Source organism: Triticum aestivum, chromosome 4B (genome assembly GCF_018294505.1).
Source record: "Triticum aestivum cultivar Chinese Spring chromosome 4B, IWGSC CS RefSeq v2.1, whole genome shotgun sequence".
NCBI lineage: Eukaryota > Viridiplantae > Streptophyta > Magnoliopsida > Poales > Poaceae > Triticum > Triticum aestivum.
Window position 1 is genome coordinate 58,927,070 of NC_057804.1, and position 72,089 is coordinate 58,999,158.

The window sequence follows — 72,089 nt, forward strand, 5'->3', positions numbered from 1 at the left end:
AATAGCCACTGTCGATGACTTAACTGACGTGCTTGACTTCAACTCCGAAGACATCGATGGTACGGACGATGATGCAGGAGAAGAACATGAACCACCGCCCAAAGGGCGCTGGACAACCACCTCATCATATGATATATATATATGGTGGACACGCCCAAGGAAGGCAATGGCGATGAGGCAATGGAGGCTAGTCACCCTGAGAAGCAATCTAAGCATCGACGTCATAGGCGCCGCTCTAAGCCCCACCAGAGCAAAAATAGCGATACCGGCACAAGAGACGATAGCAATCCGGATGGTGCTGAAGACGAAAATGATCCCGCCTAGCCAGGCTTCGAGCAGGCCGAATGGGAGGATGGGCAAGCTAGCCCTAAGGAGAAGGCAACGGAAAGAGAATCACAGGATGACAATTACATGCCCCTCTCCGAAGACGAGGTGAGCCTCGATGACGAAGAACTTATCATGCCCGAGGATCCCGTCGAGAAGGAGGGCTTCAAGCGCCGGCTTACAGCCACTGTAAAAAGCCTGAAGAAAAAGCAACAACAACTTCAAGCTGATCAAGATCTGCTAACTGATAGATGGACTGAAGTCTTGGCAGCCGAGGAATACGGACTCGAGCGCCCTACCAAAAGTTACCCAAAGCGGAGGTTGCTACCTCAACTAGAGGAGGAGGCATCAAAGTCTACACTACCAGCGCATGATGCGGCTGACCGGCCGCCTCATGGCCGAGACAAAGTGGTGTATCAGCCTGAAGTCCATCCCGCACCCCGGTGCCAAGCGAGCAAAAACACGAAGGCCCGGGGCTACACGCATGACCTGTGAGATAAATTGGAAAATAAAGCAGGTCAATCAAGATCGATCTACGGATCACGGGGGCGCGCCCCAACGCGATGATGATCATCACGCCGGATATACTAAAAACAAATCCGGCCAGGCCGAATACAGCAGACCAAACCCATTTGAACTACGTCGTGATGTAGCCCAGCATAGAGGCGCCACACACCCCCTATGCTTCACTGATGAAGTAGTGGATCATGAATTCCCAGAAGGGTTTAAACCCGGGAACATTGAATCATATGATGGTACAACAGACCCCGCAGTATGGATTGAAGATTTCCTCCTCCACATTCACATGGCCCACGGTGATGATCTACATGCCATCAAGTACCTCCCACTAAAACTCAAAGGACCGACTCGGCATTGGCTGAATAGCCTGCCGGCAAACTCCATTGGCAGTTGGGAGAACTTGGAAGACGCATTCCTTGACAACTTCCAGGGCACTTATGTGCGACCACCAGGTGCTGATGACTTAAGTCACATTACCCAACAGCCCGGAGAGTCAGCCAGGAAATTCTGGACTCGGTTCCTAACTAAAAAGAACCAAATTGTCGACTGTCCGGATGCCGAAGCCTTAGCAGCCTTTAAACACAACATCCACAATGAATGGCTCGCCCGACACCTCGGCCAAGAGAATCCGAAGTCCATGGCAGCCCTCATGACACTCATGACCCGCTTTTGTGTGGGCGAGGACAGCTGGCTGGCTCATAGCAACAATACATCAAGAAATCCTGGCAATTTAGATGCCAGAGATAGCAACGGCAAGCCACGACGCAACAAACACAAGCGTCGCAACAATGGCGACAACGCCGAAGACATGACAGTCAATGCCGGATTCAGTGGCTCTAAGTCTGGTCAGCGGAAAAAGCCATTCAAAAGAAACAACCCGGGCCCGTCCAGTTTGGACCGCATACTCGATCGCTCGTGTCAAATTCACGGCACCCCCGATAAACCAGCCAACCAAACCAACAGAGAATGCTGGGTGTTCAAACATGCTGGCAAGTTGAATGCCGAAAACAAGGAAAAGGGGCTGCAAAGCAACGACGACGAGGAGCCCCGGCCGCTGAACACAGGAGGACAGAAGAAATTTCCTCCCCAAGTAAAAACAGTGAACATGATATACGCAACCCATATTCCCAAGCGGGAACAGAAGCATGCACTAAGGGACGTTGATGCGATGGAGCCAGTCGCCCCAAAGTTCAACCCATGGCCTTCTTGTCCGATCACTTTCGATCGCAGGGACCATCCTACCAGTATCCGTCATGGCGGTTCTGCCGCATTGGTCCTTGACCCCATCATTGACGGATTCCACCTCACACGAGTCCTTATGGACGGTGGGCAGCAGCCTGAACCTGCTCTATCAGGATACAGTGCGCAAAATGGGCATCGACCCCTCAAGGATCAAACCCACAAAAACCACCTTTAAAGGTGTCATACCAGGTGTAGAGGCCTGTTGCACGGGCTCAATCACATTGGAAGTGGTCTTCGGATCTCCGGACAATTTCCAAAGCGAGGAGTTAATCTTCGATATCGTCCCCTTCCGTAGTGGCTATCACGCACTGCTAGGATGAACAACATTTGCCAGGTTCAGTGCGGTACCGCATTATGCATACCTCAAGCTCAAAATGCTAGGACCTCGTGGGGTTATAACAGTTAATGGAAACATAGAGCGCTCGCTCCGTACGGAGGAGCACATTGCGGCCCTCGCAGCAGAAGTACAAAGCAACCTTCTTAGGTAGACCGCCAATTTGGCGATGAAGCCCCGGACACCGTCAAGCGAGTCCAGAGTACCCTGCAACAGGATCGTCCGACACGTCCAGAGCTCGCCTAACAATTCGGCCTCCGCCCTAGTCCTAGTCAAGCGGCGAAATCCATGCTGTGCGTACATAATTACGAACTCAAAATACCATGTGCATAGGCGGAGGCACGGCTACGACACGGTCCACAATGCGGCTCAACTGCCCCAGGATCCATGTATCTTTACACATTTTTCTTTTCAGGTCCCTATCTTCGGAAGGCTCTTCCGATAGCCCGACTATCGGACCCATAGAGGGACGGACACACCAAGGAGACAAGAAGCTTTGGCGTACAAGGGAATCCCTAGGTGGTCTCTGATAACGATCGCTATACCTGTTTTACATACCCACACGCAGCTCGCTCTTGGTCAGGACGTGTCAAATAGTCCTGTTCCGCCTATCGCACTACTTGTACACAGACACCTTGATGTATTATTCAAATAACAATGGAAAATATTGTACAACGTCAGCTTACTATTACATTTCTTTATCCTTTTCCTTTACTATCGTGGAATTGTCACGTTAGATGTCCTAGCGAAAGGACTTAATCGTGGAGCCATCGCAACTAGGAAACTTGAAGGGGTTATTAGGACAAGAGACACGAGAGGTTTATACTAGTTCAGCCCCTTACAATGAAGGTAAGGCCTACATCTAGTTGGGTTGGTATTGCTTGATGTTTCGATGACCAGGGAGCGAGATACGCTATGCCCGCTTCTCGATGAGTTGTTTCTTACCCTCAGCCGCCAGCGGGTCGCCCCCTTATATACACTGGTCGGTGCCTTGCGGCTTACAGAGTCCCGTCCAGCTCATAAATAGTGTCCGGCTCGGTGACTAGTTAAATCTACCTTACAATACAAGTCATGCCATTATGGCAGTTTACTACAACGGGCCTCAAGTCGCTGGTGGGCTTTAGACCCTTTATTGAACCGCCATCTTGGGCTTCTTTCTGATGAGTCTTCTTTGCATAACCCGGCCCCTCCTGGGTGGCTTACACAAATAGTTATATCCCCAACATTAGGCCCCAGATTGAGTTGAATCGGTTCATGTCAATCTTAAAATACCTTAAGAAATAAACCTTCAGCCTTCTGCCTGTGCAAAGGTTTTTAACCCGCCATGACATCATCTTCTGGATCCACGTTAACCCGCCGTGACGTCATCTCCAATTAAATCCTTATTTTATCCTGCTATATCTTCAACGGATCTTTGCCTTTACTAATTGTCCCGAAACCCAAGGCGCCGGGGTCGTTGGATAATAATATCCAATCTCCTCGTTTCTCGCACCATCCCGACCGGCCCTTCCCTGTAAATAGGCTCGACCTAGGCCTTCTTCATTTTCTCCCTCAGTCATTCGTCTTCTTCCTCTTGCTCTCTCTCTCCGCCGCTCAAGCTCCGCCGCAGCCGCCATCGCAGATCGCCTCGTCCTCGCCAACGCAGGCCGCTGCATCAACCTGATTTGACCAGAAAAGCGCGACGAACCTCCGCAACAACTCTGCATCTGTAAGTTTCCTCCTTCTTGTTCCTCAGATTCGCATTAGGACCTTCGAGTTCCTCGGTGTTCTTCATTGTTCGTCAGGAACCCCTTGTAGATTTCATCACCACCGCTGTTTCTTGATCCTTAAGATGATATCAAACTAATGCGGTAGCTATTTCACACCCATTTCCAACGCAAGTAGATTCCTTTTCTCTGTACAGAAGCCTTGTTTAGCACTGATGAACTTATCTGTACTAGTTTTAGGTCTAGAATATTTTCCTTTCTGTGCACCTGTTTGATCCAAAATAATATCCGCCAACTGCGAAATCTGTTTCTGTTAGGCCCATTTAACTCTAGCGGCCCTCATTGCCGGTTTAAAATAGACACGTTAATTGACAGCCTTGCCAGCTCCTGGCAGCTTAAAATAACTTTTAACTGTTACTGATTCCCATATCGGCTTAGACAACCAGATATAGTCCGTCATATGTCATTAGGCCCCTTCTTAAGCCGCCATCTTGAATAAACTTAAAATGTTTTCCTCAGGGTTAAATTTGAACCGGAACCTCTTATTTTGTCATAGGCTTCAATTTACGCAATGGCACCCAAGGCTCCCAAAGCTCCCGTGACCTACAACTGGGTCAAATCCACTGCTACAGAGAGCACTTTGTCTGATTTTTTGAAATCTGGCCATCTGCCCAAGACGAAGGAGGTCATGTATTATCGTGCTCCTAACCCGTCAGAGGAGAAGCCTCAACCCAAAAAGGGGGAGGTAATCGTGTTTACTGATCACATGAACCGGGGCTTCGCTCCACCCGGTTCAAAATTCTTCAGGGATGTTTTGCATTTTTTTGACCTTAGACCTCAAGTCATCGGGCCCAATTCCGTGTCAAACATTTGCAACTTCCAAGTCTTCTGCGAGGTGTACCTTGGAGAGGAGCCCAATATACTTTTATTCAGAGAGCTATTCTATTTAAACCGGCAGAATTAACGTGCCAACGGGCCCAGTCTTGAACTCGGTGGCATCTCAATTCAGCGGCGGAGAGACTGCCTCTTTCCTTATGCTGAAATGCCGAGTCACCCAAAGGATTGAAATCAGACGTGATTCTACTCCCAGGACACTTCTCCGGCTGAGGAAAATCCTCTGCCCGGCTTCCGCGCCCTGCGCCTTGAGTCCAACCACCCGCTGCCGGATAAACTGACTGTTGTTGAACGTCTGCCACTTGCTCCCACCATTAGAAAAATCAAAGCTCTTTTGGGAAATGGCTTGGACGACATCAACCTGGTCCGAGTCTGGGTTACTTGGCGAGTGCTTCTGTTAAGTCACCGCCCCGGCTTAATGGGCACTTACTCCGGCGAGAAGGATGACCCACTGCATCATAGCCCCGATGACTTACCAGAGGATATGGTGGAGGCCATGACCCAAACATTGTTGAAAGAAGGCACAGTGATTAGTAATGCCTTTGGCTTACTTCCATTCTGCAAGAAGAACCCGACCCCTGCCATGAGTCATCAACCTCAATGAATACTCTTTACTATATTTCATCTTGCTTTTACTCATAACCCCTTATCATTTTTCACAGGCTGATGACAACTTCTGGAAGGTCAAATATGACCATGAGGCGGCCAAGCAAGCAGAGCGGCAAAAAGAGCCGAAAGGAAAGCTGCCAAAACAGGAACTTCAAGGAAGAAAAAGCCAACCGCTTCGGATTTATTCAAATTGGACGACACTTCTAATGATGAAGAAGAGGTAATTCTTAAATCTCCTGACTCTTTTGTCATTATTTTATTGACATTCTATCCTTTCAGGAGGATACGTGGAACAACCAAGCGATTGATGAAGAGGTAACTATAATCTCCTCCAACTCAGAGCCTTTGCCAAAGCAATAAAATCCGAAGGGTGACCCGGAAAGTAAGATTTTCACATCCTCTAGCTTATCAAGATCCTCAATTTCTTACAGTTTGAAAGCCGGAGGCAGACCCGGAATAGCAAGGATGTAGAGCTCTCCTCTGGCTTACCTGACGTAACCAGGAAGCGTCAGACTGAGGTTATCTCCGATTTACGTTCTATTTTACCTTTGGCGGGTTTAATTCGCCAACCTCTCAATTCATCTGACTCCAATTATCAGGATACCTCTCCTTCCTCCAGTGAGTCTATGCAATCTAACATGCCGGCTTTCAAAACTGCCCCCGGGTAACGTATTTTTGTTTACCTTATGCTTTACCTTACCCATGCTTTTGTACTCATGCTTCTGCCTTTGTCCACAACGTGCAAGTGAAGCCCAATAGGAGGGCAAAAAAGAGTAAGCCATCCCGAGACCCGGTCGTGACTGAACCGGAGCTTGCCACGACTGCTCCTGATAGTTCTACCCATCAGCCGCCGCCTGAACCAGCCTATGACATTCTAGCACCAACCTCTGATCCACCCGCCGAAGATACTCTCAACAGCTACGATAACCCGGAAGCTCCTAGCCTGACCAAGACAATTGATTCGGACGTTGAGATTCTGAAGACTCACTTTGTTGAGCCAGGGCGACCCACTGTCCTTGCCAAGTGTTCTGCTAAGGAGGAACTTCTGGAACGCCGAAAGGCCAAGCTAGACATTGCTGACTATACTCATTTAAATATTGGAGATATAGTCTCTGGCTATCTCAATCAAGTACATAGCCGCCGTGACCTGGAAATTGACATGGTGAAGCAAATACAGCAAAAATCTGAGGTATGACTGATGCTACTTTTCTGAATCATACTTACTGTATCAGCCCCCAAGTCTATTGCTTATGAATAAATATGCTGTAGACTTAGAAAACTACTTAGCACTGCTTTGTCCGGTTTAGAAAGAAGATATTTAACCCGGTTGTAACATGATACTTTAAACTTGCGATACACATTAGCCCCCAAGTGTCAAGCATCCTTGCTTGCAAAGTGCTTGAGACTTAATTTCCATGAGCCGGCATTGTAAGTTTAAAATTCTTCAGCACACATTAGCCCCCAAGTGTCAAGTATCTTTGCTTGCAAAGTGCTTGGGACTTAATGTTATCTTACCATGATTCTGATTATAACCCGGCATTAATGCAGGCCACCATAAGTCAATTTGAGTCGGAGACTGCTGACCTGAAGAGGCGCCTGGCATCTCAAGAACTTGAAATTCAAAAGGCCAACTCCAAATTTGAATTCAGTGTCTCTGAACAAGAGAAGTTGAAGAAGAATTTTGAGGCGGAAAAAACAATCTGGGCTGATGAAAAGGCTTCACTAGTGACCCGGGCCGAGATGGCAAATGCATTGCTTGCAGAAGGAACAGCGGAGCTATCCGGCTTAAAGCGCCAGATATCTCAAATGGTCTCAGCAATCTTTGGTAAGTTACTCATATAAACTTTAAACCTTACAAACCTCCTTTCAATGATTACTTCAATTGTCAGCTCCGGCTCACCTTATGCTTAATAATGCAGGCCCTAGGAGCACAAACCTCAAGCAGAACATGTTGATCAAGCTGAAGGTGGTTTATACTCATGTGGAGCACCTCTACACCGGGTCACAACATGCTCTGGCTGTTGTAGCTTTATCAGATGACGTTCCTTACCTCCTGCAAGACATGCTGAAACGGCTTGCTTCACTACCTCAACGGGTCCAAGATCTAAGGTGGGCGTCCGCAAGAGCCGGGGCCATAGCCGCGTTGAGCCGAGCGAAAGCATGGATTCCAGAGCTAGACCCGGCCGACCTCGCTCTTGGATACCCGAGTCTGAAAGAAGATGGGACCGTATTTGATGAACATGACTTCACCGCCTGTGTCAAAGATATACGCCCCGTGGCTACTCTTATCGGGAACGATACTGATCTTACCAAGTATCAGCCGGGCTATGACAGCGAGAACCGGAGAATCCCAACACCTCCCTATGATGAAGTCAGCCTGATCCCTCCAACTCGTAAGCATACCTTTGCCCCTGAAGTGGACCCAGCCGGTTTAATAGATGATGAAGCCGAGTTTGAAGCCTTGAGCGGCATTGACTGGGCCTCGTCAACTTTTATGGACAAAGCAGCCGACGGAGAAGCGGAGAAGGATAACCCGGAGTCTTCAAGCCCACCAAAGGAGTGAACCGCCAGGCATTTATGACTTTGCAAAACAATGCTTCATTATTCAGACTCGGGGAGTCTTGTAATAGGGTAGAAAAAACCTCTCAATTTTGTCATGCCTTCGCGCATGTTTATGGCGCTTAATACTTTCGTAAGCCGCCATCGCTATATACTTCCAGCTTATATTGATCTTTTATCTCCTTGATGTCAAATTTGCTTGCCTTATCTTGCAATCCTTTTGATGATCTCGCCTGCTTATATGACCTACCCCATGCGGGTAAATTCAACTCCTGAAGGTTGGAACATATAATGTTCACCTGGCACTTAACAACCAGGGGTGATAAATATTAAGCCGAAAGAACCAACAAATCATCTCATAGTGCTTTCAAAAAGGTCTCAAGATAGTCAAATAACTATACTTATAAAATATAATGGATAATAAATAAAGGCTTCCGATTTGAATACGATCAGTAAACCGTTCCAAAGGGGTTAAGCTAAGATTCAGATACGATCATATAGCCCCCAGTGGCTTTGGCGATGCCGATCAAGTGGGTATCGACAGCTATGTTCTCTTTGGTTCGAATACGACCTATGTTTGAACAGGAAGCCCCCAAGTGACCATAAGAGTTGTTTAATGACGCCGATTCGAATACGATCCACGCCAGACCCAAAGGGGTTAAGCTATGATTCAAATATGATCAAGAAGCCCCCAAGTGGGTTTGGCAGTATGCCGATCAAGTGAGTATCGACAGCTATGTTCTCTTTGGTTCGAATACGACCTATGTTTGAACAGGAAGCCCCTAAGTGATCATGGCTAGATTCAAATATGATCATAAGCCGGACCAAAGGGAAAGCCGGATTCAGATATGATCCGCTCCCTGTTGGTTGTTTCCACCATCTGATAAAAAGACATATAGACCTTTGAGGGTAAAAAAGGACAGAGGTCCTGCTTTATTGCTTTATATAATATATACATCGTCAAAATATATACATCTTGAGAGCCGGTGGCTCAAGTATAGTAAGGCCGAAGATGGGCGATATTCCACGGCCGGCGGGTCTCCTCCTCCGACTTACGTGAGTCTTTGTGCTCTCGAACATCGATGAGGTAGTATGACCCGTTGTTCAGATTCTTGCTGACCACAAAGGGTCCTTCCCAAGGAGGGGATAGCTTGTGCATATCAGACTGATCCTGGATGAGCCGGAGCACTAAGTCGCCTTCCTGAAAGGTTCTGCTTCTAACCCGGCGGCTGTGATAGCGACGAAGGTCTTGCTGGTAAATCGCCGAGCGGGCTATTGCCAAGTCTCGCTCCTCATCCAACAAGTCAAGTGCATCCTGACGAGCTTTTTCGTTATCAGCCTCAACGTAAGCCGCCACGCGGGGTGAGTCGTGCCGGATGTCACTTGGCAGGACTGCCTCTGCTCCATAGACCATGAAAAAAGGTGTGTAACCCGTGGATCTGTTAGGCGTAGTGTTGATGCTCCACAGTACAGAGGGTAACTCCTCCACCCAACAACCCGGAGTCCGCTGTAAGGGGACCAAGAGCCGTGGTTTGATACCCTTCAGGATCTCCTGATTAGCTCTTTCTGCTTGACCATTGGATTGAGGATGAGCAACAGCCGAAACATCAAGCCGGATATGTTCTCGTTGACAGAACTCTTCCATGGCACCCTTGGAGAGATTAGTGCCATTATCAGTTATGATGCTGTGTGGAAAACCAAAACGAAAGATCACCTTTTTGATGAACTGAACCGCTGTGGCTGCATCACACTTACTGACCGGCTCTGCCTCAACCCACTTTGTAAACTTATCCACTGCCACCAGGAGGTGTGTCTTTTTATCCTTAGACCTCTTGAAAGGTCCAACCATGTCAAGCCCCCAGACTGCGAACGGCCAAGTAATTGGAATCATCCTCAACTCTTGAGCCGGCACATGAGCTCGTCGTGAGAATTTTTGACATCCGTCACATTTGCTGACTAGATCCTCTGCATCAGCATGAGCCGTCAGCCAATAGAAACCATGACGGAAAGCCTTGGCCACAAGAGATTTTGAGCCGGCATGATGACCACAATCTCCTTCATGGATCTCACGAAGTATCTCTTGACCCTCCGCAGGCGACACACAACGTTGGAATGCCCCCGTGACACTGAGGTGATGTAACTCGCCATTAACAATCGTCATAGATTTGGACCGCCTGATGATTTGTCTCGCCAAGGTCTCATCCTCAGGCAACTCTCCCCGGGTCATATAGGCCAAATATGGCAATGTCCAATCCGGGATGACGTGAAGCGCAGCCACCAGCTGTGCCTCCGGGTCTGGCACTGCTAGTTCTTCCTCTGTAGGTACCTTGACAGAAGGATTATGCAAAACGTCAAGAAAGGTGTTAGGCGGCACCGGCTTACGCTGAGATCCCAACCGGCTTAACGCATCAGCCGCCTCATTCTTCCTTCGATCGATGTGCTCTACTTGATAACCTCTGAAGTGCCCAGCCACAACATCTACTTCACGACGGTAAGCCGCCATAAGGGGATCCTTGGAGTCCCACTTGCCTGACACCTGTTGAGCCACGAGATCTGAGTCGCCCAAGCACCTTACCCGGCTCAAATTCATCTCTTTGGCCATCCGGAGACCATGGAGCAAGGCCTCGTACTCAGCTGCATTGTTAGTACAGGGAAACATAAGCCGGAGCACATAACAAAATTTGTCACCTCGAGGGGAAGTTAAAACAACTCCAGCCCCTGAGCCTTCTAACTGCCTGGACCCATCAAAGTGAATAGTCCAATATGTGTTATCTGGCTTCTCCTCAGGTGCATGCAACTCTGTCCAATCATTGATAAAGTCCACCAAGGCTTGAGATTTAATAGCAGTACGTGGCATATACTTCAAACCATAGGGCCCAAGCTCAATAGCCCACTTGGCGATTCGTCCTGTGGCCTCCCTGTTCTGAATGATGTCTCCCAAAGGGGCGGAACTTACCACCGTTATAGGATGACTTTGGAAGTACTGCTTCAGCTTTCGGTTTGCCATGAACACTCCATAAACAAGTTTCTACCAATGTGGATATCTTTGTTTAGACTCAATGAGCACCTCGCTGATGTAGTAAACCGGCCGTTGAACCGGATGCTCCTTGCCTGCCTCCTTACGCTCCACCACGATGGCGACACTGACGGCTCGTGAGTTAGCAGCCACATATAACAGCAACGGCTCTTTATCAATGGGAGCCGCAAGGACCGGTGGCTCAGACAACTGTCTCTTTAAATCTTCAAAGGCCGTATTAGCAGCATCACTCCAGACAAAGGTGTCTGTTTTCTTCATCATCTGATACAGCGGTAGGGCCTTCTCACCTAACCGGCTTATGAACCGGCTTAAAGCAGCAACACGACCCGCCAGTCGCTGAACATCATTGATGCACGCCGGTTTAGCCAGAGAGGTAATTGCCTTGATCTTCTCCGGATTAGCTTCAATGCCTCTGTTTGAAACCAAGAAACCCAAGAGCTTGCCTGCAGGTACACCAAATACACACTTTTCTGGGTTAAGCATCATTTTATAAACCCGGAGATTATCAAAGGTCTCTTTCAGGTCAGATATCAGGGTTTCCTTCTCTCTGGACTTCACCACGATATCATCCACATAAGCATGAACATTGCGCCCAATTTGATCGTGGAGACAGTTCTGTACACATCGCTGATAAGTCGCCTGAGCACTCTTGAGCCCAAATGGCATAGATACATAACAGAAGGCTCCAAACGGAGTGATGAAAGCCGTCTTCTCCTGGTCCTTAACTGCCATCTTGATCTGATGATAACCAGAGTAAGCATCCAAAAAGCTCAAACGCTCACAACCCGCCGTAGCGTCAATGATTTGATCAATACGGGGGAGAGCAAAGGGATCAGCCGGACAAGCCTTATTTAAGTCCGTGTAATCCACACACATCCGCCAGGTGCTGTTCTTCTTGAGCACGAGCACCGGGTTAGCCAACCACTCCGGGTGAAAAACTTCAACAATAAACCCAGCTACTAAGAGCCGGGCGACTTCCTCTCCAATAGCTTTCCGCCTCTCTTCGTTGAACCGTCGAAGAAACTGCCTGACCGGCTTATACTTCGGATCAATATTGAGAGTGTGCTCAGCGAGTTCTCTTGGTACACCTGGCATGTCAGAAGGTTTCCATGCAAAGATGTCCCGGTTCTCACGGATGAACTCGATGAGCGCGCTTTCCTATTTAGGATCCAAATTGGCACTGATACTGAACTGCTTAGATGAATCACCTGGATTGAAATCCACAAGCTTGGTTTCAGCAGCCGACTTAAACTTCATTGCCGGGTCATGCTCGGTGGTTGGCTTCTTTAGAGAGGTCATATCTGCCGGGTCAACGTTGTTTTGATAAAACTTCAGCTCTTCTGCTGCACAAACAGACTCAGCATAAGCCGCGTCGCCCTCCTCACATTCCAGGGCTACCTTTCGACTTCCATGCACGGTGATGGTGCCCTTGTGACCCAACATCTTAAGCTGCAGGTAAACATAGCACGGCCGTGCCATGAACTTGGCATAAGCCGGCCGTCCAAACAGAGCATGATATGGACTCCTGATTTTGACCACCTCAAAGGTTAATTTCTCAGCTCTAGAATCATACTCATCTCCAAAAGCCACTTCCAGTTCAATCTTGCCAACTGGGTAAGCCGACTTACCAGGGACCACTCCATGAAAAACAGTGTTGGACGTCTTCAAATTCTTATCAGTTAACCCCATGCGTCGAAAGGTCTCATAATAGAGGATATTGATGCTGCTACCCCCGTCCATGAGTACCTTAGTAAATTTATATCCACCAACCTGAGGCGCTACCACCAAGGCTAACTGACCCGGATTATCAACCCGGATGGGGTGATCTTCCCTGCTCCACACAATGGGCTGTTCTGACCACCTCAAATAACGGGGAACCGCCGACTCAATAGAATTTACAGCCCTCTTATGAACCTTCTGGTCACGTTTGCACAAGCTAGTGGTAAACACGTGATACTGTCCACTATTCAGCTGCTTCGGATGGCTTTGATAACCCGACTGCTGCTGCTGTTGTTCCCCTTGACCAGATTGCTGCTGATTATAACCGCCTTGATGTCCCTGAAAGCCAGAACTTGAACCGCCACCTGGGCCATGAAAACCGCCAGCTCCTGAGCCGCCGCCCGACCCATGATTGCCATCAAATGTGTTGGAATTCTTAAAAGCCTTCATGATCGCACAATCTTTCCATAAGTGGGTGGCGGGTCGTTCCCGGGTGCCGTGTCTCGGGCACGGCTCATTGAGTAGCTGCTCAAGAGATGGGCCTGACCCGCCAGATCAGGGTGGTTTGCCCTTGCGTCTCTGATTGTTACCCTATGCATTGGCGTTGGCTACAAACTCTGGGTTACCCTCGGCCTTACGCTTGTTGCCTCCTTGATTCATCGGGTTATGCTGCTGTCCCTTTCCCTTGTCGTTCTTCTTTCCCTCCCCTGTCTTTTCCTCATTAGATGTGGGATCCTTGGTACTATCAGAGTCGGCGTATTTGACTAAAGCTGCCATCAGCGTACCCATATCGTTGCAATCACGCTTAAGGCGCCCCAGTTTCTGTCTCAGCGGCTCAAAGCGGCAGTTCTTTTCCAACATAAGGACTGCAGAGCCAGCATCCATCTTGTCAGACGAATGTATTATCTCCTTGACCCGGCGTACCCAGTGAGTCGTGGATTCACCCTCCTCCTGCTTACAATTTGTCAAATCCACAATCGACATAGATTGCTTGCAAGTGTCCTTGAAGTTCTGGATGAAAAGGGCCTTTAGCTCTGCCCACGAATTAATGGAATTGGGTGGCAAGCCCTTTAACCAGGACCGAGACGTTCCATCTAACATCATGGTGAAGTATTTAGCCATTGCTGCGTCGCTGACCTCCAACAGCTCCATGGCCATCTCATAATTTTTGATCCATGCTCCGGGCTGTAAATCGGCCGTGTAATTCGGCACCTTTCGAGGTCCCTTGAAGTCCTTGGGTAGGCGTACATTACACAGAGCCGGCACCAGACAAGGAACACCGCCAGTTCTAGTAGCCACTCCCGTCTCAACGGAAGTCATCGGATACTCTGGGAAGTCCGCTAGCTGAGCCGCCCGCTCGTTCTCCTGACGTACCCGATCTTGTACCGGGTTATAGCCACCGGGCTGGTTCCGGCGCTGGGCGTTGCTTGACAAAGCTTCTGACTCCATGTGCCTGCTATAACTTGGACTCCGGTTTTGACGAGGTGGTGCTAACCAAGGCGGAGGAGTTGAGTGAATCTTGTCCCGACTATAAGAATAAGTCTCTTGCTGAGCCAGGGCCGTCTGGACAAGTTCTCTGATCCTCCGGGTCTCCACCGCTGTCGGATCATCACCGTCCACTGGGAGAGCCGCCAAACACGCCGATGCTGCAATTAAGTTCTCCATGGGGTTGGAAAAGTGACCCTGCGGTATCGGTACGTAACGGGGCGGCGCCATGTTCCCATGAGGAGGTGCCATCTCCCGAGGCTGAGCCGGTCCTCCTGTTCCGGCTGTCATAAACTGATTTGCATCTGGCGGGTTACTTGGGCCGGCTCCAAGTGTAGCAAAAAGAATCCGAGGGTCGTAAGTCGGAGGCAAACGGGATTGAGTTTTCTGGTGCCTCCTTCTCATCACCTCATTAGATGCGTTCAGGTTCATCGTAAGCTGGAAAGCCTCTGACTGGAGCTGCTGTGCCCATGCATCCAAAGCCGCCCGTTCCGTGGCTAACCTGGTGTCCTCAGCTGCTAAGGCCTCCTTGGCCCAAGCTATTTCCTCGCGCACCCGTGCCACCTCCGCGTCATGCTCATCTTTATTTGCAGGAATAACCATGGCGGTTAACATGGCCGTAAGCTTATCCATGAGATCTATCAGCACTTAAGCCAGCGGGCGCACAGGGCCTCCTGCCCCGGCCACTCCTATCTCGGACGTTATTGCAGCAGCGGCTGTAGAATTTTGGTCGGGTTGAGTCCCAGCTATGAAGACTCCTGCCCAGTTTGGCGACTCATAGGGGTCCGGAATACTGGAGCCATCGGAACAGCCCCCGAGCATGCCATCTTGCACTTGATACAACGATCTGTTGAACCGACAGACGAATCACCGTCGGAGAGGACGGCCGTCTCACCACCATCTTCAGATCCTTCAGAAAGTTCTTCTCCGTGGATGCAGCCCACAAAGACACGCTTCATGCCGGGTTGGACTCGGGCGGGTCTCGCACGCTGAGCCGTCTCGACGAGGTCGGTGCAGTTGTTCGGCTCAGGGCCCGGCTCACCAATCCGGCCGATGAAGACGTGGATTCTGCCAAAGGGGACCCGGTACCCGTACTCAATTGTGCCGGCGTCGGGGCCCCAGCCTTCGTCGTCGATGTAGATCTTGTCGCGACGACTCTTGGTCATCCGGCCCACTGCATATCCCTTGAGCCCTTCGAAGTTGCCCTTCAAGAACTCAAATCCACCATGCGCTGGCCCCAAGGTGGGCGCCAACTATTGTGGAATTGTCGCGTCAGATGTCCTAGCGAAAGGACTTAATCGTGGAGCCATCGCAACTAGGAAGCTTGAAGGGGTTATTAGGACAAGAGACACGAGAGGTTTATACTAGTTCGGCCCCTTACGATGAAGGTAAGGCCTATGTCTAGTTGGGTTGGTATTGCTTGATGTTTCGATGACCAGGGAGCGAGATACGCTATGCCCGGTTCTCGATGAGTTGTTTCTTACCCTCAGCCGCCAGCGGGTCGCCCCCTTATATACACGGGTCGGCGCCCTGCGGCTTACAGAGTCCCGGCCGGCTCATAAACAGTGTCCGGCTCGGTGACTAGTTAAATCTACCTTACGATACAAGTCATGCCATTATGGCGGTTTACTACGACGGGCCTCAAGTCGCTGGTGGGCTTTAGACCCTTTATTGAACCGCCATCTTCATGCTTGGTCTTGGGCTTCTTTTTGATGAGTCTTCTTGCGTAACCCGGCCCCTCCTGGGCGGCTTACACAAATAGTTATATCCCCAACATTTACTGTTTATTTATTCTAAATTGCCCCTGTACATTTTGGTACGTCCGGCTCGCCAGGGGATTCAGTGTACCCCATAATACGGCAAGAAAAGTCCGAACACTTTCGACAGTGCGGCACACCGAACTTATAACATTATATGCATCAGCTGAGAATCATGTCTTGGGTCAATAGGTGGGTTTGCGCGGCTCCCATGTTTTGTTACCTTACGTTCCTCTATATAGGCTAAGGTAGCACAGGGAGAACTACTGTGATTGTGTCCCGGTTCTTACGGACGAGCACCTCAGTAAAGAAAGCCGAAAACTGACTGTCATGATGAGCCGAGAGCTGGTCGCTGTTCGAGAGGTCTCAAATCCTTAAAGATTTTTTCCGCTTCAAGCGAGGAATCGGCCTTGTCCGATGTAGGCGTGCATAGCGCCCCAAGTTCGGTCTTCCGAATACTAGGGGCTTCACCAAAATTTAAAATTGTAGACTTCTATGGCTAAGTGAGAGTGATAAAGCTGTATAGTCTGATTGCCTTGTTCGCTGCGCTAAACACCTCCTTAAAGGACCAAAGAATTTGGATAAAGAGTGTTTAGATTTATCCCGAACACCCCAGTACTAGTTACATGGGGGCAGAAGCCGACGACTGGCCAACTCTCAGACTTTGTAAACGGCGGCACATAAGGTAATATTTTAAATCAACAAGTGCTATATAGCGCACATGAACTCGCTTTCATTACAGGATGACATGAGTACATTCATTCAAATATTACATCCTTAGCATATTCCTCCGCCACAAGGCGGGCATCCTTCAGGACATTGTTATAATACTGTTCGGGGTGGCGATGCTCCTTGCCCTTCGGCGGCCCCTCCATCACCAGCTTCTCGGCATCCATCTTCGCCCATGCACTTTCGCACGGGCCAAGGCCCTGCACGCACCTTCAATATAGACTGACCGCTTTATGACTTCAAGCCGCGGGCAGGCATTCACAAGCCGCTTTACCAGGCCGAAGTAGCTGTTGGGCAGGGGCTCGCCAGGCCACATCCGGACTATGAGATCCTTCATGGCTAGTTCGGCTGCCCTATGAAGCTCGACCAGTTGCTTCAGCTAGTCGCTCAAGGGCATCGGGTGCTCGGCCCCAATATACTGTCACATTACTCTCAATATGACGTGGCCACTGAAGAAAGAAAGATGGACAAGTTCCTTGGTGGATGAAACCTGCAACTCCGTTGTGCTCTCAGCATGTTCGATTTCCCAGACTTCCAAACTCTGAAACAAGGCTTTTATTGCTGAAAGGGCACACAAGCTTGTATTAGACACTAAGCCCGTCAATAATGATCACAAGCGCAAGTTTGAGCCAAGAAAGGAAATGCAGCCAGTGCAGAAGGCTTGTACCTGGCAGCCGACTCAGGTAGCGTACAAGCCCAATTGGCAACAAAATATTAACAAGGCCACCACCCAAGTCAAGAATGACGTGCTCAACCCAGTTCTGGAGAATCGCCTGTGCAACAATTCTTGTTATAGTTGTGGAAAAACCGGACATTATGCCAAACAGTGTCCCAAGAACAACCGGACCGATGCTACATTCAAGCCACAAGCCCATTATCTGGAGGCATGCCCAAATCAGCACGACATCACGGGATACGTTCATCACATTTCCGCCGATGAAGCCCAAGAGAATCCTGAAGTCATCATTGGTATGTTCCCTATTAATAACATACCTACAGTAATTTTATTTGACTCTAGGGCTTCCCAGAGTTTTGTTGCCCAAAACTAATTTCCTTGTTCGCTTTTGGGCAAGAATATGCTGGTACAAACCCCGGGATCTCTAATCAGAAGCAATCTAGTCTGCCGCAATTTGGAAGTTAATATCAACGGAGTCCGTTTTCCAACCTCTTTGATACTTATTCAGTCTGATAAGTTGGATGTTATCTTGGGTATGAATTGGCTGACTCAGTACCAAGTGTGCATAAATTGTGCGACTCAAGAAGTCACCTTGACCCGCCAAGAGGGGCAAACTACAAAATTTATTGCTTGTAGGAGCATACCCTCCAAGGAGATGGTCTTCACAGCAATGGCTGAAATGGAATTAATTCCGGTGGTCAGCGAGTTTCCTGATGTATTCCCAGAAGAACTGCCAGGCATGCCACCTGATCGAGAGCTTGAGTTTGCAACAGATCTTGTGCCCGGAACCACACCAATACAAAAGAAATATTATTGAATGCCGTCATCAGAATTAGTGGAGCTAAAGAAACAACTTGATGAAATGCTCCAAAAAGGGTATATCCGCCCCAGTTCCTCACCATGGGGATCACCTGCTATTTTCATGGACAAGAAAGATGGTAGGCTCTGCATGTGTGTGGATTACCAACAGTTGAATGATGTCACAATCAAATAAAATACCCTCTACCAAGAATTGATGATTTGTTTGATCAGCTTAGTGGAGCCAAGGTGTTCTCCAAGATCGATTTACGGACTGGATATTATCAGCTCAAAATTAAAAAGGAGGATATTCCCAAGACCGCATTCACCACCCGCTACGGTCTCTATGAACATACATTCATGTCTTTTGGCCTCACCAACGCCCCCACCTTCTTCATGCACATGATGAATAAAGTATTCATGGACTTCCTCGATAAGTTTGTGGTTGTCTTCATCGATGATATACTCATTTACTCAAGAAGTGAAGAAGACCATAAGGAACACCTCCGAGCAGTGTTACAATGACTCCGTGAGCATCAGTTATACGCCAAATTCAGTAAATGTGAATTTTGGCTCAAGCAAGTTGGATTCCTTGGGCATGTGCTATCTGCTGAGGGTATAGCCGTGGACCCAAGCAAGGTAAAAGATGTGCTCGACTGGTTGCCACCCGCAACCGTATCTCAGATCTGGAGTTTTCTTGGATTAGCCGGATACTACCGCCGTTTCATTGAAGGGTTCTCCAAGGTTGCTAAACCCATGACAGAGCTGCTCAAAAAGGATAAGAAGTTTGAATGGACTACGGACTGTGAGAAAAGTTTCACTGAGTTAAAGAAACGCTTGACAACTGCACTAGTATTAACACTTCTAGATATCTACCACAGCTTTGATGTGTACTGCGACGCTTCCAAGCAAGGACTGGGATGCGTACTTATGCAAGATGGCAAGGTAGTAGCTTATACCTCACGACATCTACGACCCCACGAAGGGAATTACCCCACTCATGATTTGGAAATGGCCGCGGTAGTTCATGCTTTAAAAATTTGGAGACACTACCTCATCGGAAAAAGGTGCCAAATTTTTACCGATCACAAAAGCGTCATATATATATTTACTCACCCGGATTTAAAGCTCCGTCAACGAAGATGGCTTGAGTTGGTCAAGGATTATGACCTTGGAATAAATTACCATCCGGGTAAGGCCAACGTGGTTGCCGATGCACTCAGTTGAAAACCTGTCAGTTTAAATGTCATATTGGAATCTTTGCCTCCCGAACTTAAAGAAGAGATTGCTCAGCTCAACCTGGTCATAGTTGAGGCTGGCCTTGCAAATATTCTGAAAGTTACCCCTATTCTTGAGGAAGAAATCTGCAAAGCCCAGCCAGGCGATGCCGATCTGCAGAAATGTGTCAAGCTTTCTGATTTCTCGAAGGATCAGTGCGATACCCTTCGATTCAGGGGAAGGATTTGTGTGCCTAATCAAGCAGATTTAAAGCAAAAGATCCTGTCAGAATCCCACCGAGGGAGTCCTGGACTAGGGGATGTCCGGATAGCCGAACTATCATCGTCGACCGGACTCCAAGACTATGAAGACACAAGATTGAAGACTTCGTCCCGTGTCCGGATGGGACTTTCCTTGGCGTGGAAGGCAAGCTTGGCGATATGGATATGTAGATCTCCTACCATTGTAACCGACTCTGGGTAACCCTAGCCCTCTTCGGTGTCTACATAAACCGGATGGCTTTAGTCCATAGGACGAACAACAATCATACCATAGGCTAGCTTCTAGGCTTTAGCCTCCTTGATCTCGTGGTAGATCTACTCTTGTAATACCCACATCATCAATATTAATCAAGCAGGACGTAGGGTTTTACCTCCACCAAGAGGGCCCGAACCTGGGTAAAACATCGTGTCCCTTGTCTCCTGTTACCATCCGCCTAGACGCACAGTTCGGGACCCCCTACCCGAGATCCGCCGGTTTTGACACCGATATTGGTGCTTTCATTGAGAGTTCCTCTGTGTCGTCACCGATAGGCTCGATGGCTTCTTCGATCATCAACAATGATGCAGTCCAGGGTGAGACTTTTCTCCCCGGACAGATCTTCGTATTCGGCGGCTTTGCACTGCAGGCCAATTCGCTTGGCCATCTGGAGCAGATCGAAAGCTACGCCCCTGGCCGTCAGGTCAGATTTGGAAGTTTGAACTTCACGGCCGACATCCGTGGAGACTTGATCTTTGATGGATTCGAGCCACAGCCGAGCGCGCTGCACTGTCACGATGGGCATGATTTAGCTCTGCAGCCGGACAGTGCCCTGGAGGCCGCACACGAGCCCGCTCCGACCCTCGATTCGGAACCGGCTGCGCAGATCGAGGACGGGTTGCTAGACACCGCCTCGGGGGCTGCAACCTCTACGGCGATGGAGCCGAATAATGGCCTTGTCCCTTGTGAAGCTCGTGACTCCGAGGTGCCGGACTCCTCGCCGGACTCCGTACCTCCCGCGACCCCTCCAATCGAATCCGATTGGGCCCCGATCATGGAGTTCACCACTGCGGACATCTTTCAACACGCACCTTTTGGCGACATCTTGAGTTCCGTAAAGTATCTCTCATTATCAGGAGAGCCCTGGCAGGACTGCGGTCAGGACAGTTGGGATGCGGATGACGAAGAAATTCAAAGCCCACCCACCACCCACTTAGTAGCCACTGTCGACGATCTAACCGACATGCTAGACTTTGACTCCGAAGACATCGACGGTATGGACGACGATGCCGGAGACGACAAAGAACCAGCGCCTACTGGGCACTGGAAAGCCACCTCATCATATGACATATACATGGTGGATATCCCAAAGGATGGGAATGGCGAAGGAACAGCGGAGGATGACCCCTCCAAGAAACAGCCCAAGCGCCGGCGTCAGCGGCGCCACTCTAAATCCCGCCACAGCAAGAATGGAGATTCCGGCACCGGAGATAATAATACCCCAGACAGTGCCGAAGACAACCCCCTCCAGCAAGATTCAGCACAGGAGGACGGAGAAGCCAGCCCTCATGAGAGAGCGGCAGACGAAGAGGTAGAGGATGATAATTACATGCCTCCCTCCGGAGATGAGGCAAGCCTCGACGACGACGAATTTGTCGTACCCAAGGATCCCGTCGAACAAGAGCGTTTTAAACGCAGGCTTATGGCCACGGCAAACAGCCCCAAGAAAAAGCAGCAACAACTTAGAGCTGATCAAGATCTGCTAGCCGACAGATGGACTAAAGTCCTTGCAGCCGAAGAGCATGAGCTCGAACGCCCCTCCAAAAGCTACCCCAAACGCAAGCTGCTCCCCCGATTAGAGGAGGAGGCATATAAACCTGCATCACCAGCGCACAATACGGCTGACCGACCACCCCGTGGCCGCGACAGAGAGGCCTCTAGGCCCTCCACTAGAACCGTACCCCGGCATCGCTCAAAAAGCACAAGGCCACAGGGGAACACTCCGGACTTGCGAGATATATTGGAGGATAAGGCAAGACAATCAAGATCGATCTATGGATCGCGTGGGCGCCCCATGATACGTGACGACAACCGTCGCGCCGGACACAGCAAGTCCGGCCGGGCCGAACACAGTAGACAAAGCTCTTTCGAGCTTCGTCGTGATATAGCCCAATACAGAGGCGCTGCACACCCACTATGCTTCACAGATGAAGTAATGGATCATCAAATCCCCGAAGGGTTTAAACCCGTGAATATTGAATCTTATGATGGCACAACAGACCCCGCGGTTTGGATCGAAGACTATCTCCTTCATATCCACATGGCCCGCGGTGATGATCTTCACGCCATCAAATACCTCCCACTCAAGCTTAAAGGACCAGCTCGGCATTGGCTCAACAGCTTGCCAGCAGAATCAATTGGGTGTTGGGAGGACCTGGAAGCCGCATTCCTTGATAACTTCCAGGGCACGTATGTGCGACCACCAGACGCTGACGACCTAAGCCATATAATTCAGCAGCCAGACGAATCGGCCAGACAATTTTGGACACGGTTCTTAACTAAGAAAAATCAAATCATCGACTGTCCAGATGCGGAGGCCCTCGCGGCCTTCAAACATAACATCCGCGACGAGTGGCTTGCCCGACACCTGGGACAGGAAAAGCCGAAATCTATGGCAGCCCTCACATCACTCATGACCCGCTTCTGTGCGGGAGAGGACAGCTGGCTAGCCCGCAGCAACAACCTCAACAAAAATTCTGACAGTCCGGATATCAAGGACCGCAATGGCAGGTCGCGTCGCAACAAGAACAAACGCCGCATTAACAGCGACAATAATGAGGATACGGCAGTCAATGCCGGATTCAGAGGCTCTAAACCCGGTCAGCGGAAAAAGCCATTCAAAAGAACTACTCCGGGTCCGTCCAATTTGGACCGAATACTCGATCACTCGTGCCAGATACACGGCAACCCCGAAAAGCCAGCTAACCACACCAACAGGGATTGTTGGGTATTCAAGCATGCAGGCAAGCTAATTGCCGAAAACAACGACAAGGGGCTGCATAGCGATGACGAGGAAGAGACCCGACCGCCGAACAATAGAGGACAGAAGGGTTTCCCCCCACAAGTGCGGACGATGAACATGATATACGCAACCCACATACCCAAAAGGGAGCGGAAGCGTGCACTCAGGGATGTATACGCGATGGAGCCAGTCGCCCCGAAGTTCAACCCATGGTCCTCCTGCCCGATCACTTTTGATTGAAGGGACCACCCCACCAGCATCCGCCACGGCGGATTTGCCGCATTGGTTTTAGACCCAATCATCGATGGATTTCACCTCACCAGAGTCCTGATGGACAGCGGCAACAGCCTGAACCTGCTTTATCAGGATACAGTGTGCAAAATGGGCATAGACCCCTCAAGGATTAAACCCACAAAGACGACCTTTAAAGGCGTCATACCAGGTGTAGAGGCCAATTGTACAGGGTCAGTTACACTGGAAGTGGTCTTCGGATCCCCGGATAACTTCCGAAGCGAGGAGTTAATCTTCGACATAGTTCCGTTCCGCAGCGGCTATCATGCTCTGCTCGGATGTACTGCGTTTGCAAGGTTCAACGCGGTGCCGCACTACGCATACCTAAAGCTCAAGATGCTAGGCCCTCGAGGAGTCATCACGGTCAACGGAAACACTGAACGCTCTCTCCGAACGGAGGAACATACAGCGGCTCTCGCGGCAGAAGTACAGTGCAACCTCTTAAGGCAATTCTCGAGTCCGGCCGTTAAACGACCGGACACGGCTAAACGCGCCCGGAGTAACCTACAACAAGACCACCTGGCACGTTCCGAGCACGCGTAGCAATGCGGCCCCAACCCCAGCCCCTGCAAAATTGCAAGACTGGTCCTTCGCGTACATCATTACGCTCTGGAGATACCATGGGCATAGGGGGAGGGGCACGACCACGATAGTCCCAGAATGTGGCTTAACCACACCAGGGGCTCTCAAGTGTGTCGTTCTTTTTTTTCTCTTTTTCTTTCTTTTACTTACCCACAGGACTCCGTTCATCAGAGGCCCTGTCCAGCAGTAGACCTGCCGGACTCACGATGCAACAACCAGGGAAGGAGAAAGGCTACGACGAATATCTAGGTGGTCTCCATTACGAGCATTAAATCTGTTTTATACACCATTCCGCAGCCTACCCCTAGAGGGGGACATGTTTAATAGTCCCATCCCTTGCTTACCGCACTATTTGTATCATTCTGCATTCACGGCAGTATTTCTTGAATAAACAATGCAACACCTTTTTGCTTATAATTGCATTTCTTTCTTATACATATGTTCATTTATGACATGGTGCATCCGTACACTTTGGTACGGCTAAATACACCAGGGGCTTATGCTTCCCGCATCATGGTGTGATAAGTCCGAACACTTTCACAAGTGCGGCACCCCGAACTTATAGCATTATATGCATCGGCTCCGAATCATGTCTTGGGTCAATAGTTGGGTTTGCCCGGCTCCCATGTTTTGGTACCTTACGTTCCATTGTATCAGCTAAGGTAGCACTGGGAGAACCACTGCGATTGCGCCCCAGCTGAGCTGGGCGAGCGCCTCAGTGGAGAAAGCTAAAACTGACCGTCATGATGAGGCGAGAGCTGGTTGCTGTTCGAGAGGTTTTTTTCGAGTCCCTAAAGACTTATGCCGCTTAGAGGGAGGAACCGGCTTTGTCCAGCCCAGGCGTGGATAGCGCCCCAAATTCGGCCTTCCGAACACTAGGGGCTTCGCCGAAATTTAAAATTATAGAATTCTATGGCTAAGTGAGAGTGTTCAAGCATTATAAGTCCGGTTGCCTCGTTCGTTGTGTTGAGCGCCTCCCTAGATGGACCCAAAAATGGGAACAAGAGTGCTCAAATTTATCCCGAACACCCAGCACTCGTGGCATGGGGGCTGAAGCCGACGACTTGCCATCTCTCAGATTTGATAAACGGCCGCACAGAAGGTAATATTTTAAATTAACAAGCGTTGCTTAGCGCATAAGAACAAAGTTTTCAGCGCACAGGATAACAACATGCGAGTCTACTCAAAAATTACATCTTTGGAGCACTCACCCGCAATAATGCGGGCATCATTCAGGACACTCTTATAATACATCTCGGGCGTGCGATACTCCTTTCCCGGCGGTGGCGCGTCCGTCACAAGCTTCTCAGCATCCATCTTGCCCCATAGCACCTTTGCGCCGGCAAGGGCCCGACAGGCACCTTCAATACATGTGGAGTGCTTGATGACTTCAACCCATGGACAAGCATCCACCAGCCGCCGCACCAGGCCGAAGTAGCTCCCAGGCATGGCCTCTCCGGGCCACAGCCGAACTATGAGGCCCTTCATGGCCTGTTCGGCCACCTTGTGGAGCTCGACCAGCTGCTTCAGCTGGTCGCTAAGGGGCACCGGATGTCTGGCCTCAGCATACTAAGACCAGAAGACCTTCTCTGTCGAGCTCCCCTCCCCAGCCCTGTAGAAAGCGGCAGCATCGGACACGCTGTGGGGCAGATCTGCGAACGCTCCTGGAGAGCTCCGAATTCGGGTAAGTGATAGGTAATCCACACTCACATGCTTGGTTTGCATGAAAAATGCCTTACCCGCCGCTATTTTCTTCAACGCCTCAATTTCCCGGAGGGCCTTGTAGGCTTCGGCCTTAGCGGCTTTGGCACTCTCAAGAGCCGATGCAAGCTCGGACTCTCGAGTCTTCGAGTCGCGCTCCAAACTCTCATGTTTTTCCACGAGAGCCTGGAGCTCTTCCTGTACCTCCGCCACCCGCGCCTCCTGCTTCTCTCGCTCGGTGCGCTCCGCGGCCGCATTACGTTTGGCTGCGGACACCGCCTCCTTCAGGGTCGCCACCATGTTCGTGGCCCCTGCAATACCCACGTTATCCTTGTCATTCTTCTTGCAACCAAATCCTTTTCTGTAAGGTACAACTTTCATAAGGTGTTACTCACCTTCTTTGTCCTCGAGCTGCTTCTTGGCATGGCCGAGCTCGTTCTCGGACCGCTCGAGGCTTTGCTTCAAAGTATTGACCTCCGCAGTCAGTGCGGCAGAGGTCGGCAGCACAGCCTGCAACCCCATATTGACATATTTTTTATGACTCCTGCGTATATCTTTTTAGATCCTCAGTCCGTCTTTTCTTTCCGAACACCGAATCGAGCATCAGGGGCTACTGTCTATGCGGTACTATTTTACATATATCAAAATTCTTACCTCAAAGCCTGTTAGAAGGCTGCTGCAGGCTTCGGTCAGCCTGCTCTTGGCGAGCTGAACCTTCTGAATCACCGCACTCATGACGGTGCGGTGTTCCTCTGCGATGGAAGCGCCGTTGACCGCCTCCAGCAAGCTATCCGGCACCTCCGGTTGGACGGAGGCCGCCGGCGTCACGGTCTTGCCCTTCTTACGAAGGGGCCGCCCGCCGGACTCTGGAACCATTACAGGTTCCGGTGCGGAGTCCGGTGCAAAGTCCGGGAGGCTGCCCTGCGGCACCTCCGGGGCCTCCTCCTCCTGGCGGGTCCCTTCCCGGGATCCTACCTCGGCATCGTCCGCATCACGGGGGGTGGAGGCGGTCGGAAGGGAATCCATATCCGACGCACCCAAGGACCCGCTCAACGAAGCGGGAAGTTCATCCCTTGGCGGACTGCAGGGTTGTATGCAGCATTAGAAAGACACCATGTGGTGAAAAGAAAAACCATGAAGTTATTCGGGAGTCTAGATACTTACGATCTCGCCAGGGGCTTGGCCCTTGAAGGCCAGTCCTCATCGTCATCGCCGGTGTTGGCAGAGCAGTCCGGGGGAAGAGTCCTTCCCTTCTTGGACCCTTCGGCCTCCCTCGTTGGGGAGGCCTTCCTTTTCTTCCCTCCCCCCATTGGGGGAGAGGCCTCTTTCTACTCCTCCTCGCCTTCGTGGGAGGAGTCCGCCTCAGAGTCATCGGACAATGAGTCCGATGACACCTGAAAATGGGAACTCTTTCGAGTGCCCGTGGCCTTCTTCTTGGCCTTCTTCTCCGGCACCACGTGGGGTGCCGGAACCAGCAGCCCCGTTAAGCGGGCGTCCGCTGGGTCTTCTGGCAAAGGGGCCGGACAGTTAGTCCGCTCGGCCTTCTTCAGCCAGTCCTGTCAAAGGAGAGGGAGTTTAGATCCCGCATAGAGTCAAACTATGGAAAACAAGTGTCCCGTAAAGGGTAAAATCGCTTACCTCGCTAGCCGGACGCTGCGAGCTGAATCCGCGATCTTCGGTAGCGGATGCGGGAGCCTCGGCGCCCTTAAACAGCACCCTCCAGGCCTCTTCGTACGTAGTGTCGAAGAGCCTGCTCAAAGTCTGGTGCTGCGCCGAATCGAACTCCCGCATATTGAAGTCCCGTTGTTGGCACGGGAGAATCCGGCGGATGAGCATGACCTGGACTACGTTGACAAGCTTGAGCTTCTTGTTCACTAGCTTTTGGACGCAGGCTTGGAGTCCGGTCAGCTCCTCCGAATCACCCCATGTCAGGCCACTCTCTTTCCAGGAGGTGAGCCGTATGGGGATGCCAGATCTGAATTCGGGGGCCGCTGCCCATTTAGGGTCACGTGGCTCGGTGATGTAGAACCACCCCGATTGCCACCCCTTAATGGTTTCCATGAAGGTGCCCTCGAGCCAAGTAACATTGGGCATCTTGCCCACCATGGCGCCTCCGCACTTCGGTTGGCTGCCCTTCACAACCTTCGGCTTGACACTGAAGGTCTTGAGCCACAAGCCGAAGTGGGGCTGGATGCAGAGGAAGGCCTCACACACAACGATAAACGCCGAGATGTTGAGGATGAAATTCGGGGCCAGATCATGGAAATCCAGGCCGTAGTAGAACATGAGCCCCCGGACAAAGGGATGGAGTGGGAAGCCCAGTCCGCAGAGGAAATGGGAAAGGAATACTACCCTCTCATGGGGCCCGGGGGTGGGGATGAGCTGCCCCTCGTCGGGGAGCCGGTGCGCGATGTCGCTGGACAGATATCCGGCGCTGTGCAGCTTTTGGATGTGCCCCTCCGTAATGGAGGAGGCCATCCACTTGCCTCCCGCTCCGGACATAGTTGGAGAAGGTTGAGGTAAGATGTGCGGACTTGGGAGTTGGAGCTCGAGTTCGCGGAGATGGATAAGCAAAGGAGGAAGAAGGCGTAGGTAAAAGGGTGGATCTTTATCCCCTTTTATGGGCGGACGAAACCATGTGTCCCCACCGGCCTGATAAAACTTGCTTATCTCCCAAGTGCCACAATCAATGGCGCGGTTGGGTTACCCACGTCCATATTGATGGGAATCCCGGAATGAGGGGAACACGATCTCTGCTTCGACAAGACGTTCCAAGGAAACCGCTTCGCTAAATGCGCTGAAGTGGTACAATAAAAACAATTCGAGTAAAGGCTTGGTGGTGGTGTGACGTCACGCCACAAAATACGTCAGTAGATTGAACTTGTGTAAATATTATTCTCTCTACGGTGGTATGTGGAATTTATTTTGCAGAGCCGGACACTATCCTGGTGTTCACGATCTTCTATGAATTATTCGGAGGAGGAACCTGCCTTGCAATGCCGAAGACAATATGTGCGCCGGACTCGTCGTCATTGAAGCCTAATTCAGGGGCTACTGAGGGAGTCCTGGACTAGGGGGTACGGATATGTAGATCTCCTACCATTGTAACCGACTCTGTGTAACCCTAGCCCTCTCCGGTGTCTATATAAACCGGATGGCTTTAGTCCATAGGACGAACAACAATCATACCATAGGCTAGCTTCTAGGGTTTAGCCTCCTTGATCTCGTGGTAGATCTACTCTTGTAATACCCACATCATCAATATCAATCAAGCAGGACGTAGGGTTTTACCTCCATCAAGAGGGCCCGAACCTGAGTAAAACATCGTGTCCCTTGTCTCCTGTTACCATCCGCCTAGACGCACAGTTCGGGACCCCCTACCCGAGATCCGCTGGTTTTGACACCGACACCCACGAATCCTCGTATTCAATTCACCCTGGAGGTACAAAAATGTATGAAGACCTTCGACAAATATTCTCGTGGGATGGAATGAAGAAAGACATTGCTTATTTCGTGGCCTGTTGTGACATATGCAACAAAGTAAAGGCAGAACATCAGAAGCCAGCCGGACTTCTACAACCGCTGCCAGTGTCACAATGGAAATGGGATGATGTTTGTATGGACTTCATCACCGGACTACCTAAGACCCGACGAGGCAATGATGCGATCTGGGTCATAGTGGATACATTGACCAAAGTAGCCCACTTCCTCCCAATCAGAACCTCATACTGAGCAGATGAGCTTGCACATCTGTATGTATGCACAATAGTTAGTCTGCATGGAGTTCCCCGAACCATCACTTCTCACTGAGGTTCACTTTTCACCTCCGCTTTTTGGTCCCGTCTCCATCATGCCCTAGGAACGGAATTGAAATACAGTACCGCTTATCATCCTCAGATGGATGGACAGACAGAACGAGTAAATCAAATACTCGAAGATATGCTCTGAGCCTATGCTTTGGCCCAAGGCCCAAAATGGGAAGATTGCTTGCCCTACGCCGAGTTCTCGTATAACAATAGCTTCCAGACCAGTTTAAATATGTCACCATATGAAGCTTTGTATGGCCGTAAGTGCCGTACTCCCTTAAATTGGTCTCAAACTGGAGATAGCCATATTTTCAGAACGGGTCTCATGCTGGAAGCCAAAAAACAAGTCAAGGGGATTCGAGACAGATTGCAATTGGCCAAATCGCGACAGAAAAGTTATTACGATGCAAAACACCGACAGATCAGCTTTGAACCCGGAGAACATGTCTATCTTTGAGTCACGCCTATGAAAGGTATCAAGAGGTTTCAAACCCGTGGAAAATTGGCACCCAAATTTATTGGTCCATTTCCCGTTATGACATGAGTGGGTGCTGTGGCATATCAGTTGGAGATGCCCCCTGAATTGTCAAACATGCACAACGTGTTCCACGTTTCACAATTGCGATGGTGCATATCACCGCCCGAGAAAAAGACCGATTTGACAGAGATAGAGCTGGCAAAGGACTTAACCTATGAAGAGAGGCCAGTTAAATTTTTGGATCAAATGGAAAGAGTCACTCGCAGTAAAGCACGAAAGTTTTACAAAGTCCAATGGAAGCATCGTACCGAGTCAGAATCAACATGGTAATCAAAATAATTTCTTAGGGCATGTTATCCGGAATGGTTTTCCCAAGCAACCGAATCTCGAGGACGAGATTCATTCTAAGTGTGGGAGGTTTGTGACAGTCTGGTTTTGGCCCTCTTTTCTTTGCCTGGTTTTTAGTTGAGTTGGTTTTGAATTTGGAGTTTTTGAATCATTTCATTTGGACTTAACCACTTGGGTAGCCCTTGATTTTCACCCAAGTGCTCCCTCTCCTCCTCAAAACCATCATTCCACCTCAGGATCATCTCAAAATATTGCTTGGAATATTTTTCTTAAATGAAAAATATTCATTTTGACCTCCAAAACCCTAGTTAGCCCTTTGTGCTCCAAAGCAACCCTAATTTTTCTTGCTCCAAAAATCCTGAGAAAAATCCCAATTATTCATTGGACCCTAGGGCACCTTTCTGAGCAAAAATATTCCATCACTCTTTGGAATATTTTGGCTACAAAAAATAAATTCATTTATAGACAGAAATGGTAGTTTCTATAGCAACTACCTTTTTATTAGCTCCACTGTAGCTGGTTTTTCTTGTGCCTATTTACCTTAGTAAGTGTAAGTAAACCCCCAAAGCTCAGCCCTTAACTCCCAGTGGTTTGACCACAGTAAATCTCCAAAGTTACTGTCCAGAAACTTGCCAGCAGTACAAATTCATTTCTACTGCACCTGGATCCAAGCCAAACCATGGTAACACTTTAATTTACTAAGGAGTACACGCCAGACATCATGGTTAGCACATAGGGTGGCCTGATGTCACGGTTCACGCGGTGACTGCGTTCGTCCGGGCATGCTGGCATGCAAAACGCGCGCTCTACGTGCCGCCTAGCACTCTGTTGAGCACGTGTTCGCTGCCCAGCTGGCCCAAGCATGCCACACCTCTCCACCCCCTTAACTCCCCCCTGGTGCCTGCTGACACCGGAGCTCGCCGTAGCGAGCATGGACACGGTCCGGCCAACGACATAGTGCACGGCACACTGTGCTCGTCGCTTTCCCCCTCGCTCCTGTGCTCGTCCGCGCCTGCAAATAGTTCTTGCGTGACCTCCGTCGTCTTCCCCCTCTCTCTCTGGCACCGTTCGTCACTGGGCGCCGTGGAAAGGTGTCCTTCGACGGAGCCCGAACCCTCCTCGCCGCCCGCCTATAAATGCCGCCACCCCCAACCTCTTGGAGCACCCGCAACTACTCCCACACGCTCCACAAACTTGTAGAAGCCGCAGCCCGGCCGGGAAGGCCGCGGGCTGCTGTACTGAAGCTCGAGCTCGCCGGCTATCCCCTTTGGATCGTCCCGGCAGCTCCAGCCCCTCCCAGGCCAGGGCGACCCTGCCAGGGCCTCCGCCACTCTTCGGTGAGGCCGTTCCACCCCTCTGATGCCCCTGGAGCCGCCCCGAACCATCGTCATCTTCGTCTCCGGCGATCTCCGCCCTCTGCCTCTGCTGGAGAGGACGATTCTGACACCGTCCGGTCACCTCTAGCCACGCTACGGGTAAGGGCAGGTGCGCAACCTTCTTCTCCTTCGATCCCCCCTCTCGTTTGACCCCAAGAACCCTCGTCGCCGGCGTGTGCTCCGGCGAAGCGCCGCCTCCCTCTGTTTCCCTCTCCCCTCCTTCTGGCCTGACTAGCGAGGCCTGCTAGTCAGCCACTCATTACGCGCGCGAAGCAGTATGAGTGGTGGTGCCCTGGGCATTTACGTCTTCGATGTCACCCCCTAGTTTGTTTATTTTTATTTCAAATTCATTTAAATCCAAGAAACTCCAAACATCCATAACTTTTTATCTATAAGTCCAAATGCATTGGTTCTTTTTGCATTGTGTTCTTTGTCCAAAAATCTAAGAGCACCCAAAAGATGGGATTTTTCCTTGCTGTCTAGATTTTCTGGTAATTTTCAGAAGGTTTCTTGATGTTTTCTTTTTGTGGTTTTATTTATTTTCAGAAGAGCAAGCTTGTCTTGAGGATCACCAGGAGATTTGTGAACCTCATCAGCACTAAGGCAAGCCACAACAACATTTTCATAGTGCCACTTCAATATTTGTGATTTTCCTACTTGAACTTATGGTTATTCATGCATTTAAATTATTTATATGATAATTATATTCTGTTAGATGCTTGCCATGTTAAAATGCTTGATTTACAGAAAGTTTGAAGTAAATCTTGTTAATAAGCTAACAAGAACTTAGTTATGGGTAATGAATAAATAATATGGTCATGAAGGTTAATAATTAGTTTAATTATTATTCTTGCATGATGAAAAATGATGAGATTGCTAGAAATGATTCTGGTTTAAGTGATGTTTGATCTTAACCAGAGAAGTATCTTGAGTTGATGATGGCTCCGTGGGAGCGTGGTTGATTTAGTTATTTTCATGGTTATGTGATGCATGTGTTAGTGATGGATAGCATGGCATTATGACACCGGTTATTTTCACTTTAAGTTGAACCTGATAAGAAACTAAACGTGAATATGTTGTTGACTGGGTCATGGTGCCGCTGAAACGAGTTTTTCCCAATGCAACCACATTTCCCGGTATGGGACGGCCTTAATGCGTTTCATTGTCGTGCCTCTGGTCGGTGCCTCCATCCAGGGAAGGTTATGGGCGTGTTGTACCCTGGCCCGGTAAGCAGGCATAACCTTATGAGCCCGTTGTTAAGTTAAGTTTTGGTACCGGGTCCCAGAGTGGATCATGGCCACGATGGTAGTCGAGGTGTCTGGAGGTAGGCACGGGGCCACCCAGGACTAGCCCGACGGGGACTGAGTCGGAGTGGCCGGGAGAGTGTCTTGACAATGAAGTGGTTTTGTCGGAATACCGTTGCTCCACCCGAATGGGAGTGCGAGGCCATGGGTTCCGTAGTGTGGGTACAGTGTACTAACCTCTGCAGAGTGTATTAATCTACCGATAGGCGAGTCCATGGTTACGAACACGCTCGAAAGTAGGGTACACCATGGGTCAACACTTAATAAATATGCACACTAAGTTTGCACTGAGAATGGCTGTGAGGCCATCGTATTGAGACAGGTCATGTATTGGTCGGGTTGTGATCGCCGTAAGGATCACGGGCCATGTATTGGTCGGGTTGTGATCGCTGTAAGGATCACGGGCCATGTATTGGTTGGGTTGTGATCGCCGTAAGGATCACGAGTTTGTTTTTGAGATCATCAAGTTTGTGGTCTGGAAATGATCACGTTCGGTAAGCCATTCCATGGGACGAGTACCAGTTGAGCATATTCATAGCATGTTGGATATATTGTTGCATTGTTATTAAATGGTTAAATATCATGATATTGTTTGTCATTATGTTTATGCTTGTTGTGAGCTTGCAAGTACATTCAATGTACTGACCTGGCGTGTCATGCCAGATCTCAGGAAAGTCTCATTGGAAAGGAATGCTGTTTGAGTCTAGATCGTGTCCACATGGGTGTCCCCGTGCTATGGAGTTCCGCTACGACGTTGTTCCGCTGCCGCGTAGTTGTCATGATCGAGGTCCCTTTATGTTCACTAAATAATGCACATATTGTTCAGCCGCACCGTGTGTGCCGCTTGGCCTCGCTATCTGTTGTAATATAAACTATGCTCCGCTAGCATGAATAAAGCGGTTGTTTTTCTGTACCAAGTTGTTGTGTGTTTCCAGAAGACAAGGTCTCTGGGCTGGCAATGCAAGGTAAACCGGTCACTCTGAGCCGGGGTGCCACAACATCTTTCCCACCATGGCGCCTTTGCACTCCGCTTGCTGGCCAACCACTATCTTCGGCTTCACATTGAAGGTCTTCAGCCACATGCCGAAGTGGGGCTTGATGCGGAGGCCTTGCACACGATGATAAACGCCGAGATATTGAGGATGAAATTGGGGGCTAGATCATCGAAGTCCAGCCCGTAGTAGAACATGAGCCCGCGGACAAATGGGTGGAGGGGAAATCCCAGTTCCTCGGACGAAGTGGGCAAGGAATACGACCCTCTCATGGGGTCCTGGAGTAGGGACGATTTTCCCTACGTCTGGGAGCCGATGCGCAATGTTTGCAGCCAAATATCCGGCTTCCCGGAGCTTCGTAATGTTCTCCTCCGTAATGGAGGAGGCCATCCACTTGCCTCCCGCTCCGGACATATTTGGAATGGCTTTGCGGAGAAGGTGGGAACTTGGGCACTGGAGCTGGAGCGTGCAAGAATGGATGGGCAGGGGAAGAAGAAGGCATGGGTGAAAAAGAGGAATCCCTATCCCTTTATAAAGGCGGTAGAAACTGTGCGCCTCCTGTCCGTGTCAAAACCGGCGGATCTCGGGTAGGGGGTCCCGAACTGTGCATCTAAGGCTAATGGTAATAAGAGGCAGGGGACACGATGTTTTACCCAGGTTTAGGCCCTCTTGATGGAGGTAATACCCTACTTCCTGCTTGATTGATCTTGATGATATGAGTATTACAAGAGTTGATCTACCACGAGATCGTAGAGGCTAAACCCTAGAAGCTAGCCTATGATTATGATTGTTGTTGTCCTACGGACTAAACCCTCCGGTTTATATAGACACCGAAGGGGGCTAGGGGTACACAAAGTCGGTTACAGAGAAGGAGATCTACATATCCGAATTGCCAAGCTTGCCTTCCACACAAAGCAGAGTCCCATCCGGAGACGGGACGAAGTCTTCAATCTTGTATCTTCATAGTCCAACAGTCCGGCCAAAGTATATAGTCAGCTGTCCGGGGACCCCTTAATCTAGGACTCCCTCAGTAGCCCCTGAACCAGGCTTCAATGACGATGAGTCCGGTGCGCAGATTGTCTTCGGCATTGCAAGGCGGGTTCTTCTCCAAATTCTCCAGAGTATTGTTGTAGCGAGCAACTTCCGGCTCCTCATCAATGTCATGCTTCTCGGCTTCTGTGCTTTAATAATGGCCGTCTCCATGTGTCGAGCGAATGCGAGAAGTCGAGGCATTTTTACATTTGCCACCCCGACCATGCGAGTAAATCATCTATTTAAAGAGACGGGGATCCTCAGATCCAAATCACACCATCTCCTCCTAGCGAGCATTCATCAGAGCGCGTCCGGAAAAAATCCATACCACCATGGCCGACCGTCGCAGCTCCTCCTCTCGCTCCCGTAGCACTAGGCCAGGCGATTGGGAGAAATGTTCTGTCCCCCCCAGCCGACTAGTAGAGTTGCAGACCAAGGGGTTTCTCCCACCTGCGTGCATGGTCCCCGTCCGAGCTGGACTAGCCACTTATAATGGCGGGGAGCAAGCGGAGAGTTCTCCAAATCTATCCAAGGGAGAGCGGGTATGCTTCATCCCCTATTTGCTGAGGGGACTCGGATTTCCGATCCATCCTTTCCTCCGCGGGCTCCTGGAGTTCTACGGCCTCCAGCTGCATAACTTTACCCCAGCCTCCATACTGCATATCGCAGGCTACGTTGCCTTCTGCGAGCTATTTCTGGGTTGCAAAGCTCATTTCGAGCTGTGGAAGAGGCTATTCTACCTCGTACCCCGCACTCAGGAGGGGTCGGTATATCAAGTGGGCGGAGCCGAAATATGGCGCATCACCGAGACCGGATACCTATCCGGTACCCCGAAGAAGACATCCGAGGACTGGCCTTCGGAGTGGTTTTACATAGAGGACGTCCCTCTTCTAGACCCTATTCGGAAGGGCCTTCCTGAGTTCGTAAATGCCCCGCTGAAGAAACGCCACAGCTGGCGCCCTTGGAGCCCCCAGGGGGAAGATAACAGAGAGGTCCTTTTCCTAATGGACATGATTAAGACGTTGGCCAAATCAGGACTAGCTATAGTTGAGGTTATGTCAATATGTGTAATGCGGGGAGTGCAACCACTTCAATATCGGGGGAAACCCATGTGGCACTTCAATGGAGAAGGCGATGCCACCCGCTGCGGCCGTAAAGGTCCGGACACTCCAGCTGCTCTGGCGAAGATACTGTCCGATTTGTACAAAGGAGAAGAGGAGGAGTTCATCCATATCAAGCCACGGGATGGATTCTCCATGTACAACCCCCCAAGCTGGGTGAGTCACTATCTTTTATTCCAGTCTTTCCCGCATTTTTAGCACAAATATTTACCTAGTCAATTCATAGCAAGTACTGCGAAGAGCTATGAAGGAGGTTAACAGCCCGTCTCCACAGCTAGAGGACCCCAACCGGGCCCTCGACCCCGGACTCAAAGAAGATCCGGACATGTTTGTGGAGCTTGTTGACAGGACATTTTATCAGTTAAGCTGCGATGGTGTGTTGGTGGCCATCATAGCTGATTATCCTGGACTACTCCCTGTATCCCATGTAAGTAAAGCCAGAGTCCCAACTTCCAAAAAGGATTCCCTCTTTACACCTTACCCACCGCACATGTATTGCTTCTTACAGGGAAGGCCATCGGGACGCCATGCCGAACCCGCGGTGACTCATCAACAAGGGGCACCAAAGCCGGGTAGGCTTAAAAGGACGGCGATCAAGACTGAAACACCATTGCAAAGGTATGTTTAAAAACCCTGCCACGTAATTATTATTGTTAAAATATAACAATGTCCATTTGTCTTCTGGCAGAAAAAGCGCTCGCCGGACTATATCCGGAGAGCCTGCCGGTCACGCCTCCACCAGCCGGACTCCGAGGCCGGACTCAAGGGCGGAGGTCAACACGGACGATCCTCCAACAGAGGATGCGGATAGATTTTCTGCTACAAACTCCAAAGTGGAGAGTGCCATGAATCATAGGCGCCGACGGGCCGCACTACGCGACCCTAATTTCTCTGAAGAGGCGTTCGATGCCTTCAACTCAGGGGACACGTACATCCGGGCTACTCAAGGTGGCCTCGCCAGGGCCACGGACCAGTACGTAAAGGATATACGGGTAAGAAAATTTGATAAGTATGTATATCAGTAGCCCATGAGACTTGAAACAGTTGGCACAACTGATTTAAGGATCCTCGTGTGCATAGGTTCTGACAGAGAAGAATACCGAGCTTTCTAAAGAGCTGGAGGAGTGCAAAGCCCAACTGCGGGCCACAATTGCCGTAATGGAAGAGTCTACGAAGGCCCCATTTGGTAATACTTGTTTTGATCAAAAATAATGTCATGGCATGTACTAGTTTAGTATTCGGCATGGATGCAAATCTAACAATAGATTCTGCAGACAATCCCGGAGTCAATCCGGAGATCGTACCAGAGGATGAGCAACATGTTCGGCGACAGCTGAAGGCTGGCGAGCGTGTGCTTAAAAAGGTTATAAAGGAGAAAAATACTCTCTAGGATGCGAACACCCAACTGGACGTTGAATTAAAGGATGTTTGGGCCCAGCTTGCTGACTCCGGAAAGGAGAATAAGAGGCTTCGACGCGGCATATTCAGTAAGTGCTCTAATGAACCACTATAAAGTTTGGCGAAGAAGTGTGCTAACAGAATTATGTCTGTAGGCATGCCGACAGGTCGTCCCAAAGAGGAGATGCATGGATCTGCAGGTGATCTTCTGCCAGAGCTCTCACAACTGCACAAACAAGTTCGACAGGTGATGTAGGGTATTGCCCAAGCCTTGTGGCCATCCGCCTCCCTGCCGGGAGGCATGGGGGAGCTTGTGGAGATGCTCAAGGGAGCGTGGTGGTGCTTCCGATTATGGAAGATATCGATCTACTGACAAGGTGCAAGGGAAGCCTGGGCCATGGTGAAGACGCGATATACCAAGGCTGACCCAAACCACATGGCTGAGGTCGGACCTGTAGGATCAGATGGGAAAGAGATCCCTGTAAGTCTAGTATATGACCAGGTAGCATTAGCCGCTAAGTAATCCCAACAGGACAGTAGGCTAGATAGCCTGTTGGATGGTATAGAAGAAGAATTTAGTCAGTCTAAGTGACTTTTGTACATCAAAGGACACATTTGTCCCTAGCCGGATTGTAAATCATTTGTCTTGGCCGACCTTTTCGCTTCAACCTCTGGACCCGACAGTCCGGAGTGTATCCGAATACCTGCTCGGTTATGTGAGAACCGGGGCACGCATGGAAACTAGGCGTAGGGGTCATAAGTGCTTGAACAGACAAGTACCGAACTAGTTATGTTATATTACATGGGTAGTATGAAACATCTTCCAGGGAGAATAGTTCCGTTAAGGGTTCCTTTCCCTGGGTGTGCACGCAGTAAGGTGCATGCTCGAACTACGAAAAATGACGCTTGATATAATCATCTGGGGTCATGTTTTCTAATAAGTAGAAGACATCTTTTGTTCACCGACCGAATATTCCCTTAAGAGCGCTAGCTTTCGGCTTCACCTAGTCTAAGGTACACATCCGGCTGGCCCGGCAGTAACAATCGCAGAGGTGCTCCCCTTATGCCCTAGCCGAATTAACAGGAACGTAGGGCATAAACACAAGAGCTAGGCAACCCAGCTTGGCCAAAACTTAAGTCATATCGATACATATAATGGTGAAAAAGGCACATATGGGGAAATGACGCAAATGTGGTGGGCATAAAGCCCCGAAGGTAACTATATTAAGCTTCCGTATAAGAAGTCCCCAGGTATATTGAGCGCGCATAGTGCGGCATGAGTGTGCGGTCAAAGCATACTTGAAGCTTTTAAAGCTTTATATAAAAAGGAGAAAGAGACGATAAAATTTAAAAGGGGAGACGGAGGTAAGGAGACAAACACAGGGTTCGACACTAGGCGTAGAATCTTCAGAGTCTGGCCGCGTTCCATGGGTTTGGCTCGAGTCGATTATCTGATGCATCACGCAGGCGGTACGCACCTCTAGTGAGAACTTTGTCAATGATGAAGGGACCCTCCCACTTGGGCTTGAGCTTGTCCTTTTTCTTCTCTGGTAGGCGTAGAACGAGTTCGCCAATGTTATAAGTTTTGGCGCATACATCTCTGCTTTGATACCTTCGAGCCTACTGTTGATAGAATGCGGAACGGGCCTTTGCGACGTCATGCTCCTCCTCCAGGGCATCTAAGCTATCCTGTCGATCCAGCTCGGCTTCTCTCTCTTCGTACATGCACACTCTAGGTGAGTCATGGATGATATCGCAGGGTAGTACTGCCTCTGCGCCGTACACCATAGAAATGGTGTGTGTTCGGTTGTGCGATTTGGCATGGTCCGCAGCCCCCATAGTACGGAGTCGAGCTCCTTGACCCAGTGCGTATCTGATTCCTTCAAGGATCGCACTAGTCTGGGTTTAATGCCGCTCATAATAAGACCATTCGCTCGTTCGACTTGACCGTTTGTTTGGGGGTGATAGACGGAGGCGTAATCGAGTTTTATGCCCATTTTGCTGCACCAGGTTTTCACCTTGTCGGCTGTGAAGTTCGAGCCGTTATCAGTGATGATGTTGTGGGGGACACCGTAGCAGTGTACGACCCCAGATATAAAGTCTATCACCGGTACGGACTCGGCCGTTTAACTGGTTTGGCTTCTATCCATTTGGTTAATTTATCGACCATGACCAACAAGTATTTCTTCTTATGGCTTCCTCCTTTAAGGGGTCCAACCATATCGAGCCCCCAGACCGCAAAGGGCCAAGTTATGGGGATTGTTTGGAGGGCGGTGGGTGGCATATAGCTTTGATTTGCAAAAGGCTGGCAGCCGACACAATGTTGGACAAGGTCCTGTGCGTCTGCCCGGGCTGTCGGCCAGTAGAAACCTGTACGGAAGGCCTTGCTTACGAGCGCCCGAGCTGCGGCATGGTGGCCGCCTAGTCCGACATGAATTTCGGCCAAAAGCTACCGCCCTTCCTCTTCGGAGATGCACCTTTGGAGCATTCCGGTCGCGCTTTTCTTATAAAGCTCTCCCTCATGGACTTTGTAGGCTTTAGAGCGCCGCACATTGCAACGTGCCTCATTTTGGTCCTCTGGGAGTTCCTGCCTATTTAAGTAGGCTAAGAAGGGTTCTGTCCACGGGGCGATGACCGCCATAATCACGTGGGCCGAAGGTGTTATTTCGGTGGCATAGCCTCCGATTACGTCAGATTGTTCAGGATCTGGGGTTGTATGCGGACCCGGACTGGTATTGCCGGTCTTCCCTTCCCATACCACGGATGGTTTGAATAGTCTTTCCAAAAAAATATTAGGTGGGACGGGGCCACGTTTAGCGTCGATGCGGGCAAGGATATTTGCCGCTTGATTGTTTTCTCGAACCACATGGTGGAATTCGAGCCCCTCGAACCGAGCTGACATTTTGAGAACGGCATTGCGGTAGGCCGCCATTTTCGGGTCCTTGGCATCGAAGTCTCCATTTATTTGAGATATTGCGAGATTTGAATCCCCACGTACTTCTAGGTGATTGAATGCCCATGGAGACTGTCATCCGAAGACCGTGTAACAATGCCTCATACTCGACTGCATTGTTGGAATCTGTGTAAAGTATTTGGAGTACGTATTGGACTGTATCTCTAGTAGGGGACGTCAGGACGACGCCAGCCCCTAGACCAACTAGCATCTTAGAGCCGTCAAAGTTCATGATGCAATTGGAGTATGCGCCATACTCTTTAGGGAGTTCGGCTTCTGTCCATTCGGCAATGAAGTCAGCCATTACTTGCGACTTAATGGCTCGCCGTGGTTTGTATGTTATGTCGAACAGGAGGAGCTCGATAGCCCATTTAGCAATCCGGCCCGTGGCATCGCGGTTATTTATTATATCATTGAGTGGTACTTCGGAGGCCACCGTGATTGAACACTCTTGAAAGTAGTGTTGCAGTTTTCGGATGCCATGAAGACCGCGTATGTTATCTTTTGATAATGTGGGTACCGTGACTTGCATGCAGTGAGGACAGTGGATACGTAGTATACCGGATTTTGTAGTGGGAATTTATGTCCATCTGTCTCTCGTTCGACGACGAGCACTGCGCTTACAACCTGGTGTGTTGCAGCTATGTATAGCATCATGGGTTCACTAACATTTGGCGTTGCCAGAATTGGATTGGTGGCCAAGAGGGATTTTATTTCTTCCAGCCCAGCCATAGCCGCATCCGTCCACTCAAAGTGTTCGGTGCATCGAAGAAGGCGATAAAGAGGTAGTGCCTTTTCTCCTAATCGGGAGATAAAGTGGCTCCAGTTAATTTCTGGATTTGCTTGAGGTCTGTTGGGGTAGCCAACTATGACAGAGCTCGGATTTTAGCCGGGTTTGCTTCGATTCCTCTATTGGAAATAATAAAGCCCAAGAGCTTTCCGGCCGGTACACCGAAAACGCATTTTTTCAGGTTGAGCTTGATGTCATATGTTCGGAGATTGTCGAATGTAAGCCTCAAGTCGTCTATTAATGATTCGACGTGTCTGGTTTTGATGACCACATCGTCTACATAAGCCTCCACTGTTTTGCCGATTTGTGTTTCCAGGCATGTCTGAATCATGCGTTGATAGGTTGCACCAGCGTTTTTGAGCCCAAAAGGCATGGTGTTAAAACAGAAGGGGCCGTATGGAGTGATAAATGATGTTGCGGCTTGATCGGACTCCGCCATCTTGATTTGATGGTATCCAGAGTATGCGTCGAGGAAACACAATGAGTCGTGTCCTGCGGTAGCGTCTATAATTTGATCGATGCGGGGGAGGGGGAAGGGATCCTTACGGCAAGCCTTATTGAGGTCTTTGAAATCGAGGCATAGGCACCAGGATTTGTCCTTCTTTGGTACCATCACCAGGTTTGCTAGCCAGTCCGGATGTTTTATTTCTTTGATGAATCCGGCTTTGAGTAGCTTGGCTAGCTCCTCTCCCATGGCTTGTCGCTTGGGTTCTGAAAAGCGCCGAAGAGTCTGCTTGACCGGCTTGTATCCTTTTAGCATGTTTAGGCTATGTTCGTCCAGCCTGCGCGGGATACCTGGCATGTCTGAGGGATGCCAGGCGAAGATGTCCCAATTCTTGCGCAAGAACTCTCGTAGTGCAGCGTCTATTGTGGGGTTCAGCTGTGCCCCAATTGATGATGTTTTTGTAGGGTCCGTTGGGTGGACTTGGAATTTGACTATTTCATTTGCTGGTTTAAAAGAGGTGGACTTGGGTCGTTTGTCGAGTATCACGTCGTCCCTATCCACTGCGGAGCGCAGCGCCTTTAACTGTTCGGCCGCGAGGGCTTCGGATAATGCCTCCAGGGCTAGTTCGGCGGTTTCATTTTTGGCGCGGAGTGCTATGTCTGGATCACTAGCTAGAGTGATAATTCCATTGGGCCCTGGCATCTTGAGCTTCATGTACCCGTAATGGGGTATAGCTTGGAAGCTTGTGAATGCATCCCGTCCTAAAAGGTTGTGGTATCCACTGCTAAACAGGGCCACTTGGAATGTGATTTCTTCAGACCTATAATTCTCTGGAGTGCCGAATACCACATCTAGTGTGATTTTTCCCGCGCATCATGCCTCCCGGCTAGGGATGATTCCTCTGATGGTCGTGCTGCTTTGCTCAATGCGGCTCTTATCTATTTCCATTTTGTTAAGAGTTTCCTCATAGATGAGGTTTAATCTGCTGCCGTCGTCCATGAGCACTTTAGTAAGCCGGAAGCCGTCCACAATTGGACTAAGGACCAAAGCGGCTAGTGCTTGGACTGTTCGGAATTGAGGTTCATCACTGGCATTGAAGGTTATGACCGTATCGTTCCACGGGTTTATTGCCGCGACGTGGCAGACTTCGGCGAGGCTGTGGAGTGCTCGCTTGCGCCTATTGTTTGAGGCAAAATTCTCGAAGACTGTCAGTACTGTATTGTTATTTTCTGCGGGATGGTGCTCTACTGTATTGTTGATGAGAAGGTCCTCGCCGCTCTTGGCCACCTGCCGGAGTATCCAACATGCTCTAAGGCTGTGTGTGGGATGATGCCCGGTGTGCTATGAATTTTGCATGGCCTGTTGAGCCATCCCTCCAGTATGGTTCCGCGCCCTGTAGAGGGCTTTGGCTTCTTTGTAATTGGGTTGGGTGACTTGCAAGAGCGCAGCCTTTTAGTTCGGACAAGAGGTTTAGTTAGGGCCGAAGGATCCCAGAATTTTGTTTGGGTTTTCCAGGCGCTTTCCATCACACAATACTTCTGTACTATGGCCTCCAAGTCGGCAAAGTGTGCTATGTCACGACGACTTATGGCATTGAGAATTCCCTTGTCCATGCAATTTTTGCAAAAGAATGAGATTGTGTCTTCCTCGTGACAGTCCTTAACCTTGCTCATTACAAGGAGGAATCTGGCCCAGAAGTGGTGTACTGTCTCTTCGGGCTCTTGTCTAATGTGGGAAATATCACTTGTGTCTGGGTGGGCGGGTAAACTTAAGTCCACATCCTGACCCAATCTGAGACCCAGGGGAAAAGGAGCTCCCGAGCTTGGCAGCTCGGGCCCCAGGATGTTGCCCAATATTTGTGGCCCATTGCCCAATTCTGAGTTCGGAGCCTGGGCCATGTCCTTCCGTAGACGGGTATCCGGCTCGGAGAGCTTGGGAATCCAGACATAGTTTGTCCTCAATATAGAGGAAGAATCTTTGTTTTGTTCCTCCACCACCGCTATCTGATGGGTGATCGGCGGAGAGTTAATCTCCCTTAGGTCGGGTTTAATCCCAATCCGAGCGACTCCCAGGGCGGCGATGTGATCCAAGAGCTCGTTTAGGGAGGAGAGCTCCATTGGATCCATCTGCTCGGTGAATTCTAGGCTGACGTGGAGGCTGTTCTTGATGACCCGAGAAGTCATCGTCGGTGCGGCGGGCGAACGGGCGGCCATAACGAAACCGCCCAGCCGGAGAGTTTGGCCTACAACCAGGGATCCTCCAGAGGTGATGTTGTCCTTGACAATAAGGCGAGCCATCAGGACTTATCGCGACGACACAATGGAACTCTCAATGAAAGCATGAATGCCGGTGTCAAAGCTGGTGAATCTCGGGTAGGGGGTCCCGAACTGTGCGTCTAAGGCTAATGGTAACAGGAGGCAGGGGACATAATGTTTTACCCAGGTTCGGTCCCTCTCGATGGAGGTAATACCCTACTTCCTGCTTGATTGATCTTGATGATATGAGTATTACAAGACTTGATCTACCACGAGATCGTAGAGGCTAAACCCTAGAAGCTAGCCTATGATTATGATTGTTGTTGTCCTACGGACTAAACCCTCCGGTTTATATAGACACCGGAGGGGGCTAGGGTTACACAAAGTCGGTTACAAAGAAGGAGATCTACATATCTGAATTGCCAAGCTTGCCTTCCACGCAAAGGAGAGTCCCATCCGGACATGGGACAAAGTCTTCAATCTTGTATCTTCATAGTCCAATAGTCCGGCCAAAGTATATAGTCCGGCTGTCCGGGGACCCCTTAATCCAGGACTCCCTCACCTCCCCACTTGCCCCGTAAAATCGCTTATTCCCCAAGCACCGCGATTGATGGCGCGGTTGGGTTACCCACACCCGTATTGATGAGAATCCCGTGATAAGGGGACACGATCTCTGCTTCGACAATACGTGCCAAGGAAACCGCCTCGCAATATGAGTAGCTGGTTGAGAAAAACGGTTCGAATAATGATCGGGCCGAGGCGTGATGAAAATTTGTCAGCAGATTAGATTTGTGGCATATAGTGCTCTCTACGGTGGTATGTGGAATTTGTTTTGCAGAGCCGGACACGATCCTCGTGTTCAAAATCTTCTATGGAGTATTCAGAGAAGGAACCCGCCTTGCAATGCCGAAAACAATCTGCGCGCCGGACTCATCATCATTGAAGCCTGGTTCAGGGGCTACTGAGGGAGTCCTGGATTAGGGGGTCCTCAGACAACCGGACTATATACTTTGGCCGGACTGTTGGACTGTGAAGATACAAGATTGAAGACTTCGTCCCGTGTCCGGGTGGGACTCTCCTTTGCATGGAAGGCAAGCTTGCCAATTCGGATATGTAGATCTCCTTCTCTATAACCGACTCTGTCTAACCCTAGCCCCCTCTGGTGTCTATAAAAACCGGATGGTTTAGTCCATAGGACAACAACAATCAGAATCATAGGCTAGCTTCTAGGGTTTAGCCTCTATGATCTCATGGTAGATCAACTCTTGTAATACTCATATCATCAAGATCAATCAAGTAGGAAGTAGGGTATTACCTCCATCGAGAGGGCCCGAACCTGGGTAAACTTCATGTCCCCCGCCTCATGTTACCATTAGCCTTAGACGCACAGTTCGTGACCCCCTACCCGAGATCCGCCGGTTTTGACACTGACAGTGCCCCCCACCCTTGTGGGCCCCTCATGCACCTCCTGACCTAATTCTTTCGCCTATATATTCCCATATATCCCCAAACCACCAGAGGCATCAACGAAAACACTTTTACACCGCCACAACCTTCTATACCCATGAGAACCCATCTAGGGACTTTTTTCGGCACCCTGCCGGAGGGGGATCGATCACAGAGGGCTTGTACATCAACTCTTTTGCCCTTCAGATGAAGCATGAGTAGTTTACCATAGACCTATAGGTCCATAGCTAGTAGGTAGATGGCTTCTTCTCTCTCTTTGATTCTCAATACCATGTTCTCCTCGATGTTCTTGGAGATCTATTCGATGTAATATATTTTTTTGACCTTGAAGACTGCAGGGCTTGCACCCCACATCAATTTATTGAAACTTAATACATCATGTACAGCAAATAGTTCCTTAAGAAAAGGAAGAGGGCAGGAAGGAAAGAAAAATAGAAACTGTACAACCTAGTCTAGGCAAAGAAAGGAAGACCCTAACTAGAGAACAAATAAATGCAGGTCCCCTCAAGGAGGCAGGAAATCAATCCATTTGATCAGAGCATCCCTGTGTCTTGACTTGATTCTATGAGCCAAGAGTGAGATATCATGGACAAACCCATTTCTCCACTGTCTGAAAGTAGGTCTGATGTACCTGAAGGCTTTGTCATTCCTGACTTTCCAAATATTCCACCAAGTTAAGAAAACCACCTCAGAGAAGAATGGCTTATTGAAATCCTTCCTAGCATGACTTGCAATTTGCACCATATCCTGACTATTGAGCCATGTGATTTGGAGATAGTTCCACACTCTCATGCTGAAGTTGCATTGAAAGAATAAGTGATTCTTGTCTTCAAGTGCACCCGAGGGACAGAGTACACATTCAGGCGATGTAATTTTTTTTGTGGTGTGTTTGCCGAGATTCGATGAATTGTGGATTTATGATCAGCTTATCTATGAATATTATTTGAATCTTCTATGAATCCTTATTGAAGGAAATGTTCCTTTGAGGCAATAATAAATTTGTTATTTTATATTTCCTTATTCATGATAAATGTTTATTATTCTTGCTAGAATTGTATTGATCGGAAACCTAAATACATGTGTGAATACATAGACAAACACTGTGTCCCTAGTGAGCCTCTACTTGACTAGCTCATTGATCAAAGATGGTTAAGGTTTCCTAACCATGGACATGAGTTGTCATTTAATAACGGGATCACATCATTAGGAGAATGATGTGATGGACAATACCCATCCATTATCTTAGCATACTAATCGTTCAGTTTTGTTGCTATTGCTTTCTTCATGTCAAATACACATTCCTTCGACTATGAGATTATGCAACGCCCGGATATCGGAGGAATGCCTTTTGTGCTATCAAACGCCACAATGTAACTGGGTGATTATAAAGATGCTCTACAGGTATCTCCGAAGGTGTTTGTTGAGTTGACATAGATCGAGATTAGGATTAGTCACTCTGAGTATCGGAGAGGTATCTCTGTGCCCTCTCGGTAATACACATCCTAAGCTTGCAAGCAAATGACTAAGGAGTTAGTCATGAGGTGATGTATTATGGAACGAGTAAAGAGACTTGCCGGTAACGAGATTGAACTAGGTATGAAGATACCAACGATCGAATCTCGGGCAAGTAACATACCGATGGACAAAGGGAATTACGTATGTTGTCATAACGGTTCGACCGATAAAGATCTTTGTAGAATATGTTGGAGCCAATATGGGCATCCAGGTTCCGCTATTGGATACTGACAGGAGAGGTGTCTCGGTCATGTCTACATAGTTCTCGAGCCCGTAGGGTCCGCACGCTTAACGTTTAATGACGATTTTGTATTATATGAGTTATGTGATTTGGTGACCGAATGTTGTTCGGAGTCCCATGTGAGATCACAGACATGACGAGGAGTCTTGAAATGGTCGAGAGGTAAAATATTCATATATACGACGATGATATTCGGATACCGGAAGTATTTCAGGGTGTACCGGGTACATATCGGAGTACCGGGGGGGAGGGGTACCGGAACCCCCCGGGGGAATAATGGGCCTTATGGGCCGTAGGAGGGGAGCACACCAGCCCACAAGGGGTGCCCCCCCAAGGAAGGAGGCTGAATAGGAGAAGGAGGAGGGGGTTCGACCCCCCCCTCTTTCCTTCCTCCCTCCTCTCTTCCCTTTTTCCCTTCCGGTAATAAGGAAAGGGGGGTCGAATTGGACTAGGGCCCCAAGTAGGATTCCTCCTACTTGGGGCGCCCCATGGCAGCTCCCCTCCCTCTCCCACCTATATATATGTGGGGAGGGGGCGCCTAGAAGACACACCAAAAATTGTTAGCCGTGTGCGGTGCTCCCCTCCACACTTTACGCCTCCGGTCATATTCTCGTAGTGCTTAGGCAAAGCCCTGCGCATATCACTTCACCATGACCATCACCATGCCGTCGTGCTGACGGAACTCATCTTCCTCGACACCTTTGCTGGATCAAGAGTTCGAGGGACGTCATCGAGCTGAACATGTGCATAACTCGGAGGTGTCGTACGTTCGGTGCTTGATCAGTCGGAACGAGAAGAAGTTCGACTACATCAACCGTGTTGTCAAACGCTTCCGCTTTCGGTCTACAAGGATACTTTGACACACTCTCCTCCTCTCTTTGCTATGCATCTCCTAGATAGATCTTGCGTGAGCGTAGGATTTTTTTTGAAATTGCATGTTACGTTTCCCAATGGATCTATGCCAAGTCAAGACATACCAAGTACCCATCATAAACTCTCATCTCTTGCATTACATTATTCGCCATTCGCCTCTCATTTTCCTCTCCCCCACTTTTAGAACGATTTTTGAAAAGATTTTCCTTTTTCCTTCGCCCTTCTTTCGTTTGTCTTTTTGTTTGCCCTTATGTCTTACTTGGTTTGTTTGCTCGTTTGCTTTTGGTATAATTGTGTGTTTATTGAAAATCAGAAGCAAAGAATTTATGGATCCTCATCCACTTGCTAATCTTTTTAAGAGATCCAATTATGATGAACCAACTGCTAGTGAGTTGTGTGCACTAGATTATCTTTATGAAGTTTTGCTTGAAATTCGTGAATCTGAAAATTGTGATGAAGTGCTAAAAGAAGAAGTTATGAAGTGATTCACGATAGCTCCTTGGATGAAAAGCATGATTGCAATGATTCTAATATAAAATATATTAATGTCAGTAGTGCTAATGATATGCAAAACCCTAAGCTTGGGGATGCTAATTTTGCTATGTCTACTAATTGTTGCAATGATCATGATTGGGGTGATTCTTCTTATGATCTTGAAAATTTATTTAAGCCCCATGATAAATATAAGATTCATAATAATGTTTGCCATAATATTGAAAGTGGGTTTGGAAGAGTGTCAACTTTAGATCCCACACATTTGGAGAGTGTTCAATCTTATGAAATTTTTGATAAAAGTGGGTTTGGAGAGGTCATGACTTTAGTTTATGTTAATCCACTATTTTGGAAGAGTGTCAACTTTGCATGCATGTGGATCGTGTTGAGAATATGTTATGTGATAGCTATATAGTTGAATTTGCTTATGATCCTACATGTAATTATTATGAGATAGGAAAATATGGTTGTAGAAATTTTCATGTTACTAAATTACCTCTCTTCATGTTGAGATTGCTATCGTCTCTTTCTTCTTCCTTGCATATGCTAGTTTTTCCTTGCCTTGATAATTTGTTTGCTTATAAAATGCCTATGCATAGGAAGTATGTTAGACTTAGATGTGTTTGTCACGTGCTATATGATGCTCTCTTTGTGCTTGAATTCTTGTCTTTCATGTGAGCATCATCAAAATTATCAATGCCTACATAAAAGGCTTTAAAGAATAGCGCTTGTTGGGAGGCAACCCAATTTTATTTTTTTGTTTTTGCTTTTTAGGTTATGTTTTGCAATAAATAATTCATCTAGCCTCTGTTTAGATGTGGTTTTGTGTTTTAATTAGTGTTTGTGCCAAGTAAGACCTTTGGGATAGCTTACGGTGATAGTTGATTTGATCTTGCTGAAAAACAGAAACTTTTGCACTCAGGAAAACAATTCTCATTTTAAATAGAAGAGAACTTTTGATTTTACTATTTTTTCAGAAAATTAATAAACAAATTTCTTAGGTCTTCCTAATTTTTCAGAATTTTTGGAGTTACATAAGTATTCAAGAGTTACAGATTACTACAGACTGTTCTGTCTTTGACGGATTCTGTTTTCTATGTGTTGTTTACTTTTTTTGATGATTCTATGGGTAGTATCGGGGGGTATGAACCATGGATAAGTTGGAATACAGTAGATATTACACCAATATAAATAAAGAATGAGTTCACAACAGTACTAAAAGTGGTGATTTATTTTCTTATACTAACGGAGCTTATGAGATTTTTTGTTGAGTTTTGTGTTGTGAAGTTTTCAAGTTTTGGGTAAGGATTTGATGGACTATGGAATGAGGAGTGGCAAGAGCCTAAGCTTGGGGATGTCCAAGGCACCCCAAGGTAATATTCAAGTACAACCAATAGCATAAGCTTGGGGATGCCCCGGAAGGATCCCCTCTTTCGTCTTCGTCTATCGGTAACTTTACTTGAGGCTATATTTTTATTCACCACATGATATGTGTTTTGCTTGGAGCGTCTTGTATGATTTGAGTCTTTGCTTTTCAGTTTGCCACAATCATCCTTGCTGTACACACCTTTTGAGAGGGACACGCATGAATCGTGATTTATTAGAATGCTATATATGCTTCACTTATATCTTTTGAGCTAGGCAATTTTGCTCTAGTGCTTCACTTATATCTTTTTAGAGCACGGCGGTGGTTTTTATTTTATACAAATTGATGAACTCTCATGCTTCACTTATATTATTTTGAGAGTCTTTAAACAACATGGTAATTTGCTTTGGTTATAACTTTAGTCCTAATATGATAGGCATCCAAGAGGGATATAATAAAAAAAATTCATATAAAGTGCATTGAATACTATGAGAAGTTTGATTCCTTATGATTTTTTTGAGATATGAAGATGGTGATATTAGAGTCATGCTAGTGAGTAATTGTGAATTTGAGAAATACTTGTGTTAAAGCTTGTGATTCCCGTAGCATGCACGTATGGTTAACCATTATGCGATGAAGTTGGAGCATGATTTATTTATTGATTGTCTTCCTTATGGGTGACGGTCGGGGACGAGTGATGGTATTTTCCTACCAATCTATCCCCCTAGGAGCATGCGCGTACTACTTCATTTCAATAACTAATAGATATTTGCAATAAGTATGTGAGTTCTTCATGACTAATGTTGAGTCCATGTATTATACGCCCTCTCATCCTTCCACCGTTGCTAGCCTCTCTAGTACCACACAACTTTCACCGGTACCATGAACCCAGATATACCTTCTTCAAAACAGCCACCATAGCCATTCCAAGATATATTGCCATGCAACTTTCCACCGTTCCGTTTATTATGACATGTTGCATCATTGTCATATTGCTTTGCATGATCATGTAGTTGACAACGTATTTATGGCAAAGCCACAATTCATAATTCTTTCATACATGTCACTCTTGATTCATTGCACATCCTGGTACACCACGGGAGGCATTCATATAGAGTCATATTTTGTTCTAAGTATTGAGTTGTAATTCTTGAGTTGTAAGTAAATAAAAGTATGATGATCTTCATTATTAGAGCATTGTCCCATGCGAGGAAAGGATGATGGAGACTATGTTTCCCCCACAAGTTGGGATGAGACTCCGGACGAAAAAGAAAAAGGAAAAAAAGAGGCCAAAAAAATGAGAGAAGGCCCAAAAAATGAATGAGAGAAAAGAGAGAAGGGGCAATGTTACTATCCTTTTACCACACTTGTGCTTCAAAGTAGCACCATGATCGTCATGATAGAGAGTCTCCTATATTTTCACTTCCATATTCTAGTGGGAAATTTTCATTATAGAACTTGACTTGTATATTCCAATGATGGGCTTCCTCAAATTACCCTAGGTCTTCGTGAGCAAGCGAGTTGGATGCACACCCACTTATTTTCTTTTTGAGCTTTCATAAACTTATAGCTCTAGTGCATCTGTTGCACGACAATCCCTACTCACTCGCATTGATATCTATTGATGGACATCTCCATAGCCCATTGATACGCCTAGTTGATGTGAGACTATCTCCTTCTTCTTGTCTTCTCCACAACCGCAATCTATTCCACATATAGTGCTATGTCCATGGCTCACACTCATGTACCGCGTGAAAATTGAAAAAGTTTGAGAACATCAAAAGTATGAAATAATTGCTTGGCTTGTCATCAGGGTTGTGCATGATTTGAATATTTTGTGTGATGAAGATGGAGCATAGCCCGACTATATGATTTTGAAGGGATAAGCTTTCTTTGGCCATGTTATTTTGAGAAGAAATAATTGCCTTGTTAGTATGCTAGAAGTATTGTTATTTTTATGTTGATATTAAAATTTTGTTTGAATCAAACAGATCTGAACATTCATGGCACAATAAAGAAATTACATGGATAAATATGTTAGGTAGAATTCCACATCAAAAATTCTGTTTTTATCATTTACCTACTCGAGGACGAGCATGAATTAAGCTTGGGGATGCTTGATACGTCTCCAACATATCTATAATATTTTATTGTTCCATGCTATTATATTATCTGCTTTGGATGTTTTATATGCATTAGTATGGTATTTTATATTATTTTTGGGACTAACCTATTAACCTAGAGCCCACTGCCAGTTCCTATTTTCCCCTGTGTCTGAGTTTCACAGAAAAGGAATACCAAACGGTATAAAACCTTCGCAATGATCTTTCTTGGACCAGAAGACAACCAGGAGACTTTGAGATGAAGTCGGAGGAGTCACGAGGAGGCCACAAGGACGGAGGGCGCACCCCCACCCTTGTGGGCCCCTCGTGCACCTCCTGACCTAATTCTTTCACCTATATATTCCCATATATCCCCAAACCACCAGAGGCATCCAAGAAAACACTTTTCCACCGCCACAACCTTCTGTACCCATGAGATCCCATCCAGGGACCTTTTTCGGCACCCTGCCATAGGGGGATCAATCACAGAGGGCTTCTACATCAACTCTCTATTGCCCTTCTGATGAAGCATGAGTAGTTTACCATAGACCTACGGGTCCATAGCTAGTAGGTAGATGGCTTCTTCTCTCTCTTTGATTCTCAATACCATGTTCTCTCGATGTTCTTGTAGATCTATTCGATGTAATACTTTTTTGCGATGTGTTTGCCGAGATTCGATGAATTTTGAATTTATGGTCAGCTTATCTATGAATATTATTTGAATCTTCTCTGAGTTCTTATTGAAGGAAATATGCCTTAGAGGCAATAATAAATTTGTTGTTTTATATTTCCTTATTCATGATAAAGTTTTATTATTCATGCTAGAATTGTATTGACCGGAAACCTAAATACATGTGTGAATACATAAACAACTACTGTGTCCCTAGTGAGCCTCTACTAGACTAGCTCGTTCATCAAAGATGGTTAAGGTTTCCTAACCATAGACATGTGTTGTCATTTGATAATGGGATCACATCATTAGGAGAATGATGTGATGGACAAGAACCATCCGTTAGCTTAGCATAATGATCCTTCAGTTTTATTGCTATTGCCTTCTTCATCTCAAATACATATTCCTTCGACTATTAGATTATGCAACTCCCGTATACCGGAGGAATGCCTTGTGTGCTATCAAACGTCACAACATAACTGGGTGATTATAAAGATGCTCTGCAGGTATTTCCGAAGGTGTTTGTTGAGTTGGCATAGATCGAGATTAGGATTTGTCACTCCAAGTATCGGAGAGGTATCTCTGGGCCCTCTGGGTAATACACATCATAAATTTGCAAGCAAACGACTAAGGAGTTAGTCACGAGGTGATGTATTACAGAACGAGTAAAGAGACTTACCGGTAATGAGATTGAACTAGGTATGAAGATACCAATGATCGAATCTCATGCAAGTAACATACCAATGGACAAAGGGAATTACGTATGTTGTCATAACGGTTTGACCGATAAAGATCTTCATAGAATACGTAGAATTCAATATGGGCATCCAGGTTCTGCTATTTGTTATTGACCGGAGAGGTGTCTTGGTCATGTCTACATAGTTTTCGAACCCGTAGGGTCCGCATGCTTAACGTTCATTGATGATATAGTAATATATGAGTTATGTGATTTGGTGACCGAATGTTGTTCGGAGTCCTGGATGAGATCACGGACATGACGAGGAGTCTTGAAATGGCCTAGAGTTAAAGATTGATATATAGGAAGATGGTATTCGGTCACCGAAAGTGTTCCAGAGGGTACCGGGTACTTATCGGGTCACCGGAAAGGAGATCGGGCACCCCCGGCAAAGATATGGGCCTTATGGGCCAAGTGAGGGAACACACCAGCCGTGGTGCGCCCCTATAGAGGTCAACCCTATGAGGTGGAGAAGGAAAGAGGGGAGGGCAAGGAAAGTTTGGATTAGGATTCCTACTTCCTTTCCTCTCCCCTCCTCTTTCCTTCCCCCTTGGTTATATATGACATGGGGGGAGGGGGCTTGGGAGGGACTCCAAGTAGGATTCCTCTTACTTGGGCGCCTCCTATGGCTGCTCCTCCCTCCCTCCCACCTATATATATGGGGAGGGGCTCCTAGCACACACCAGACAATTGCCTAGCTGTGTGCGGCGCCCCCCTCCACAGTTTACACCCTCGGTCATATCTTCGCGGTGCTTAGGCGAAGCCCTGCAAGGATCACTTCACCATCACCATCACCACGCCGTCGTGCTAACAGAACTCATCTACTACCTCGACGTCTTGCTGGATCAAGAAGGCGGGGGACGTCACCGAGCTGAACGTGTCAGAACTCAGAGGTAACGTGCGTTCGGTACTTGATCGGTCGGAGCTAGAAGAAGTTCGACTACATCAACCGCGTTGTCAAATGCTTCTGCTTACGGTCTACGAGGGTACATAGACACACTCTCCCCCTCGTTGCTATGCATCTGCATGGATAGATCATTGCATGTGTGTAGAATTTTTTTGTTTTCCATGCAACGTTTCCCAACAGTGGCATCATGAGCCAGGTCTATGTGTAGATGATATGCACGAGTAGAACACAAAGAGTTGTGGGCGGTGATAGTCATACTTCTTACGACCAACGTCTTATTTTGATCCTACGGTATTATGGGATGAAGCGGCCCGGACCAACCTTACCTGTCCACGCACATGAGACCGGTTCCACCGACAGACATGCAACTAGTTTTGCATAAAGTGAAGGAAATATGCCCTAGAGGCAATAATAAAGTTGTTATTTATATTTCCTTATACCATGATAAATGTTTATTATTCATGCTTGAATTATATTAACTAGAAACTTAGTACATGCGTGAATACATAGACAAACAGAGTGTCACTAGTATGCCTCTACTTGACTAGCTCGTTGAATCAAAGATGGTTAAGTTTCATAGCCATGGACATGAGTTGTCATTTGATTAATGGGATCACATCATTAGAGAATGATGTGATTGACTTGACACATTCCGTTAGATTAGCACTTGATCGTTTAGTATGTTGCTATTGCTTTCTTCATGACTTATACATGTTCCTATGACTATGAGATTATGCAACTCCCGAATACCGGAAGAACACTTTGTGTGCTACCAAACGTCACAACGTAACTGGGTGATTATAAAGGTGCTCTACAGGTGTCTCCGATGGTACTTTTTGAGTTGGCATAGATCGAGATTAGGATTTGTCACTCCGATTGTCGGAGAGGTATCTCTGGGCCCTCTCGGTAATGCACATCACTATAAGTCTTGCAAGCAATGTGACTAATGAGTTAGTTGCAGGATGATGCATTACGAAATGAGTAAAGAGACTTGCCGGTAATGAGATTGAACTAGGTATTGAGATACCGACGATCGAATCTCGGCCAAGTAACATACCGATGACAAAGGGAACAACGTATGTTGTTATGCGGTTTGACCGATAAAGATCTTCGTAGAATATGTGGGAGCCAATATGAACATCCAGGTTCCGCTATTGGTTATTGACTGAAGACGTGTCTCGGTCATGTCTACATAGTTCTCGAACCCATAGGGTTCGCACGCTTAATATTTGATGACGATTTGTATTATGAGTTATGTGATTTGATGTACCGAAGGTTGTTCGGAGTCCGGGATGAGATCGGGGACATGACGAGGAGTCTCGAAATGGTCGAGACGTAAAGATCGATATATTGGAAGGCTATATTCGGACATCGGAAAGGTTCCGAGTGATTCGGGTATTTTTAGGAGTACGAGAGAGTTACGGGAATTCGTCGGGAGAAGTACTCGGCCTTCTTGGGCCATACGGGAATAGAGGAGGCAGGCCCAAGGGAAGGAGCCCCCCCCCATGGTCCAAATTGGACTAGGGGAAAGGGGGCGGCGCCCCCCTTGCCCTTTCCTACTCCCTTTCTCTTTCCCTCTTTCTTCTCTCCTACTCCGGAAAGGAAAAGGGGAATCCTACTAGGACTTGGGAGTCCTAGTAGGACTCCCCACACTTGGCGCGCCCCCTCTAGGGCCGGCCTCCTCCTCCTCCCTCCTTTATATATGTTGGCAGGGGGCACCCCAAAGGCACTCCAAGATTTGTCTTAGCCGTGCGTGGTGCCCCTCTCCGCAGTTACACACCTCGATCATATCATCATAGTGCTTAGGCGAAGCCCTGCGCCGGTAACTTCATCATCACCGTCACCACACCGTCGTACTGACGGAACTCTCCCTCAGACTCAACTGGATCAAGAGTTCGAGGGACGTCACCGAGCTGAACGTGTGCAGATCGCGGAGGTGCCGTGCGTTCGGTACTTGGACCGGTTGGATCGCGAAAACCTTTGACTACATCAACCGCGTTACTAAACGCTTTCGCTTACGGTCTACAAGGGTACATGGACAACACTGTCCCCTCTCATTGCTATGCATCACCATGATCTTGCGTGTGCGTAGGAAATTTTTGAAATTACTACGTTCCCAACAGTGGCATCCGAGCCAGGTTTATGCATAGATGTTATATGCACGAGTAGAACACAACTGAGTTGTGGGAAATACTAGTCATACTGCTTACCAGCATGTAATACTTTGATTCGGCGGTATTGTTGGATGAAGCGGCCCGAACCGACATTATGCGTACGCTTACGCGAGACTGGTTCTACCGACGTGCTTCACACACAGGTGGCTGGCGGGTGTCAGTTTCTCCAACTTTAGTTGAATCGAGTGTGGCTATGCCCGGTCATTGTTGAAGGTTAAAACAACACATACTTGACGAAAAATCATTGTGGTTTTGATGCGTAGCTAAGAACGGTTCTTGCTCAGCCCATAGCAGCCACGTAAAACTTGCAACAACAAAGTAGAGGACGTCTAACTTGTTTTTCCAGGGCTTGTTATGATGTGATATATATGGTCAATACGTGATGAGATATAAGTTGTTGTATGAGATGATCATGTTTTGTTGAAGTTATTGGCAACTGGCAGAAGCCTTATGGTTGTCTCTTTATTGCATAAGATGCAAGCGCTAAATAATTGATTTACTTTATCGCTATGTGATAGCAATTGTTGGCGAGATGACCATGTGACGACACGTTGATAGAGATCAAGATGATGGAGATCATGGTGTCATGCCGGTGACGATAGAGATCATGACGGCACTTTGGAGATGGAGATCAAAGGCGCAAGATGATCATGGCCATATCGTGTCACATATTTTGATTGCATGTGATGTTTATCTTTTATGCATCTTATTTTGCTTAGTTCGGTGATAGCTTTATAATATGATCCCTTACTAAAATTTCAAGGTATAAGTGTTCTCCCTGAGTATGCACCATTGCAACAGTTCTTCGTGTTGAGACACCACGTGATGATCGGGTGTGATAAGCTCTACGTTCACATACAACGGGTGCAAGCCAGTTTTGCACATGCAGAATAATCGGGTTAAACTTGACAAGCCTAGCATATGCAGATATGGCCTTGGAACACTGAGACCGAAAGGTCGAGCGTGAATCATATAGTAGATATAATCAACATAGTGATGTTCACCATTGAAAACTACTCCATCTCACGTGATGATCGGACATGGTTTAGTTAATTTGGATCATGTGATCACTTAGATGGTTAGAGGGATGTCTATCTAAGTGGGAGTTCTTAAAGTAATATGATTAATTGAACTTTAATTTATCATGAACTTAGTCCTGATAGTATTTGCAAATTATGTTGTGGATCAATAGCTCGTGCATAGCTTCCCCATTTATTTTTTATATGTTCCTAGAGAAAAATAAGTTGTAAGATGTTAGTAGCAATGATGTGGATTGGATCCGTGATCTGAGGGTTATCCTCATTGCTGCACAAAAGAATTATGTGCTTGATGCACCGCTAGGTGACGGACCTATTGCAGGAGCAGATACAGACGTTATGAGCGTTTAGCAAAGCTCGGTATGATGACTACTTGATAGTTTAGTGCACCATGCTTTACGGCTTAGGACCGGGACTTCAAAATGTTTTGAACGCCATGGAGCATGTAAGATGTTCCAAGAGTTGAAATTAGTATTTCATACTCATGCCCATGTCAAGAGGTGTGAGATCTCTGACAGTACTTTGCCTACAAGATGGAGGAGAATAGCTCAACAAGTGAGCACATGCTCAGATTGTCTGGGTACTATAATTGCTTGAATCAAGTGGGAGTTAATCTTCCAGATAAGATAGTAATTGACAAAGTTCTTTAATCACTATCACCAAGTTACTAGAACTTCGTGATGAACTATAATATGCAAGGGATGATGAAAGTAATTCCCGAGCTCTTCGTGATGTTGAAATTGGCGAAGGTAGAAATCAAGAAAGAGCATCAAGTGTTGATGGTTTACAAGATCACTAGTTTCAAGAAAATGGCAAAAGAATAGAAAGGAAACTTCACGAAGAATGGCAAACAAGTTGTCACTCCCATGAAGAAACCCAAAGCTATACTCAAGCCTAAAACTGAGTGCTTCTACTGCAAAGGAAATGGTCACAGGAAGTGGAACTTCCCCTAGATACTTGGTGGATAAGAAGGATGGCAAAGTGAACAAAGGTATATTTGATATACATGTTATTGATGTGTATTTTACTAGTGTTTATAGCAACCCCTCGGTATTTGATACTGGTTCAGTTACTAAAGTGTAGTAACTCGAAACGGGAGTTGCAAAATGAACAGAAACCAGTTGAGGGTGAAGTGATGATGTGTGTTGGAAGTGGTTCCAAGATTGATATGATCATCATCGCGCATTCCCTATACTTTCGGGATTAGTGTTGAACCTAAATAAATGTTATTTGGTGTTTGCATTAAGCATGAATATGATTTGATAATGTTTATTGCAATACGCTTATTCATTTAAAGTCAGAGAATAATTGTTGTTCTATTTACATGAAGAAAACCTTCAATGGTCATACACCCAAGGTGAATGGTTTATTGAACCCCGATCGTAGTAATACACATATTCATAATATTTAAGCCACAAGATGCAAAGTTAATAATGATAGTGCAACTTATTTGTGACACTGCCATTCAGGTCATATTGGTGTAAAGCGCATGAAGAAAATCCATGCTGATGGGCTTTTGGAATCACTTGATTATGAATCAGTTGATGCTTGCGAACCATGCCTCATGGGCAAGATGACTAAGACTCCGTTCTCCGGAACAATGGAGCGAGCAACAAATTTGTTGGAAATCATACATACTGATGTATGTGGTCCGATAAATATTGGGGCTCGTGGTGGGTATCGTTATTTTCTCACCTTCACAGATGATTTGAGCAGATATGGGTATTCTACTTGATGAAGCATAAGTCTGAAACATTTGAAAAGTTCAAAGAATTTCATAGTGAAGTGGAAAATCATCGTAACAAGAAAATAAAGTTTCTACGATCTGATCGTGGAGGAGAATATTTGAGTTACGAGTTTGGTCTTCATTTGAAACAATGCGGAATAGTTTTGCAACTCACGCCACCTGGAACACCACAACGTAATGGTGTGTCTGTACATCGTAATCGTACTTTACTAGATAAGGTGCGATCTATGATGTTTCTTACCGATTTACCACTATCGTTCTGGGGTTATGCATTAGAGACAGCTGCATTCATGTTAAATAGGGCACCATCTAAATCCGTTGAGATGACACCATATGAACTGTGTTTTGGCAAGAAACCAAAGTTGTCGTTTCTTAAAGTTTGGGGTTGCGATGCTTATGTGAAAAGGTTTCATCCTGATAAGCTCAAACCCAAATTGGAGAAATGTGTCTTCATAGGATACCCAAAGGAGATAGTTGGGAATACCTTCTATCACAGATCTGAAGGGAAGATATTCATTGCAAAGAATGGATCCTTTCTAGAGAAGGAGTTTCTCTCGAAAGAAGTGAGTGGGAGGAAAGTAGAACTTGATGAGGTAATTGTACCTTCTCCCGAATTGGAAAGTAGTTCATCACAGAAATCAGTTCCAGTGATGCTTACACCAATTAGTGAGGAAGTTAATGATGATGATCATGAAGCTTCGAATCAAGTTATTACCGAACCTCGTAGGTCAACCAGAGTACGTTCCGCACCAGAGTGGTATGATTATCCTATTCTGGAGTTCATGTTACTTGACCATGATGAACCTACGAACTATGAGGAAGCGATGATGAGCCCAGATTCTGCGAAATGGCTTGAGGCCATGAAATCTGAGATGGGATCCATGTATGAGAACAAAGTGTGGACTTTGGTTGACTTGCCCGATGATCAGCAAGCCATAGAAAATAAATGGATCTTCAAGAGGAAGACAAACGCTGATAATAGTGTTACTATCTACAAAGCTAGACTTGTCGAAAATGGTTTTTGACAAAGTTCAAGGTGTTGACTACGATGAGATTTTCTCACTCGTAGCGATGCTTAAGTCTGTCCGAATCATATTAGCAAATTGCCTCATTTTATGAAATCTGGCAAATGGATGTCAAAACTGCATTCCTTAATGGATTTCTTAAAGAAGAAGTTGTATATGATGCAACAAGAAGGTTTTGTCAATCCTAAAAATGCTAACAAAATGTGCAAGCTCCAGTGATCCATCTATGGACTGGTGCAAGCATCTCGGAGTTGGAATATACGCTTTGATAAGTTGATGAAAGCATATAGTTTTATAAGGACTTACGGTGAAGCCTGTATTTACAAGAAAGTGAGTGGGAGCACTACAACCTTTCTGATAAGTATATGTGAGTGACATTGTTGATCAGAAATGATGTAGAATTTTCTGGAAAGCATAAAGGAGTGTTTGAAAGGAGTTCTTCAAAGAAAGACCTCGGTAAAGCTACTTACATCTTGAGCATGATGATCTATTGAGATAGATCAAGACGCTTGATAAGATTTTCATTGAGTACATACCTTGACAAGATTTGAAGTAGTTCAAAATGTAACAGTCAAAGAAAGAGTTCTTACCTGTGTTGCAAAGGTGTGAAATTGAATAAGACTTAAATCCCGACCAAGGAAGAAAATAGAAAGAGAATGAAAGTCATTCCCTATGCCTCAGTCATAGGTTCAAAGTATGCCATGCAATGGACCAGAGCTATTGTATACCCTGCCCAGAGTTTGGCAAGGGAGTACAATAGTGATCTAGGAGTAGATCACTTGACATTGGTCAATTTATCCTTAGAGGACTAAGGAAATATTTCTCGGTTATGGAGGTGATAAAGAGTTCGCTGTAAAGAGTTACCTCAATGCAAGCTTTGACACCGATCCAGATGACTCTGTGTCTCAATCTGGATACATACTGAAAGTGGGAGCAATTAGCTAGAGTAGCTCCGTGCAGAGCATTGCAGACATAGAAATTTTAAAAATACTTACGGATCTGAATATGGCAGACCCATTGACTATACTTCTCTCATAAGAAAACATGATCACACCTAAGTACTCTTTGGGTGTTAATCACATAGCGATGTGAACTAGATTATTGACTCTAGTAAACCATTTGGGTATTGGTCACATGGTGATGTGAACTTTGGGTGTTAATCACATGGTGATGTGAACTATTGGTGTTAATCACATGGTGATGTGATCTAGATTATTAACTCTAGTGCAAGTGGGAGACTGAGGGAAATATGCCCTAGAGGCAATAATAAAGTTGTTATTTATATTTCCTTATACCATGATAAATGTTTATTATTCATGCTTGAATTATATTAACTAGAAACTTAGTACATGTGTGAATACATAGACAAACAGAGTGTCACTAGTATGCCTCTACTTGACTAGCTCGTTGAATCAAAGATGGTTAAGTTTCATAGCCATGGACATGAGTTGTCATTTGATTAATGGGATCACATCATTAGACAATGATGTGATTGACTTCACACATTCCGTTAGATTAGCACTTGATCGTTTAGTATGTTGCTATTGCTTTCTTCATGACTTATACATGTTCCTATGACTATGAGATTATGCAACTCCCGAATACCGGAAAAACACTTTGTGTGATACCAAACGTCACAATGTAACTGGGTGATTATAAAGGTGCTCTACAGGTGTCTCTGATGGTACTTGTTGAGTTGGCATAGATCGAGATTAGGATTTGTCACTCCGATTGTCGGAGAGGTATCTCTGGGCCCTTTCGGTAATGCACATCACTATAAGCCTTGCAAGCAATGTGACTAATGAGTTAGTTGCGGGATGATGCATTATGAAACGAGTAAAGAGACTTGCCGGTAACGAGATTGAACTAGGTATTGAGATACCGACGATCGAATCTTGGGCAAGTAACATACCGATGACAAAGGGAACAACGTATATTGTTATGCGGTTTGACCGATAAAGATCTTCTTAGAATATGTGGGAGCCAATATGAACATCCAGGTTCCGCTATTGGTTATTGATCCGAGACGTGTCTCGGTCATGTCTACATAGTTCTCGAACCCGTAGGGTCCGCATGCTTAACGTTCGATGACGATTTGTATTATGAGTTATGTGATTTGATGTACCGAAGTTTGTTCAGAGTCCCGGATGAGATTGGGGACATGACGAGGAGGCTCGAAATGGTCGAGACGTAAAGATCGATATATTGGAAGGCTATATTCGGACATCGGAAAGGTTCCGAGTGATTCGGGTATTTCTCGGAGTACCGGAGAGTTACGGGAATTCACTGGGAGAAGTATTGGGCCTTATTGGGCCATACGGGAATAGAGGACTCAGGCCAAAGGGAAGGAGGCGCGCGCCCTCCCATGGGTCCGAATTGGACTGGGGGAAAGGGGGCGGCGTCCCCCCTTGCCCTTTTGTACTCCCTCTCTCTTTCCCTTTTTCTTCTCTCCTACTCCGGAAAGGAAAAGGGGAATCCTACTAGGACTTGGGAGTCCTAGTAGGACTCCCCACACTTGGCGCACCCCCTCTAGGGCCGGCCTCCTCCTCCTCCCTCCTTTATATATGTGGGCAGGGGCACCCCAAAGGCACTCCAAGATTTGTCTTAGCCGTGTGTGGTGCCCCCCTCCACAGTTACACACCTCGGTCATATCTCGTAGTGCTTAGGTGAAGCCCTGCGCCGGTAAGTTCATCATCACCGTCACCACACCGTTGTGCTGGGAACTCTCCCTCGGCCTCAACTGGCTCAAGAGTACGAGGGACGTCACCGAGTTGAACGTGTGCAGATCATGGAGGTGTCGTGCGTTCGGTACTTGGATCAGTTGGATCGCGAAGACGTTCAACCACATCAACAACGTTACTAAACGCTTCCGCTTATGATCTACGAGGGTACATGGACAACATTCTCCCCTCTCATTGCTATGCATCACCATGATCTTGCGTGTGCGTAGGAACTTTTTGAAATTACTACGTTCCCCAACATAAAGGTGGCTGGCGGGTGTCTGTTTCTCCTACTTTAGTTGAATCGAATTTGACTTTGACAAGTCCTTGTTGAAGGTCAAAACAGCAAACTAGATAAATCACCGTTGTAGTTTTGATGTGTAGGTAAGAACGGTTCTTGCTAGAAGGCCGTAGCAGCCACGTAAAACTTGCAACAACAAAGTAGAGGACGTCTAACTTGTTTTAGCAGGGCATGTTGTGATGTGATATGGTCAAGACATGATGTGATATACGTTATTGTATGAGATGATCATGTTTTGTAAAAGTTATCGGCAACCGGCAGGAGCCTTATGGTTGTCTCTTTATTGTATGAAATGCAAACGCCATGCAATTGCCTTACTTTATCACTATGCATTAGCGATAGTTGTAGAAGCAATAGTTGGCGAGACGACCACGATGCAACGATGGAGATCAAGGTGTCAAGCCGGTGATAATGGAGATCATGACGGTGCTTTGGAGATGGAGATCAAAAGCACAAGATGATGATGGCCATATCATGCCACATATTTTGATTGCATGTGATGTTTATCTTTTATAAACATCTTATTTTGCTTAGTACGGCGATAGCATCATAAGATGATCCCTTAACTAAATTTGAAGGTACAAGTGCTCTCCTTGAGTATGCACCATTGCGACAGTTCGTCGTGTTGAGACACCACATGATGATCGGGTGTGATAGACTCTACGTTCACATACAACGGGTGCAAGACAGTTTGCACATGCAGAATACTCGGGTTAAACTTGAAGAGCCTAGCATGTACATACATGGCCCCGAAACACTGGAGACCGAAAGGTCGAACGTGAATCATATAGTAGATATGATCAACACAGAGATGTTCACCATTGATGACTACCCCATCTCACGTGATGATCGGACATGGGTTAGTTGATTTGGATCACATATCATTTAGATGACTCGAGGGAAGTCTATCTAAGTGGGAGTTCTTAAGTAATTTGATTAATTGAACTTAATTTATCATGAAATAATTCCTGATAGTATTTGCATATCTATGTTGTAGATCAATAGCTCACGATGTAGTTCCCCATTTATTTTTTGATATGTTCCTAGAGAAAAATAAGTTGAAAGATGATAGTAGTAATGATGCGGACTGGGTCCATGATCTGAGGATTATCCTCATTACTGCACAGAAGAATGATGTCCTTGATGCACCGCTAGGTGACAGACCTATTGCAGGAGCAGATGTAGACGTTATGAATGTTTGCAAGCTCGATATGATGACTACTTGATATTTTAGTGCGCCATGCTTTATGGCATAGAACCGGGACTTCAAAACTATTTTTGAACGCCATGGAGCATATGAGTTGTTCCAAGAGCTGAAATCTTTATTTCAGACTCATGCCGTGTCGAGAGGTATGAGACCTGTGACAAGTGCATTGCCAACAAGATGGAGGAGAATAGCTCAACCGGTGAGCATATGCTTAGAATGCCTGGGTACTACAATCACTTGAATCAAGTGGGAGTTAATCTTCCAGATAAGATAGTGATTGACAGAGTTCTCTAGTCACTCTCACGAAGCTACTAGAACTTTGTGATGAATAATGTGCATGGGATAACAAAAAAGATTCCCGAGCTCTTTGCGATGCTAAAATCAGCAAAGATAGAAATCAAGAAAGAGCATCAAATGTTGATGGTTAACAAGACCACTAGCTTCTACTGCAAAGGAAATGGTCACTAGAAGCGAAACTGCCCCAAATACTGGCGGATAAGAAGGATGGCAAAGTGAACAAAGGTATATATGATATACATGTTATTGATGTGTACCTTACTAGTGTTCGTAATAGCCTCTGGGTATTTGATACTAGTTCAGCTGCTAAGTAACTCAAAATAGGAGTTGCAGAATGAACATAGACTAGTTTAAGGGCGAGGTAACGATGTGTGTTGGACGTGATTCCAAGGTTGGTATGATCACCATCATACACTCCCTCTACCTTCGGGATTAGTGTTGAAACCTAAATAAATGTTATTTGGTGTTTGCGTTGAGCATGAATATGATTGGATCATGTTTACTGCAATATAGTTATTCATTTAAGTCAGAGAGTAATTGTTGTTCTGTTTACATGAATAAAACCTTCTATGGTCATACACCCAATGTAAATGGTTTATTGAATCTCGATCATAGTGATACACATATTCATAATATTGATGCCAAAAGATGCAGAGTTAATAATGATAGTGCAACATATTTGTGGCACTACCGTTTAGGTCATATTTGTGTAAAGCGCATAAAGAAACTCCATGCAGACGGGCTTTTGGAATCATTTGATACTTGTGAACCATGCCTCATGGGCAAGATGACTAAAACTCTGTTCTCCAGAACAATGGAGCGAGCCAATGACTTACTGGAAATAATACATACCGATGTATGTGTTGGGGAGCATAGTAATTTCAAAAAAAATCCTATGCACATGCAAGATCATGGTGATGCATAGCAACGAGAGGGTAGAGTGTTGTCCACGTACCCTCGTAGACCAAAAGCGGAAGTGTTAGCACAACGCGGTTGATGTAGTCGTACGTCTTCACGATCCGACCGATCAAGTACCGAACGTACGGCACCTCCAAGTTCAGCACACGTTCAACTCGATGACATCCCACGAACTCCGATCCAGCAGAGTTTTGTGGGAGAGTTCCGTCAGCACGACGGCGTGATAACGGTGTTGATGATGCTATTAACGCAGGGCTTCGCCTAAGAACCGCTACGATATTACCGAGGTGGAATATGGTGGAGGGGGCACCACACACAGCTAAGACATCAATGATCAATTATTGTGTCTAGAGGTGCCCCCTTGCCCCCGTATATAAAGGACCGGGGGAGGGGGCGGCCAGCCAGGAGGAGGGCGCACCAGGGAGGAGTCCTACTCCCATCGGGAGTAGGAATCCCTCCTTTCCTAGTTGGAGTAGGAGGGGGGAAGGAAGGGAAGGAGAGAGGAGGAAGGAAAGGGGGCGCCGCCTATCGGTGTCAAAACCGGCGGATCTTGGGTAGGGGGTCCCGAACTGTGCGTCTAAGGCTAATGGTAACAGGAGACTGGGGACACGATGTTTTACCCAGGTTTGGGCCCTCTTGATGGAGGTAATCCCTACTTCCTGCTTGATTGATCTTGATGATATGAGTATTACAAGAGTTGATCTACCATGAGATCGTAGAGGCTAAACCCTAGAACCTAGCCTATGGTATGATTGTTGTTGTCCTACGGACTAAACCCTCTGGTTTATATAGACACCGGAGGAGGCTAGGGTTACATAGAGTCGGTTACAGAGAAGGAGATCTACATCCGAATCGCCAATCTTGCCTTCCACGCAAAGGAGAGTCCCATCTGGACACGGGACGAAGTCTTCAATCTTGTATCTTCATAGTCCAATAGTCCGACCAAAGTACATAGTCCGGCTATCCGGATACCCCCCTATCCAGGAATCCCTCAGTAGCCCCTGAACCAGGCTTCAATGACGATGAGTCCGACGCACAGATTGTCTTCGGCATTGCAAGGCGGGTTCCATCTCCGAATACTCCAAGATAAATTCCGAACACAAGGACCGTGTCCGGCTCTGCAAGACAAATTTCATATACCACCGTAGACAGAATAATAATCCACGAATCTAATCTGTTGACAATTCTTCGTAGTGTGACATCACGCCACAGCCCAGCTTTTATTCAAACTGTTTTTTATAACCAGCCACCGCACACATTGCGAGGCGGTTTCTCAGGCACGTCTTGTCAAAGCAGAGATCGTGTCCCCCTTATCGTGGGATTCTCATCAATACGGGTGTAGGTAACCCAACCGCACCACCAAACGCGGTGAGTGGGGAACGAGCAGGTTTTATCAGGTAAGCGGGGAGGCGCAAAGTTTTATTGTCTTTATAAATAGGAAAGGCCTCTCCCTTTTTACCCACGCCTTCTCCTTCTGCTCGTCCATTCTCTTTCGCCTGAGCCCTAACGCCCGAGCGTTCATCTTCTCCACCATCGAAGGTTCTTCCGAAAATGTCTGGATCCGGAGCAGGAGGCAAGTGGATGGCCTCTACTGTCCAGGAGAAGGACATCAATAAGCTTCGGGAGGCCAGATACCTGGCCCAAAAGATCGGCCACCGCCTTCCGGCGGCGGGACAAATTATCCCTACTCCGGAGTCCCATGAGAGGGTCGTGTTCCTTCCTCATTTTGTTCGCGGGCTTGGGTTTCCCCTTCACCCATTTGTTAGCGGCGTCATGTATTATTATGGGATCGATTTCCACGATCTATCCCCAAATTCCTTCCTCATCATCTCGACGTTTATAGTCGTGTGCGAGGCCTTTCTCCGCCTCGCGCCACACTTCAGCTTATGGCTGAAGATCTTCAATGTGAAGCCCAAGGTGGTGAACAGCGAGCACGCCGAGTGTGGAGGTGCCATGGTGAGAAGGATGCCCAAGGTCACATGGCCATCAGGTACTTTCAATGATTCCGTCAAGGAGTGGCAGCAACAGTGGTTCTATATCACTGAACCGCACGGCAAAAAGTGGGCCATTATTCCCGTGTTCCGATCCGAAGCCCCTTTGCGGCTTATGTCCTGGTCCAAGAAGGGCTTGAACTAGTCCTCATCCGACGAACTGTCGATGATCCAGACACGCGTCAAAGGTATGGAAGATAAGGCCATCAGGCTTGTTGATGTAGTCCAGGTGATGTTGGTCCGCCTGGTTCTTCCCTGTCAGCGTCGAGCCTACAATTTGTGGGAGTATGACCCGGCCGAGCACCAGACCCTGCGAGAGCTTTATGGCTCATCGCAAAAGGACATCTGGAAGGTGCTTTTTAAGTCCGGCAAACCGTGGCCGGACTCCGCCGCGGACCACGGGTACCAACTGTCCCGCCCCGTGAGTCCAGTAAGTAGTCATTATATTTTGCCCATCCATATGTTTAATTGTTATATCCCGGGGAAGGTGCCCTAACATGCATCCCAGAATCATCTTAGGGATGGACGAAGAAGGCGGGGCGGATACATTGTCCAGCCCCGCTGCCAGAAGAACCGACCGGAACACTTCTGACGAAGATGCTGGTCCCAGCGCCTTACAAGGCACCAAAAAAAGAGGCCCATAAAGAGGCCAAGGAGACCAGGGGCGGCCTGCGTCATCGCGGGGCTTCAGATACAAAATCCAAAGACTCCAATACCCCTCTCTCCTCTGAAGAGGAAGAGGAGGAAGATGAGTCCCCCACGGGGGAAGGAAAGAAAAGGACAGCCTCCTCATTTCTGGAGGCCGAATTGCCTAAGAGGGGAAAAACTCCCCTGCCAGAGGCGTCCACTATGGCTACCGACAGCAGCCCAGAGTGGGATCCCAGGGCCCAGCCCCTGGAAAATTCGTAAGTGTGCAAAATCCAAACACGTGTATGCTTCCCGGATTACCAAGGCACAAATTAATTGGTGCCATACTTTTTGCAGCCCGGCAAGGTCTCGTGCCGAATAGTCCTCGTCGGAGGATTCGTTGGGCTCAGATGCCCTTGAGAGCAAGACGCCTCTAAGGGCCCCTTCCCCTAAGCTTGGACATGACACCGAGGTTCGTACCAAAAGGAGCTAAACCAGGAGGGGCATACCTCAGGGGCCGGATACACGGGAGCGGCGGCTCCACTGAGTGTCGATGGCAGGGGCGATATTGGATTCGGCCCATAGCCGGACACAGCTCCAGAGACCTTTGAGGCTCCGGGTTCAGGCGGGCAACTCGCCTTGACTAGAGGAGGTGATCCTGCTCCACCAGCGACCTCTGCCCAACCAGAGGTGTCGGGAAGCTTGTTGACAACGCTAAAGAGTGCTTCCATCATTGATGAACACGGCACCTTTATGGGCATGGTAATTGACAAGGTTCAGGTCACTGAAAGTGGACTGAATGAATCCTGCATCAGCCTTATAAAAGGCTTGGAGGTAAGTTTTTAGGTGATTTGTCATAGTATAGATAGTAGCCCCTGATACACTGTCCAGTGAAAGGAGGAACTGGACAGGGGATCAAATTTCCTTACTCAGGAGACTCGATGGCATGTATCTTTTCTCTTATAAACAGGCATCTGCATCGACTACCGCCTCTCATACTGCGGAAGTATCCAGACCGAAACAGAGTCTGGAGCGGGCCGAAGTAGAACTTGGCCGGGTGAAGAAGCAGTTGGAGGACAATCAAGGTATGTCGAAAACCTTGTTAAGTTTAGCACAATTAAGTAGGCATGCCTAATGAAGGTATATATGCTGCACGCTCTAGGGGCGAATGCCAAAATTGAGGCATTGAAGAAGGTTGTGGCCTTAGCCGAAAAGAAGGCAGCCACAGAACATGCCCTTCACGGGAAGCACAAGGCCAGGGTTGTTGAAGCTGAATAAGAGCTTCAGGAGGCCGTGCAGAAAAGCGAGACTTTAGAGTAGAGTCTATCACTGAAAGAATCCGAACTCGCCCAAGCTCTTCAAGCCGCAACTAATGCTCGGGAGGAAGCCCAAGGTGCTCTGAAGGATATTCAGGAGGCGAGGAAGATTGCGGCTTGTAAGGTTTTTTCCTATTTCAAATTGATTGTTTATGCCGTAGCAGGAAAAAAACAAGGTGACAAATGGACTTCTGATTTTTTCCAGGGGCGTTTGCGGATCTTCCGTGCAGCATATCTGATGCTGCTCAATTATATCGAGCCGAGGAGAAGAAGACTGCGGAAAAGCTGTTCTGGTCGCAGTACTTGGCGCCGAATTATCCGGTGCCATTCGCTGATCAGCTGAAACAGCTGGTCGAAGTGCACCAGGCAGCCGAACTAGCCATGAAGGATCTAATTATCCGGCTATGGCCCGCCGAGCCTATTCCGAGCAATTACTTTGGGCTCATGAAGCGAATTGTGAGTGCTTGTCCTCGACTTGACACCATTAAGAGGTCGGTTTGTATAGAAGGTGCGCGAATGGAATTTGCCCGCGCGAAAGTGCACTGGGAAAAGCTGGATGCTGAAAAGCTGATGACCGAGGGACCACCCGAGGGGAAGGAGCACCGCAAGCCTGAACTATATTATGATGGTGTCCTGAAAGGAGCCCGCCTTGTGGCGGAGCAATGTACCAAAGACATTGTATTTCCATGAAGGCAGTTATGTTGTCCTTTGCAAGGCGGAACAAAGTCACCTTTATTTATGTATTTGCCTATTATAAGAAAGTTTTTCCTCCTGTGTGGCCGTTTTATATGTTAGTCTTGAGAGTTGGCAAGACGTCGGCTTCTGCCCCCACGTAGGAAATACGGGGGTGTTCAGGATACACCTGAACACTCTTTACCCCATTCTTGGGTTCATAAAGGAGGTGTTCAGCACAGCGAACTAGGCAATCAGACTATAGGGCTTTATCACTCTCACTTAGCCATAGGAGCTCGAGTATGGTAGGCGCAGCCCCTGGTGTTCAGAAGACCGCACAAGGGACTCTAACAGCACCTGATCGGTAGACCGATCTGTCGCACTTCTGCATTTTATGATGGCATTATGCGGAATAAATCCTTAAAGATTTTACAACCTCTCGAACAGCTGACTAGCTCTCGCCTTATCATGACAGTCAGTTTTTGGCTTTCTCTACTAAGGTGCTCGTCCGGAAGAACCGGGACACAATCGCAATAGTTCTCCCAGCGCTACCTTAGCCGATATTGCGGAACGTAAGGTACCAAAACATGGGAGACGGGCAAACCCAACTAATGACCCAAGACATGATTCAGAGCTGATGCATATAATGCTATAAGTTCGGGGTGCCGAGTGACCGAGAAGGTGGTCGGACTTTGTTGCCATGGTGCGGGTATAGTGAAGCCCCTTGGCGTTTTAAGCCATAACACGATATTCGGATGCCTTTAAAAAATTTCAATGGTAGATGATAGCGGATACGTGTCCTATAACTCTACATGATGTATTCAAGTAATACATTTATGCGTATGGTACTGTTCATGTTGTAAAAAGGAGGTATGATGGCGTACCCTATGTGTGAATCCGAGGTGTGTCCGGATTGTCTTCGGAGGATATGTTCAAAGATTCCCCTTTTGCACGTCCGGGCTGATTTCCTGGCGCCAGTACTATTATCCGCTCAAGAGATCCTGCAAGGAAAATGTTGAGAGACGTATGTGTACCACGAAGCAGTTGAGCCGCAGGGCATGACCCTTCCAACTTTACGCCGGGGTGTTTGGCTGGCGTCTGTTTGAGCCGAGCTATCCTGTCATGAAGTAGTTCGGACTCCTTTATTGGTGTCCGACGGGTTGGATGCTAAATCGAGGTTCGGTAGGGTGGCACAATTCACTGTTTCCATGGTCGTATACTTTTCGGCGCCGGAGTGGGGTTTGGCCGTGCCCGTGATTGTGAATATGGCACGTGGGCCCGGTATGGTACTACGTTGAATCTAGCCAATGTGGTTCGCCCCAGGGATAGTGTCGAAGACTGACTCTTCGGCATGATGATCATTCGGTGATCCGTAGACAACCTCTAGGGTGGTGTTTTATAGCGCTCACCGTATTTGATTGAGTAGGAGTTGTTTTTGCTCTATATTGCATTGCTTTGAGACCCCTTTATTGTTTTCGATATATGATCGTCCGGCGTGTTTGAAGACCCGGCATTCTCTCTTTGTATGTTTAGCTGTCGATCCTTGTTTACCATGGATTTGGCATGGGCGATCGAGGATGCGGTCCAGGCCGGATGGGCCCGAATTGCTTCGCTAAAGTGGCTTTTTCTGTCGATCGGACTGGGAGCCACGGCCTCCGGCGTTGACTGCCGTTTCGCGGGCATCATTATTAGTCTTGGGATTCTTATGTTTGTTGCGTCGATGTTTATGTGTGCTATATCTGGCCTCTGATGTGCCAGGGGTGTTTGCTTTGTTGCTGTGAGACAGCCAGCTGTCTTCGCCCGCGCAAAAGTTGGTAATGAGTGTTGTTAGGGCTGCCATGGACTTTGGTTTCTCTTGGCCGAGGTGTCGGGCGAGCCACTCGTCTCGGATACTGTGTTTGAAGGCTGCTATGGCTTCGGTGTCCGAACA